We start from the raw sequence: 72,089 nt of genomic DNA, 5'->3' as shown, positions 1-72,089 counted from the left end.
CTCCCCACTACTACTCATCCCTAGGAGCAGGCAAAACGTGTCTGTCTTCTTCTGAGGCTAAGCAAGAGTTCTGGAGGTAGGATATCCTGGTAGGAAGTGATCATTTGTTTCCATTGATTGCTCTGGATACCCAGGACATTGGCAAAGCTTGACTCATTCATGTGCTATCCACCCTTGGTGTGGATAAATCTGGAACTAACACCCACCCCTCCAAGAAAGAAAGATTTTGTGAAGGTTTTGGGGTCACTCATGATGAAATGGGCAGCCAGTTGGGAGAGAATGCAGGTGCACAGGCAAAGGATGCTCATTCAGAAGCAGTCAATGGGTGCTATGAAGGAAAATGTGTAATTTCAGTGTGTTCTCCTAGGAAAGGAACATTAATTCAGGGCTCCCACAGAGTTTTATGAGACCTCTGTTTTTATTCTGTAACCATATGATGGTTCAATTAGGCTCTGAAAAATTAAAATGTCAAACATTAAGGTAGAGCATATATTAATAAATGCAGAATTAAAAACTAAAGAGAGAATGGTGAGGAAGAAAGATCTGGCTAAAATATTCTGACTACATCAGTGTCTTTCTATAAAAATAATTCCAGGTCAGTTAAATTGCTCTTAGAAAAATTAAATCTCATGCATAAAATATGCAAGACCTTTAACTTTTCATCTTTTATGTTTTAATTGTATGGTAAAACATTATTTTGGTAAAGTAATTCCGTGCATTTAACTTTGAAGCAGTTTTCAAAAGTCAATGACATGGTTTTAAAATATAGCACATCAAATGATATTTCCATCAACATACAGCAGTTGCCATAAACAGCCTTAATTTCCAGTCTAAATTACTGATCTAAATATATTCAGACAAATTAATGCAATGGAAAATTATAGCACCCAAACTGTATATTTATTTATTGCAACATGTTTCACTTGCATCTCATCTGCCATTCATACAAGGTTACTTCAAGTTTAGTAATTTTTCCCCTTTTCATGCTCAAATTGAGAGGAAAACGTCTCCAAATGTTCACAACCAAGTTGAAAAAATGTTTTGGACTAATCTGTTCACTGAAATATTATTTCCTATATATCATACATTATAGCTTCATTTAAACTCCTACCATTGTGTTCAGCTGTTTAAGACTTCAAGTGAGTGAAGAATAAGTAAAACTGGTCTTTCAGGTTATGTGTGGGATGTTTTTGAAGCAGCCAGCCCTCCAAAGAGTACCGAGGTGCAGAGAATTACCAGTACACGTGTGGTTTTGTTTCACAGCCTGTCTCCAATGACAGCTTAGTAATTGGTTTTGGAGTAACACACGGTGCAGGCAGTCTGAACCGGGGCACTACTGAGACTGACTTCACTGAGAAAGGGTTGTATTCATTGAGGACAGGATTTCTAAGAGAAAAAAAAAAAAGTCTTAGCTAAGGGTATACCACTAATCATCTCTGGCTAGGACAGCAGAAAGTAGATTAGCTCCCACAACAAGTGTTAATGCTGAAAATCAAAAGTGGTGAGTGGCAAAATTTATTTCATAGTCCTCAAGAAGAAAAGGTTTCTACTTTACTACAAATTAAGACCTGGTTTCTGTGAGACAGCAGACTGTCCTCTCACTCTCCAGACTATTTTAAAATTGAGTCTTTTTCTCTTCTTTTAGACATTGTATCTTATTATGAACAAAAAACCTTAATTGTTCAGTATGTCACCTTCTGTTTGACAGAAGGAAATGAGGAACAATTACTGTGTCTGTGGATTTCACATGGAGTTGGGGAAGACAATAAAAAATGAAGTGAGATTTTTTTTTTTTAGAAGGGAAAATGAAAAGAAAGTATTTATGAGCAGCAGAATGAATGGCTGTCTTAGATTTTTTTTTTTTTTCCTCATGATTGAATTGTATTAGCCTCACCTTCTTTCTGTTACTTCTTATATCTCTCATTTGTCGCACTTTGATATGGTGCAGAGGGATGGGGGTGGGAATGGCTACCAACAGACTGAGGACCTTCTGCCTCTGCATGTCAACATGAGCCAAGAACCGCTCTGCTTATTGCAGGGAGAAGGCTTTGTGAGCAACATGTGTTGTGTGCTGGCCCATCACAGGAACTCAACCTCCTTAAACATCGTTAAACTGATTGCATTGCCGGGCGCAGCTAATGCTGGTCCAACAGATCAAAAGCTGGTCAAGGGGAACTGAGGTAAACAGAAAGCATAATATGAAACTGGGATAAAAATAAAGAAACAAAGAGAATAAAATGACGTATAGTAAAGAGAAATCGATTACAAATTCGGTTGAGTCAGTGCAAAATCAGCTGGCTCTTCCACATCACCTCTGTACCTTCTTCCATTCACCTCATGGTCCCTTCACCTGAAGAATATATTCTGTGACATGTCTGATATCAGGCAGGAACAATTTGGAAAATCTCCCCCAGGACTTGTCAGAACCAGATGCCTCCAAACATCCAGATCTGCCCTGGGCACGTATGGGAATTTAAGGTTCTCAAAAACACAGAAAGCTTGTGGTGAATGACTTGAAGTTGGGCAGTCTGGGACAGTCCCTAATGGATATGCGATTTATCATAAAAAGTTGGAAGAGCCACTACTTTCAGCACACAGGTCAACCATGGGCACACAAAACTGGGCAGTATAGGGTCATGCAGCTACAGGTGTACAAAAGCTCCTATTCCAGACGCCATGCAACTGCAAAAGCACAGGGAAAGCCATGTGCAATATGCTTTTCATGCAGTGCATGGGATTCAGACATGAAGTAGAGGATATCCTACCTTTTCTCTTACATCCGGCAACCCTAGCAGCAGCTGTGCCCAGAGTCTGAATCTTGCAGACATGGGTCTTGAGGTAGCACTGAAAGATGTACTGGTGTAGGCATGGCATCGGGGAGTTCTGAGTCAAGTTTCCAGCTTTTGCCTGTGCTTCCAGCCTCTGATAAGGCCTAAGAGAGAACAGTTTTGGGATCACAGATGGAGGAACAAAACCAGAGATGGCTGCTGACATGACAGGAGGGGAGCAAGGGCTTGGGTGGGAGCAGAAACCCCACAGAAGTCATTCTGGGTGGGAGCAGAAATGTCCCGGAGCCAGGGCTGGGGGTCCTGCACTGGCTGACGGGGCCAGCACATCACCAGGCGCCATGCCTGGGGCACCAGCGCTGTGGGGTCACACACCTGTGAGATGTACCGAACCACCCCACACACCTCTCCTCAAGGGTATGCTTGGTTTGGCTAGCAGCAGCGTCTGGGGATAGTCGGGACAGGGGTTCATGCCCAGGGAGAGGTGCAGTGCTCACCAAACTGAGGGTAACGAGGCCCCTGACAAGAGCTAGAGCAGGTCTCATCAGCTGCACTTGTTCTGTGCTTCACATGTGGCAACCTCCTAAAAACAGGCTCTGGGAAATGAACACTCAGTGGACATTTGGTTAAAATGCCAGTGGAGATGACAATAAATATGTTTCAACTGTAATTTCCTTAGAAAGAAAAGATGGCCATGGAGAAAAATAGAAGTGGTTTTAGGCCTGAAGAAACAGTTTAAAAAATTGTTCTATTCAGGGTTTGCAAAAAGTCATAAAAGCGGGTACAGAAGTGACGTACAGCAGCCGCCAGCAGCATACCGTTCCAGAGAAAGTGCTCCGGCGTGGTTTTTCCTCTTATGAAGGTGAAACAACTGTAACAGCAGCTCTTAAATGCAAAACAGATTTGCCCCAAAGCTTCGTAACTAAAACAAGCTTGAAAATGGTTCTCAGACTGAACTCTGCTCAAGTACAGCATCTTTCCTGCCTCTCTTCTCCCTGCCTCCCTACCTTACCCAAAAATAATGGCCTGGGAAAATGAGAAGTTCCTGTAGTTGCTCTTGAAGACTGTTGTATTCAGGTTTTGGTGAAGGCAGAAGACAGTAGAACCACTGAATATTTGAATTAGTCTCAGCAGGTCAATTACTACAAAGATTTTCTGCTCTAGTTGCTTGCAGAGAGATGTGCACTTCTTAAAATCCCAGCTATTTTCTAATTTATTTGCAAAGCAAGACGTTACAGTGTAAAAAAATCAATTGAACAAAACAGTTTTATTGGAGTACACATGCTACAAAAAGGTGTACAAGCACAAGACCTCAAGCAAGACAAGCAAGCAGTCCTGTAGCTGCTTTCAGAGATCTCTGCTGTTTGCAGCAATGTAGGCTGAGCACATCAACAGTTTAACAGATTTCCCCCTTGATCAATTATTTAGCCTTTGCTTTTATTTTGTTGAAAGTTCTTTTTCTTTTTTTTTTTTAATTTAGTACAATTGCTACCTCTCCTAAAGGGTGTATCCCTGCACATTTCTGTACTTCTGCACATTTGAATTTAGAGCACTACAAATCCTTTCTTTCATATTTTTGTTTCAGTGGTTCCTGTCTACCCCCAGGAGTTTGTCAGGCAGGGGAAGGATAAGAAGTCAATAGAAGTTCCAGCAGATCAAAGAACAGGATCTGTCAGGCCTCCACTGCCTTCACGTCCAATATTGTGTTCCATCCTCAGGGGCTGAAGCAGAACCTTTCATTTGAGAACATGCACTGAAGAAGTTCCAGAATACCAAAAAATGGATGAAAGCCAAAGAAAGTCTGTAGGCTTGAAATTCACTGGAATAAAGGGAGAATTAATACCACCACACACAACCACACTTGCTGTCATTAAACAGAGGAAATACTAAAGAAGATGTCTGAGGATAATTAGCTAAAACTGTATTGTAATCTTCAATAGAAATTAGATCCTTTACAAAAATTCCCTCCAGAAATCATGTAGTTGTATTTATTTCTACACACTAATATTTTTTTTCTTTTATTCAAATACTTCATATACACTTTAGATGCTATTGATATTTAAATTTTGTTCGGTCCTTTATGAGGCTCAGTGGACAGAAGCAATTCAATCAGAAATAGAGAGTGATGTGAATAAGCAGCAAGGGAGTGCCTCTTCATACAGTGTACAGAAAAATTAATATCCACAGAACAGCTATTAAATAGGGCAGATTTTTAAAATTTCTTCAGTAGTGAAGCCACACAGATTTTGTACCAAGCAAGTATTATACACTCAAGAAAGATGGGTGACAGAGCTGAAATTTTCTAGAAGAGGGCAGGGGAGTATGTGTTCTACTTATATGTAGTTATAAATCCCACAGTAAACCACTAACAACTGTTACTTTACTCACATTAATGATTTCTTCTTTCTTGTTTTTTAAAGAAGTTGATTCTGACAATAAAACAATACACAAAACACCTAGTTTCACACTTGAAAAGTAGAGAATATTGAATAAGAAATTATTATTAGTTAAACTCATCAGTTTATATCCCTATTAGAAGGAAATTATCTTACAATTAAGTAAATAGCCCAGAAATAGTCTTCCTTAAAGACCACAGGGCCAACAGTAGTGTAGGGAAACTGGACAAGCCAGTTAACACCAGAAACATGCGCACTTGCAAAAGCTGCAAGGAACCCTCAAAACCCCAACCCTGTGCAGGCAGGTGCATGGAGCTGAGAGAGCAGGGGCAGACCAAGCTACATGCCTGCCTCAGGTCACTCCCTGCACCCAGATGGCTCCTCTAGGCTCAGTGCAGCCAAATCTGGGATTAAAATGCCAGATAGTTACATGCCAGCCTGTTTCATGACTGAGGTATGAAACAAGGCGTTACAACTGCATGAGCTAAAGTTGGAAAGTAGAAACAGGAGAAGACCCAGTCCAGGGAGACCTTTCCAACATGCTGCCAGAAATACAGGTCTGGTCAAATCTACTGGCTTCTTTGCTGACTCTGAATGGTGAGAAATAGCTGAAACCTGCAGTATTCAAATAGTTTCATCTTCTGATGCCTTGCCATTACATATCTTATTCTCAACAGGAAGATTCTGCATAATGACACCAGTTCTAACTCCCTAATACAGCTGTCTGAAAAGGGAATTTAGAAGTACAGGCTAGGAAAAACCCACTCCACAGCTCCAGTGCAGACTGGGGTAAAACCACTCTATGGACCCCAAAGCTTCTTATAACATTGAGGTCATGTAACAACCTGTTCAACACCACATCTAATCTCTCCTCCCTCCAAGGGAGGACTACATTTTCAGTGTTAAAACATGAAGCTTTATAATAAGTTCAAACTGGGAGGAGAAATATGGCCTATTGTTTCTCATCACCTAATCAAGCCTTCTGCTAGTTCAGGGCATTAAAATTATGATGTATTTGCCTAGTACTTGCATAAAAGGGTAAGAAAGACACCAACAGAAAAAACTTATACTCCAAAATTCTCCATACCACACTAGTGCAAATTTCCTATAGTGTAGAAGAAGAATCCATATTTGCACAAAAACTACAATAATGCAAGAAATAAATTCAAAAACAGCTGTTCCTCTCAGGCCTAGAAGTAAAAATGGAAAATGGGCAGGGGGCAACTGGAAAGGAATATTTACATGAAATATTTTTTCTCAGAACAGTGACAGAAATCTAAAATATTTGAAATTCTTCTCTTACAATTGCACTTCGGTTTCTCACATATTTTGACATACTAATTACAGAAAGACACATTATTCCAATTTAAGCTTTATGAAAACATAGATGTAACTTCCTGGTGTGTTACACTGGTTTATAGGATGGCTGGCTTTGCATATAGTGATGACATCCTGTATGATATTTATATTCTATTAAAGTGGCTGGTAGTAATAATAAAGCCTAGCTATATCCTCAGTTTTAAGGTTGTTTGATAACAGTGGTATTTTAATAACTTCATGATTAAGCTACACAGGGATGGTGCGCTGCCAAAGGAAAATAGATATGAGTTTCTTCTGTATCAGCACTACAAAATTAGGTCTTCTTTTTAATCCTATTTCTGGGCCATACAAATATAACTTTTATACCTGCTTACAGATCATTAATAATAACACTTTTTCCTTTTCATTTTATTACTGTAGGGATAAATCAACAGGAAAAAAATGTGCTTAAGTACATTTTGTGCATGAATTTAAAGATGTATATATTCTTAGTTATGAATATATAGCACCGATAATGCTTCTAAGTAAATTATACATATATTTCTTACCCTTCTATTACAGCTGACTTTTCATGAACAGGTAATTACTGTAAAATTTTCAGTTTTTCATGTTTCCTAACAAGGTTATGGAATAATGCAGCCATGCAACCACTTATTAATTTGTAGTAAAAGATACTGCCGTGGAAATCAAAAGATACATGTTGCAGTTTTTGACAATTTAAAAAAATCCCACAACAACAAAAACCAAAACCACAAAAACACGTTCACACAAACCCCCAAATTCAGCTTCAACACTACAGGAAAGCACTAGCTTTTTCTGACAGCTTAACAGCTGAAACAAAAGTGAGAAAGGAGAACACAACACCTACAAGTAAGCAAGGGAAGGTAATGTAAGGAAAGACACCTGATCATTACCATGTAATCACGGCTGGCAAAAAAGAGACAGATTTCACATGCAGATTTCTATTGAACTGGAAGAACTAGTGAAGGCTCGGCTCAGTCCCAGCTAATGGAATCTGTCAGGAGGTAGAAACCACATGTAACACTGATTATCTTCTCCATTAGAGCAGAAATACTGCTAAGCAGGAAACTACAGATTTCGGTATGGTCCCCAAAACCCCCGTGTGCCTTACACATTCGCAGTGCACTGACTCTGAAGAGACAGTCGCTGTTTTCTGCAGCACAGCTGGATGTGGAGGACAGCAAGATGATGCTGCATGGGTCTCTTCACACACAGAACAGGAAGGGGTCTGGGTAGCAGATTTTTCCCCTTGTCAAGGAGGTATCAACATGGGTTAATCTGTTCTGTACTTCAGCTGGCTGGCCTCACAGTGCCCTGAAACCTACTGCCTATATAAAACTGGCCCCTTATGCACCTTGCGCTTCAGGAGATAACCCAGCTGGGCTGGAGATAGCCAAGCAGAACAGCTAAGCTACCCCTCCAGAGACAACAAGGTGTAATCTACCTCACACTCTCTTTGTTCTCATAAATTTATAATTTTTAAAAAAATGAATTTAATTAATAAGCTTATAGTTTTACTTCATTTGAAAAAATGGTATGACTGTCTGAGAGCAAATAAACGATAATTTTAATATTCTAGTATCTTATCTCTTACATGTCACACACAAATTATCTCCGAGTAATTTTTATGGAAATTAAATGGAACTGGCAATATTCACATACCAAAACTCTGATGTATTCCTTTCGAGTTTCACATTACTGTGTCTTATGATCTAGGAGAAGCCAGAAATTGGGTTATGTCCTCTTTAGAACAAGGATAAGCAGATTTATTATCACTGAAAAGGACTATCTGAAGTTCCTATTACCTACGACACAACATTTAATTTGAACAGAATATACAAGGTTACTTAACTGTAGTAAAAACCAACAACACAGACCCAGGAGTGGGAGAGGCCTGAGCTGAAGATGTATTCAAACACTTATTAACTGCTGCATAAATAGAACCATTAAACTCCAGCAAGCTCTGAATTGTAAACCAATGAAAAAAGTATTCAAATTCCAGAAGCTGTTTGCAGAAAATTTTACCATGAGGTGGATGATGGCTAAAAAAATAAATGTTTGAAGGAAGAGTCTGACTGAACAGTCTTCTCGCTGTTATTTTTAGCTAGTGAGACATTCTGGAAAACCAGTGGCCACCAGAATTAACTGCAAAATATGTTAATTCTAAAATTAGGGTTTTTTACACAAACTGAGGGGAATACAAGGTGTAAAATAACTGTTATAATATGTTGTATCAACAAGTCCATCTTACTAGGGCACAAAGAAATTTAGGTGATAGGCTGAAAATTGGCCAGGGCAGAACGGAGACAAGACCCAATGAAGACAAAAAAGCAACTTGAGTTTACTGAATAATCTATAAGAGCCAATAACAAATTACAAAAGCCAGAGAAAATTACAAGGAGGTTTTGTTTTCAGTGCACAATTAGAAGTATCAAAAAAAAAAAAATCATATCATTACCAAACAGTCAGAGCAGGCTTATTTCACATTCAGTCTTCAGTGGCAAAGAAGAGAAAATCTATTAGCAATTTGAATAGCTTTCTGCATAAAACCAGCTGGTTTTTGTTGAACAAAGGAAAGCTAGATCTCTGGAATCCACAGAAAGACAGATAATGAAGCACCTCCCTTTTAGATTCTGTGTCATGAGATGGGTTTCTTGCTCTGTTAATGGCCCTGCAGTTGGTGCCCAGGTGCTCTACATGTGGGCAAATCAGGCTGTGGTTTACAGGTCAAGTTGGCTTAAGGATTTCTAATGCCAAATCAAAATGCATTAAATGACCCAAAATCAACACATCGGCCATAAGATATTACAGAGTTTGTGCCAGCAGACCTCCTGCCCAAGTACATGTGTGCACGTCCCACCATGCTTCCCCATGCCCCATCCTCACTTGGGGCTTGGGGATGTTAGGTTTCTTTGCCTTCTCTTAACTGTTAGCTCCAGCCATCTCCTTTCACCCTTCTCTTTGACAACTGCCACACTGGGGTCTTCCAACAAGGAGTGTTTGCATGGGAACCACTCCCACCAGCAAGAGGTAGTGGAGTCCTGCCAGAGCCCAGTCACCTCTGCTTATTGCTGGACATCACCCTGAGCTGCAGGAAGGAAGCAGCTGAGCTTCCAGAGTGCTGAGGGCTAACTGGCCATGCTGCAGGGCTTGCTCGGAGCACACCCCTGCCAGGGTAGCACAGATGGCACCTATAGCTCCTTGAACAATGACAAATGAAGACAAGGAATAAGCCAAAGTCATGACTGAGGCAGACTCATGCTGCCTGAGGAGACTGAAGCTTCCTTTTCCCCTGCCACATAGCCTGGAGATACAGGAACTCTTGTCATAAGAGAAATAACTGATATGAATTCCTCCAAGCTGAAAATGAAAGCAAACAATTTTGAATTTTTAACTGAAAGATTTAGGTGTGTCCACACTCATGTGTGCTGGCTCTTGTGTATCTTTTCTGAGGCAACTCATCCATGTGCAGGAAACATGGACACTTAAATGAAGGTGACTTCTACAATCCAAGACATTTACCTGCCACAGCTTTCACCATCAGAGTGTTTAAGTGTTTCATTAATGTACGCATGTGCTCCATCATTATTAACATTAGCAGCTCCAGTCTGAAATACAATATCTTGGTTCATCAGATTCCTCCTGTACAAAGCTACAAAAAGCACAGTAATATTATGTGTTTTGTTGGCATATACATTTCACAATATTCAAAGTAAGTTTTGAGTGCTCAGTGATGCCAGGGGACACCTACTAGAATTCCCAAGGCCACTTTGTAGCCTCAGCTGTTAAGTGAAAGGATAACTTTACAAGTCTGATTGCAAGTCAAGGTAGGAGCTGTTCTCTAGACCTTTATACAACTTGCATCACCATAGCACAGGCAAATGTTATCTCATCCAGTATAAAGTCTGCAGGCATAAATATAACCTGAAGGTTTATTTTGAACATGCAAAGTATTTCTACATTAAATCAGGAAGTTGTACCAGGCTGAAACATGACCAGAGAGAAAACTGAATAGTCTTCCTTCACAGTTCTGAAAACAGGTTCTAACAATTTAACTATTGGGTAATATACTACTATAAATGAGTAAAGATTATACTGAAAATACACAGAAAATGATGATTTGCGACAAGATTATCAGAGGTTGATTTATCTTTGAGTACACATTAGAGCAGACCTACACCAAATAACAGAAGTCCTTAATGGTTTAGTAACTATTTCTCAAGGGAAAGAAGCCATATTTTTATTTCAGTACTTAGTAGAATAGTCACTGCAGTTGCATATTCCATTTCTATTTTAGGTAGGACTTCCCTTATCAGCAAAAAAAAAGGCCAGTATCAAATGCTTATTAGGGCCAGGGGCATTTTCATAAGGAACATAACATGTGAAATTAATTTAATCTCTTTCTGCTTTGAAATATGTTGCAAACAGATTGCAATTTTCCACAACACATTATACAAAACTATTCAAGGATTCATTTCAACAATAATTCACATCCTGGATCTTATTAGTAAGTAGTTTGATGCCAGTAGTCAGTACTAAAAATTAAATGTTCCAACAGATTAGTCATGTTGCTTTGTTGGGCTTATTCTTTTAAACTTGATCACACTGATGTAAATCAGACAATAAATTTTCTCATGTGAAAACAACAATTCAGTACTATGTTTGACCAATATTTTACAATATTCAGTTAATCTCCATTTTGGCAATCATTCCTACTAGCTAACTTACTTACTATCCTTGTAGAATGCAACCACCAAAACAGCCTGAAATAGACTAAATGCACTCCTTAACAAATGGAGTAGCTAAAGCCTACCCCAATCTTTATTCACTGTAGAGTCGAAGTCCTCTTTTTTTTTTTTTTTTCCCCACATTGTGTATTCATTTACATGAACCTCACTGAGGTGCCAATAGAGGTATCACTTTCTGTTTGTGCAAGTTACTACACGGGGACTACAGTGGCAGAGAAGGTAGGACAAGGTTTCTCCACTTGCAGACCAGGGAAGTGATATCAAAAGCAGAGTGCAGATTTACAATTAAAGCTTCAGTGACAAATAAGGTAGCTCAATAGAAACAGGAACTCCCCAGGAGCAGTATATTCCATAAAATTGTATTTAGTTTCTTTGCCTTTATACATGTAACTTCTAGGGAGCTGTGCTGTGCTGGCTTTCTTCAGAAGAAGGGAGGGAGTTGGAGTTCTTCACCTTCTCTGCTACTGTGGCTTCAAAGAGCCCATTAAGGACACAGAGCTCTGCTTTGATACCACTACCTCATTCTTGAAGACAGGTGGTCTGCCCTCCAGGTCATATGAGCAGAGTCCCTCTGGATCACAGAGGCAGACCTGCCCTATGTCAAACTCTGGGAAATTGAACTCTGCAGCTTGTATTATAAATTGCCATTTTTCTCCTTAGAAAGTCACTGCTACCTTACTGAACAAGCCTCAGGATCTGAAAAGCCACCTCAGACAGCAAAAGACCTACTGGGCTAAGTGAATGCACTGACCATACAGGAGCTGTTTACAGGACTGGCAGACACAAACCCAAAATGTACTGCAGGATTAATTTTTGGCTACACTTTATGTAACTTAAGAGACAACAGTTTACATGCTCTATCAGTAATTAAAAAAATGTTTCGTCTCTCTTATTTAAAACGTTTAGAAGAAAAAAAAAAAAGTAATAGGAGCTTGAGTAACTAGTATTTAGTTACTTTTTTGAATTATCACAAATGTCTAGAAGCAACCATTCAGTCCTGAAGACTTAATAATCTCCATCTGCCAAAGAAGGGTTGACAGATTTTAGAAGTACTCCTTGTAACTATGTAGTAGTCTGTATCTCAGGTCAGTTGTGAGCTGAATTTCACAAAGATGAACTGGATGGGGGCTTGTAGCAACTAGTTTGTATAACGTTTTTCATATGATTGCTAGAAGACTAATCTCTGCTCCATAAAGAGATATGAAACAAAACACCAATCTTTCAGTCCTTACTGTTTCTCTCTGGCAGGTTGTTTTCTTTTTTCTGTTACTCTTTACTAGACGACAGCAGCTAGATTTTGGAAGACCTGAACACTGATATCACACCAGGCTGAGACATGAGATACAGCTGTTCTGCAGAAGAGGGTGTCTCCCCATTCATCACTCAGCCCCTCATTGTGGGGATGTAGAGCTGCAGCTTGGATTTCAGCTTCTCATGACATGGCTATGCCAGCCCTCCCACAGGCTGCAAAGACCTGACCTTTCAAACGTAAAAATAGAAAACTGAATTCCCTGGATGGAGAACATAGTTAGAATTTGAGGCAGGAGGACATTTAACTTGTTTTCCTATCAATTAGATAGATTCCTTAGACTACATATACCCTTCAAACTCTCTTAAATTAATAACATTAAAATCTTAATTGGTAACCGGCCCTTTCTGCTTCCCCCAGGCAATTACGACAACAGAATTAGACTCAGGTAACTCAATTAGACATCAGCCTAACCCAGCGCTCTCCAAGCAGGTCTCTGAGCAAAACTCTTCATGAGCTTGATGAAAACAGAATTAGGATTGCTTTGTTGAGGTCAGATAGTGTATGCCTAAAATAATCAAGAGTTAAACTTTCTCCTTGAAGGCCAACTGCTGCCTCGTTGTTTATGCTATAAACTTCTTTGCTTGACACTTGGATGCCTCATCTATTCTGACACAGAAATCCTGCTGACCTGATCTGGTGTAGGATGAAGTTGACCTTGTTCTTGTCTTGTTTCCCTTCAGTCCTGCTTTCTTCCTAGACTCTGCTCCAGACACATGCGTGAAGCACAAGAGATCAGGTAGCAGCAATCCTGAGCTGTGTTTCACCAATCTGCCCTGTGTTTCTTCTTCTGCACACACCCCCCCTCTGATGCTTAGAAACAGAAGCAGGGCTTTATTTCACATATAAAAGCACAACATAAACACAGAGAAGGTGTAATAAAGGGCAGCTCCAAAATCTGCATGGACAAGGCCTCGGACCTCAGTACAAATAAACGTGGGGCCATGTTAAAACAAATTCTTAGCCTCTTGCCTCTAAAGGGAGCCCAGGATAAGGCACAGAGGCATCAGTGCAGTACATGGGGAGAGGCAAGTGTCTCCAAAGCACCAGCCAGCGAGACTGTTCCCTGAAAACTTGATGTGTTTCGTGTTGTTTTACATTCACTGACAAAAAACCCTGTGACTTTCCTACAGAATAATAATTTCCTTGCTCCGGGGAAACACCCCACCCCTAAGCTACCACCCTAGACTCTCACCCATCTGCTCTACAGACATGTGATAACTGTGCTCCTTGTTCCCTGATACCCTACATCTGCAGAAGGGATTGAAGGTGCCTCCCCTGGTGAAACAGGCAGTTACCAGTGGCATTGTCCCAGGCTGAGGAAAGCTGATTGCCTGGGCTTGCTCCCCTGCCCTGGGCACCTGCTCTGTCTGCTTGGCTGTTATGCAGAAGGTGGGAGGCACAACCAGACAGAAGGCAAGTCTTCTAATTTTAGAATGATGCGTGTTTGCAGACATCCAAGAATGGGTTCAAGCTCTTAACACAGGTTCACGTTTCTTTTTTCAGGCTAAGCATTAAAACTGTAAAAAGGGGCAAATTTTCAGATACATCTCAGTGCTCTACATTCCAATCACCAACTCGAAGAGGTTCCTACTGCACAAGAGCTGGTCCAAACCCCCTCTCAGACACTTAATTCTGCCCGCTGTCTGTACAGGGAGCCTGTATGCTTAACTGTATGATTGCACTTTACTCCAAGCACTTAGAATTTGGGCACTGGAGCACTTAATTCATGGGTACTAAGACCTTTACTATATCTTCTCTCAATCAGTAACTTACTGACACAAGCAAAATTGATATACACAAGGGTTAAAAGGATTAACAGAAATCTACATTAGAGATTCGCACCAGATGAACCAAATTGATTTTTAAATCCACTTGATTAAATGGGTGTACTTTTTCAAGACTGATTCATTTAGCAATTTCTCCCTCAAAGGCTTCACTGATATTTCACATACAGTGACTAATTACTTTTTGGAACACTGTGTACTTGTTCTCTGCTTCTGTGGACTTTAGTGACTTCTGCAGTCACTACATCTGGGTAAAGTGGGTATAAAGTGCTATTCTGCTTGACAGTATTTCACACCACTCTGCAGGGATGTACATGGGATCACGAAAGGAGCAAGAGAGTGTTTGACAACTGCTGTTGGAGGTAGAGCTGAAAACAGTGGAAAAATACCTTGTCAAGGCCTTCCCAGGTGGTGGGGCTGTCATACTGGCTTTGTAGGGTGAAAAAAAGTAAAGTCAAGAAGGGAGCAGAGTCTAGAGGTGGTTGGCACCTTGCTGTGGAGAACACAGAGAAGGAGGAGAGGGAAGAAACACAGCCCTCTACCACCTGCCCACTCCTCCACTGCCATGCCATAGGGCACAAACCAGTCCCCAGGATATCTGCAGGACAACTCTGGCAGGGCTCCCATCCTGCTGCACTCCTTATGACAGAGGCAGACAACAAGTGATGATTTAATACCAGCTCTTCCCATTTAATATTCTTTTTATGCCAAATTCTGGAACCCCTCTGCTCTACCACTGTGCCTGGCATTTATTTCCGCCTTTTTCTTAAGTTTTTGAGCAGTTTTTATGCACCTCTGTCTCAGGTTTACATAGCTTTGTTTTTTTTCCTACCTCCTTCAAGTACAAGTGGATTTCAGTAAAAAACTCTGCCAAGTCTTCAAAAATCCTCTGAAAATCCTCATCCTCAGTGAAGTGCACATCAGTATAGAAGTCTGCAAAGACTTCTAAAACCTCCTAAACTTCTCCTCTGTGGTGATGCCTTCAGAACCCTGACAGGCAGTAGATTTGGCTGGTGGTCATACCATTGTCCATCACGCTAACTACTATTTTCTCATTGCCAGCTTGTGCTCCCTGCCTCTTTTTATTTTATTTCTGTGCTGTGACTCATCTTACACAGGAATTATTTATTTCATGGGACAGGGGCTGAATTTATGTTGTTTGAATCATATAGATTTAAGGTATCTACAGCTATGAAATATGCCATTTTTACCATGTTTCCTTATGCAAAAGGAGTGTACTCAGATGCTCTCCTTCAGAGGAGAACAGGGTTTGTGGACCAGTCTCAAGCTATGTTTGAAAAGGACAGTTAGCCCAAGCAAGAGCTCACTCAGACTGTGCCTGCTCTAACAGGTACAGGGAGATCTGCGTTCACTCCTCTCCTGCTTACCCCCATGGCAGAAGCACATAGGATACAGCACTGCAAGAGTCAACATAGCTGGATGTGAGCCAGCACAGCTCTGGCTTTAGTCTAGATACACTTGACTAACATGGGCATGGCAACAGCCTTGGACAGGGCTCCAGCAAAGAGGTTCAGATGTCCAAATTCATCCAAATTACAGTAGTCATATGATGCCCTAAATTCACCATCTCATTAAAATTAATGCACCATATTAACATATTTACCTAATACCAGCAGTCTTATGCTGCCAGTGCCATCACGAGCAGGAGGAAAAAAGTCTGTGGTCAAAAGAAATCCTTTAAAAGTGTACAAAGGGGCTCTTATTTCTTAAACATCATCACCTTGCTCATTGTAGTGGTTGCACTCACATGTCCCATAAATCCAAAAGAAGCAAAACTTCCCCAGAGATATGTCTCCAAAGCACTGAGATACATTCTTCTGCACTCCACTGCAGTGTAGGAAACCTGACTGATGCCCGTGGTGTTAGTGTCGGCTCACCTGAGCCCACACAAGAGGAGGTTGGTGTCCCAAAGCGTCCCCAAGCCAGACTGTTCATTTCAGAGCTGACCTTTGGGATCCAGTTGCTCTCCTGCTTTGGAGTTTGTAGAAATGTCAGAATTCATCCATAGCATGCTCACAGGTCTTCTCATAGTGTTCTGTACTTAGTAAACAAAAAGATCTCTGGAAAATTCATTTCAGTTTTCTTCCATGTATCCAGGCAGGGCTAGAAGGGTAGTTCATGGCTGCAACTTCTCTGCTTCTTGGAGGCAGCTTGAAACCAATTCTGAAATTTCTGGCACTGTTAGTGCCACCATGTGTCCCCTGCTAAAGCTGCTAGGAGCCACTTATGATTGTACATGACCTCTGCTGTGACCAGTAGAGTGTAAGATGCAGCTCGGTCTAAAGAAATAAAGACTAATACTTTTGTGAGGGAGAGCTGCATGCCAAGCCCAGCTCTGACTGCACTCTGACACTGAAGGAATGAAATTCCTGTCCCAGGATCCTCAACTACAAAACAGATATCTGCCTGCACTGGGCTGATGTGATACTTACAGAACAGTGTAACCAGTGTAAATCCCTGTCATACCCTAATCACTGAATTTAGCATTGATGGATAAGGTGTGAATCATAGTGGAAATTATATAAGTATTTCTAAATTGTTACAAATACTGAGCAGTGGAAAGAAAGGTCATGCCTGACCTCAAAGAGGCAATGTTACAGAGATAAGGGCCTTGCAAGGTAATGTAACTACAGTGAGAAGGAAAGACAATATGGAAGGGGACAAGAAAAAAAAGTACAAATAATTAACTAAGAAAGGAAAAAAGGCAAGAAAAGGAAAGCCTTTCCAGAAAGGAAATTAAAAAGTAAAAAAAATGGTTGAGGAAAATCAACACACCCAAATAAATTAAAAGTAAAATAACACACACAAAAAAAACCCAAACAAAACCCAGAAATAAAACCCACCCCAAACATTTACAATATGTTTTTCCCACAACACTACTCTTGATTCTTCCTGTTAACACTTTGTGCACATTCCTAATGTACTTTTAAAATCACAAGACCTGATTAATCAAATATGGGTGTAATATGGGTATCCTTCTTGCTAAAAAGCCCAGGAAAAATACCATATAAGGTCTAGGTTAGGAATGGTATCTGCTTTTCCCAGTAGCCCCATGGATTTGAAGACTAATTTTATATGATTTCAGTAAATAACAACTTTATTCCTTCTTATTCCCAACCACTCATCTACTAGAATCCCTAATATACTTTGTAAGACGCCATTCTTAAGAGTTGACAATACTTGATAAAATAAGATATTAATAACATTTAAATAAATGCTATGAGATTATTCTCAATTTTGAGGTTGTTCTCCTTTATGATTGACAAGGTTAGCACTTCCATGGCACCTCCTCTTTGTTCATATTCTGATCATACTAATGACTGTAACATGACATGGATTTTCACATCTACTTTTTACTTTGGATAGTAATTCACCTCTTCGTCTGTCAATTAAGATATAACTTGGAAAATTACTATTCTGTACGCTACACTGAACATAAGTCAGAACAATTTTCAGTTCAGTTTGCCAGCCCCAGAGGAAACTGCTAGCATGTGCATATTGCACCCTCTATAAATGAATGCATGAATTATACATCAACATTATACGTCTCAATTCTTTCTAGATTATGAGTTGTTTATAGACTACATTAAGATTATACAGAATTTAACATGTAAAGTGACCTAAAGCCGGTCTTGCTGAGTGCATAATAAAGGTACCAGACTGCATCTTCAGAGAATATAGCTATGCCATTTACAAAAAGAGAAACAATGTGAAGCTTCAAAAAGCAAAATACAAAGAGTTTACCTGCATATCAGAAAGGCTCCATGGCTCCACTGAGAGACAATCAACAGAAACCAGTAAACATAACCATATCATCATAGGCCTTAAACACATGAGTTAGCACTACCCAATCTAGTCTGTTAAAACATCTAAAAATCACATCTTTCCCTGGAAATCTGTGAAAGTTAGCATTAGATGTGGGTTCTTGAACTGCATGTTTTTTCTGGTCATGAGTCAAAGCTAGCGTAAAGCTTTGAGAAGACTGAATGACACAGGCTACAATTTTACGATCCTGAAATCAAAGATTTCAAGCATGGGAGGATCCACCTTTCTGAAGAACTAATCCCAATGATCACAGTTTTCTTGGCATAACATGAAAAGATCTTTTTCAGAATGTAAACAGCTGCATACCAAGAAGCAAATTTCAAGGACTTCAGAAAGAGCAAGAACATCAAAAAAAAAAAGGAATCCATGCTAGTAATGCCAGGCAAATGGGTAAGAGGATTTTGAAAAGCTTTACCAAGTACATATGTGAGAAAGTACTAGGTCTAGGATTGGAGCAGAAATTAACGATGATTCAAAAATGACTATGATATTGAACATAGTTCGGAAGTCTAAGCATGTGGTAAGAGAAGATGAGCCACCAATAAAAGCAGATAAATGCAAATAAAGGAAAACATGAAGACCTTCACATTTAGATGAAGTGCTGGGAAAAGAGCATCAGACAGTTTTCTGTACTGCTCAGGATTGGGGAAGAGCAATCAGTGAAAGGAGGAACCAGAAAATAACACACATCCCCCCCAAAAAATAGTCTTGAAAATCGTCAGATGGAAAAGGACACTTTCAAGTTATGATCCCCAAAAGTCTATTGTTGGTATTCATAAAATGGCAGTCACTAATTTACCAGCACAGTTAAAGTAAATGGATATAGTGAACACTACATGTAGAAGACATTTTCAGAGATCAGAAATTAAGCTGAGGAAAGACAAATCTGGAAAGAATTATAACTGGCTTGAATTAAGTGAAAAAATTTAATGCTTTTTAAATTAAAACAAGTTTCATTCCCAAATTACATTTGCATTTCCAGTCAGAATGACACATTCATCACAGAGCAAATCCAAACAATTTTACATCTGATTTTTGTACTTGCTGCACAACAAAATCCATTACTCACACAGGTCTGGTAAGTACCTTTCATTCAGACTAGAGGAAGCAGTAATTACATATTCCCATGAGTGATGACACCTGAAACAGAAACTCCTGCCCAAGGTTAAAGTCACTATGGTAAGCAGATAAGCCAGTTCAGACAATAGGCTTCTCTGATTTCTCAGTTGATTGCAAGGCAATCGTTTGAGGCATAGATGGGTTTAGCTATGTGTTATTAGAGGCTGAGGGAAACCAGAGCCCTAAAAGCAACCCAGTAGATGGCACAAATTGTATTCATCAGGAGCAAATGCAGGGCTTAGTGTTGTACAGGACCAGTTGGAAAGTCAGATTTGGCTACCGTAAGTTAAGAAGTTGGTTGTGGAATTCTATTTGTATACTGTGTTAGGGCAATTAAGTAAACAAAGTTGCAACAAATAAATACCAACGATGATCAAATTCTGCTATTAATAGAGAAAAGCCAGAATAGCTTCCAAGTGTTGGCAAACCATTTGTGTCAAAGGACAACAAATTACTATGAGGCCAATGTTCAGAAAAAAATCCACATGAAAAGGCACAAAACCAAAGAAACAGAACTTGCAGTACTCATCTGAACTGGCCTGCCAGGGCACAAGGCCCTCATGAAAATGAACACTGAAGGGAAGAAAGATACATCCACATACATAGAAGATAATTATACATATATATGTATGTATAAAACCTTTACTTCTGTCTTGGACCAGGCTTTTGGAAAAAGACAATTTGCATTAACAGTATCTCTGACTGTGAAGCACCACTCAGATTTCTATGCCACATTTTCAAATCACTGCAAGAAGAGAAAAACAAAACCACACACAAACCACAGCATCTGTTATGTACAGAGTCCATCCTATTTTTCCCGATAAAAGCTGCATATGCGTTCATTCATCGTCAAGTCCCTGAGCTTTTATACATGAAGGCAGGCCTCAAGTTCCTCTTCTACCTGGCACAGAGAGTAATGACATCAGAAGTGATCCTGAATCAGTCTCCAGGAAAGTGTTGTGTCATCCCCTGACTTTTCTGTTGTGATAGTCAGATTCATTGTACCTGAACTGACAGCTGCTGTCTTAACCCAAATGCATACCATAAAAGGTCTTTAAGGGCCTTATAGAAGAGGACGGTGATCTTGAACATGATGTATTTATTTTGCAGAGAGAAGACTGTTAAGGTAAGAGAGGTCACATGCTCATTGCAATTTCTGTACTTGATGAGATGTATTTGTGATAGCACTGAAAAAGTTAGAACACCCTAATCTGCGTTATAAAAGGCCCCCCTGCATGGGATTCAGCCATCAGCAGGGATGGAAAGGCACCTCGAGGGCACAAAACACTGAAGAGCAGCCACACTTTCTGCAAGCTCCCACACACATCACTAGAAACAGATCTTTCACTACATGATCCCTGGCTTTCTTGTAGCTTGTGTGTAATAGACAGGAAAAGGGAAGCAGCAGGTAGAGCTTAAATGTATCTGACCTAACTCCATGTTGCTTCTCTCTACAAATAACATAAAAAAAAGCTTACGATTGATTACGTTCATAAGTACTTGTTTCCTAGGAAAAAAAATAATCATCCTCAAAAGAAGTCGTCAGTAATTGAAACTTTGTTTAGTTTTTCAAATTTGTTTCAATTTTGTTGAAACATGCTGCTTTTCTCATGTAGAGACAATCCAAAAAAATTAGCATCTTTTAATTCCCTCATTGGATATTTAATGAGTGATAATAATTAATAACTATTTACGCCTAGAAGCAAAATGTTTTACTTCCAGTTATCAACTCTTTCAGCTATTTAGTTTTCTCCTGGTTTGGAGCAAAACTGGGTTATGATATCATGCAATTTAAAGACTGTGTATTTTTCTTGGCATTAGCCACAGTTTCTACTCATACATTAAAGCAGCATCAAAATGTACCTGACATCTTGTTGGTATTTGACATCCATGATGTTTCTATCTACAGAAGATGAGTTAGAGATGTAACATCGAAGGACAGAGATCAGATTAGGTAAGGGTGTGCCTTTCCCAAATGATTTGTAAAGCAGTTGGGTAAATATAGAGTTTAGATAATTCATACACATACTTACATAAAATAATTATGCTGCTTTTTTTGGGAGTGGGGGTGGCTCACACGTTATAGGCAAATTCAACATTTTTACTCTGTACGTACTGAAAACACTAAAAAAGCAGCTGTGAAAACTTTTAAACTGTTTCGAGTGAGTACTCGAAAACTTTTAAACTGTTTCGAGTGCATCCACTCAGGCACCTTCTAATTACATCATCAGTTGTTTGCCTGTTTTTAATACAGGTTGCTCATACTTTACTCAGCAAATAGCTAGATCCCTTGAGCTAGCAAACATATTGTTCTGTAGCAACCTACCTGTCTACCAATACTTATTTCTAGGCCCATGTTTTTAGATAAAGCACATTCGTGATTGATACACCGATATCTCTATGCATGGCTATACATGGAAAGAAACACCTATTCTTCATTTATGTTTGCTCAGAAGTAGTATTTCACATGCTGTAAAATTCTGAAAAATAATAACTTGTATTTTTAAGACATGCTGACAGACAAGCTGATATAGAGGAGTCTAGGGCCTACCACCATCCTGGTTTTGATGTATCTACAATTTCCTGTGATACAGGAAATACCTCACTGGCCTAAAGTAGTATGTAAGGCCACTCTTGAAACAGGACAAATCACCAAAAGCTCATTTAAAATCAAATAGTGGGACAGTTATTTTTATTTCAAGACAGTCCCTTTGTTTTACATGAGCAATTGTCTCACATGACTGAAATATCATAGGTTATTCCAGGCTGAGGAACAGATTGTAGCCTCGGCTCTTTCTTTCTAGACTTAAATTCCTTTGTTGTTTCCATAAGAATGATTCCCCAAAACCTTAGGATTACTGTTAGCTGTCTAGGATTCCATCAAATTTTCAAAATCTTTTTAAAACTGGACACAGTATTCCCAACTGTAAGCAAAGCCGCATGAAGCAAAATTATTTTCCTGTCTTTAGAAGTCATACCCTATTTATGTATCTGGTACAGTACTTGCTTTTTGCAACTTCATCACATTGTGAACTCCTGTCTCATTTGCTCTCCATCACCCTCAGGTCTTCCTCTGCATTACTGCATTTTAAAACTTATGATTAGGGAACTGGCCTTAAGTAAAAACAACTAACTCAATCAGCCTTACCCAGAATTTTGAGAATTCAGACAATCCAACGGAATATTCCCCTATTTTCCTAACTATCTTCCATAGTCACATTGCAAATAAGCACATTTACTACCACCACACACTAGTTCTATTATAATTACTTCTCGGAAAACCTTTGCTGTGGGTTGAGAGGAAATGGAGAAGAAAATAAAAAACTGTGCCAGAGGCTCTGGTCCTATCAGGGAAAGGTAAGCGTTTCTTCCAGCACCTGGTGAGAGTCTACCGCTCTTTACAACTGAAGGTGGAAACAAGAATTGCTGCTTTGTTATAATCACCTTTGCCCCAGCATCTTTTCGTGAACAACACCTCTCTGAAGCATTTCTCTACCAGCTCTGGTTTCTCTCAAAGCTCCAAACAGTTGGAAAACTCCTGCTTGCTGGCAAGTGGGCATTTTCTTCTGCATGGAAAAGGGGCTCTAAGCTATTTAATTTGGGAGTGTGCTGAAGTTACATTTTACATTATATTTCCGCCATCAGTACCGCTAGAAACTTACAAATAAAGCAGAGTAAGATGACATTCTTAGTTGATATGAGTCTAAAAACTGATGCTTCATGAAAATCACAAAAATAAAACAAAAACCAGGCACCACATTACAGCATGATATACTTTGTATCAACAAAGTTAACTGCTGCAAAATTAGCTTCCTGATTTGAAAGACAGGTTACTCAGTCTCTCCTCTACTGATTGCATTACTGTCAAGGAGCAAACTTGTGAAAAAGGAAAGCCTATGGTCAGCTTCTGTTTCTACTCATGTTACAGTGCACATACTGAGAGAGGTTAAGGGACCTTCATCCCTGGAAGTTTTCCAGAGCTGGCTAGACAACGCCATGGCTGATCTGATTTAGTACCAGGACAAGTTCTGCTTCAAGGAGGAGATGGAGTAGATTATGTCCACAGGTTCCTTCCAAACACTTCTGGGAATCTGGTTTGTGAAAGCAGCGGGAAAGTCAGTTGCAGCTCAGTGCTTTTTAGATGTCAAATACTGAATAAGGGAAGATGAGAAAATGCATCTAAAAATACAAACAGAGTCAAAGTATGCCTTGTTTTTCCTGTCTTACAACATCAATAAGAGCCAGGAGCAGGCAGAAAATACAAAAGATCTTTTTCTCTCTGGCAGCCTGGGTGGGTGACTCACAGCAAGTAATGAACTCTCTGCATACAGCTCCTGTCAGCGCCGAGTGAATTCACCTTCTGAGCCCTGACCTGGGCCATGCGACTGTGGACAGAGAGAGCGAGCTTGGCTTCTTCTTAGCAGTTTTGTCAATCAGACATAATACCAAGGACAGCTGAGGACAGCAATCACTGAAACTTTGCAAAGCAGCTAAAACCCAAGTGACAGAAAAGCAGGTTGAGAAACTCCCAGCACTTTCACATCCCACAGCTGCTCTGAATTGCAGTAAGCTGAGTCTCTCCTCAGACTTTTCTTTCCAGAACTGAGAGCCTTTGGATCCCATTAACCTTTAGACCTACTTACTTGCCAGTCAGAAAAATTATGATGCATGTTCTTGTACTTCTCTATTAGCTAAGTTCCCCATCAAAAATTGTAGTTTTTCTTGTGACTTCTAACTTGCAAACCTAAACCTAAAGATTAAACAAGGGCAGCTTTTTCACGTGGGAGGCAGGAAACAGAAACTGAGGATGATTTTGCAATTAATTTATTTTTTCCCAGTTAATATATACTGTAATTGCACACAAACACCTAGGCATACTTCACTTACAGAGTTCCATGCATTTTCACAGTGCTTATATATCCAGAGAAGGCTGTTCATGCTCTTCCAGAGAAATAGGAAGACAAAGTCCTTCAGTAAAAATTTGGTTTTAAACTTTCCCATGTGTTTTGCAGAACCAAGGGTTTAGTATTATATATCAGCTAAACTTACTATTACTTTTACTAGACCCAGAAAGTTGAATTGTATTTCATTTGACCTTCAGCTATGGATACTACCTTTTAATCTCCATAGCTCAGACAGCACTATACTAGTGTTGTGCTTCTCCATGTAAATAGGTTTTTTTCATATATCTTACACCTAAAGGCAATGAGCATTATGGCTGTGACATGTGCTGCCAGTACAGCTGTGGCTCCAGGTGGTTTTCTTCACTGGGATAAATGAACAGCACAATACTTAGATTCTGAGGGGGAAATAACTTACTGTAGACAGTGTCATCATAATCACCAAATAACACCTACTGGTTTTGAAACAAGTTGTTTCACAAGAAGTATGATTTAAGAAGCATTCCCAAGATTTCTCAAGCTTGAGAATGACAAACCTGGTTTTTCTGGTCTTTACTGTATGCAATGTGTTACTGCTTACTTGTACACCAGGCAGAACAAGAGCATCTTATGTCTGCTTTGCACAGCTTGAGGCTAAAAAGAACCACCTCCACATTGCCTAGGCTTTATGACTGGAAGTTCTTCCTCTTCAATTCACCAGTACAAGGACCAAAGTTAATATTAAATGTAGGGTTAGTGGAAGTTTTCAGGTTCATACCCTGGGGATGGATCCTTCTTGGCCACATTCTGGAAATGGCTCAGGAAGTAGAAGTGCACTTTCCTCTTTCCTGAGGTCTTCCTCCTTTATTTCAAAGTCCTTTGATACTGCAAGAGGTACTTCTATTCCATGCTGAAACAGTCCTTCCTAGGAAGTCTCTTCCTCCCTTATGCTTTCTGATCTTCTACTTCAAGTCTAGTTTCATTCAGTTTTAAATGCAGCAAACTCACAGTTGCCCGTGAATAAGAACAATTTGTGGATGTTTGTGAAGTACACACATATCACAGGATCTCCTGTGATTGTGGTGGATTAGTCCTGGTGATGGCTCCTTCCACCACTTCTAAAACAACCCGCAGATGCCATTAGTGATCTAGCTGCCACATAGACACTTGTCCATTAGGAACTGTCTCTGACAGACAAGAAGCTACTGAAAAGCAGTCATGAGAAATTAATTATATTTAATTCCAATTAGGATAGATCTGAATCTGTGACTTCAAGGTGAAGGAGAATGAGTTCTGTGAACTAATCTCCTATCACAGGATGTTCTGAAGAAAGCTGCATGTTGTCAACACTTGACTCCTTTCTGACAGCCGGTATCTGCTCAAGGTCAGGTAAGGGCAAAACAAGTGAATGCAAAAGTAATTATTTAGGGAAAAAAGAGGCAACATCAACAAGACTTGGAATTTTAACTGACATGAAAGGAGGTTACGCTTATCTTAAAGATGCAAATGTTAGTAAGTAAGCACATTTGTTTTCATTTGAAGATAGAACCATTGATCTGTTTGGTTTTGCCATGTTGTCTAATTGATCACCTAACCAGGTGATTGGATTAAAATGTGTTCCTGGTATGTGCCTTTTCCTCCTCTCAGTTTCCATTTCTTAAATTTTTAGAGCATATTAAAAATCAGTTTATAATTATTTTTCTGAATGAAGTATATTCTGATATAGTACCTCCTGTTATTTTAAACACATTGTGAGCTTTAGAAATATGTTATATTCCTCTTTTACGTTTTCTGTCTCTAAGTGCTGTATTTACTTGGTCACTTCCCATTTACCGATAATTGATTCCTGTAAGAAATCTACACTTTTTACTTGCAGGAAATCTGTAAGTACTACAATTCAGCTTCACTAATATAAATCAAATAGTCTTTGTTAAACTGCAGTCTCATAGATATTATAAACACTCAGCCTACAGACTTTAAACCAGTGCAATCTAGAAAGTCTTGATTTTTGCTTTTCTTCTGTGATTCATTAGGTCACCTCCCATCACATACAACAAATCCTGTAAATTAAAAAGAAAAAAAATCAATACTTGGCTAAAGTTACCATTTCAAAGTATGCACTCTTCAATTATGAAGTATTATTTTGCAATTAAAATGTCAAGCCGGGAGCCAGGAACCATACAGTATCAAGACCAAAAACCTGACTTATGGCCTAGTTCTTCATTACCTTGCTCTGCTTTAAGGGTCTATTGGCAGGCAGCAGCTTCTTTCTTAACTATTCAGAGTTGGATGGTTCAAAATTTGCAGTACAGGTTAGGTCCACTGGTTAGTGTTGGAGGGTGTCATGGGAATTACAGGATCTCTGTGGCACTCTAGCAGAGGCTACCCTGTGCCAAAATGGCTGAAAGATGAGAGTTTTTGCTTCATCTCCACATTGAAACCAGGTGTCAAGAGGAACTTGTGGACTTAGTCGTCTGAGAGAGTAGGTCTAACAGCCTATATAATGCAAAGGGTCATTTTTTTTTCTTAGCATGTAAACTGTGCACAAGTGACTACACAAAGTGTGTGACTTGACAAGAAGCAGATGACTCAATTTTCCTGAGTTATAAAAGGTGATGGAACTGGACCCAATTCCCCCCTGGTTACTCTTGAAATCTTTTTTAAAATGATTTTCTGATCAGCACTAGCTTGAGGCATAGATGCTACAGACCTATGGCTTCTGAGGTGATGCATTTGCATCAACATCTTATTTTCTTCTAGAATATATCATTTCAAATATAGTCTTGTTCTTTGTTAAGAAATTTTTCAAAGTCTGAATCAGATACAATTAATGATCTGATTTTTTGCCTGGAAATAATCTTGAAAAACAGTACTCAAGAGGGGAACTACACTTGGTCTGGGGCTGTAGGGTACCTAAAGCCCAGTTTGCCCTAATCCCGTTCCAGCTGTAAACCTCAATTTATTCACAGACCTGTCAGATTTTCTAGGCTGTGTGTGACCTTCACTTAATGGGTCATTGCCTCAGGCTTCCTTGCATTGGTGTCCAAATTTCATTAACCTACAGCACAAGGCTTCCCTTCCATGTTGGTGACCTCCACACTAGACAGAGCTGGGCAAGCTGTGTTTGCTGTGCCAGCATAAGAGGTGGTAGAGCCAAAGACAGGCCACAGTAGAATGACAGGGTGTCAAAGTATGAACTCTCCCCACCATATGATCCTGAATATGGGGTCTTGCACATTGGCTAAGATGCCCATTTTGAGGCTTGTGAGTTGTTCCTATGGCACTCATGACCATAAGATTGAAAAACTGGCTATTTTTGGCTTTATTCAGTTTACAAATCTCTTCTGATTACAATCTCTTCTGGTCTTATTTAAGGACTCAACTCTACACATATGTTTAGAAAGAAATTTATATCAGACTTCTACTTATGTGAAATTATAAAATCACACAACAAAAAGTGGACTGAAGTGAGAAAACACTTCCTCTGAGCACACTGACTACTATTCCTGCAGTCAGAATTACAGCCTGTTCCAAAACCATGCAGCTTTTTTTCCCATTTATCAATCAAAATTTGAATATTTATACACCAGATGCCAACATGTGATCCAGTGGCCATTACTGGGTTTGTGTTAGAGGAAAGACAGATTACATTAGCCTGGAGTCAACTGCTTGTAAAACTATTGTAAAAAGAGTACATGCAGAGTAATAGTGATCACAAATCACTTACTAAGCATATTGACCAAAGCCTTGCCACTAAGTTTAAGAGATTCAAATTTAGACCTGATAAGCGACTGCTGTCAGAAGTGGTAGCTGCTTATGTCAGTCATCTCTGAGACCGAGCAAGCACATGTGAATTCAGCAGTCCTCAGCAGCAAAAGCCATTTGTTTGACACCTTCATTTAGGTGCCAGGTTCTATAGGAAGAAGAGTCTCAGAAACATTCACAGATGATATGATAACTTGGAATATCAGAACAGCAAGTATTACAGTCACTGAGAATAGATCCCAGAGTGGAGAGAATATAGCACATAATTTATTGAAAATAAAATTCCATTAAAAATGTGATTCACTGAGAATTAGGTAACTCTTTTGGAAGTCTCTTACACCATGCCAGTAACACAGGCATTTTGGAAAGCCTCTCTCTTTGCAGTTTCAAAAATCTCATCAAGTTGCTCAGATTGCAAAAAGGAAACCCTAGCACTTCTATAGAATTCTCAGCAATGGAGGGCGAGCTTTAAAAACTCACCTTTGTGTTGGTATTTCTCTTATTTAAGATAAAAGAGGAAATGATGCTAGAGTACAATTCAGAATAATAACAGGATCAACTTCTGTATTCTTTCTCAACAGACCAAAGATTACATGTTCCCATTACCTTTGGGGTGTGTTAGAAAAATCCCTAGTGTGCAATTTCCAGCTAAGCTTCTTCACGAGAAAAATCTAGTTACTGTCCTCCAAAGGCCTTAAATGATGTGACTAAAAGAACATTAAGCATAGGAGATTCACAGGCAAGGGCAATTCACATCATAGAAACATTTATGTAGTGCTCTTAACTGCCAATGTAAGCAGACCCATTCAATCCCCTGGAGCCAAAGGGTTCTCCAGCAAAAGAAAATTGGCCAGGGTCCCATTCCTGTTCATCTGCATGAAGAAGCTATTGCAAAACAAACAAGCCAGGTGTGAATTTAAATTATAATAGCCATTTGTCTTGTTTCCCTTAGCACTCTGGCTCCAGCATGTTACACTGGGGTGGCTACAGAAGCTGCTGTTTGAAGCTGGACACGTGCCCCTTGTTCAGAGCTTTCTGTCTCCAATATAAGGCTAGTTTATGAAGCAGCTGCTGGCCTGCCACAAATTACAGACTAAAATTAAGGAAAACCATAAGACATAAAACATGACCAGGAATGCATCCTCGTCCTAGGTAACACTAGCATCCCAAGCAACATCGAGGCCATAGAATAAATGAGATCTGTAAGTAGCCTGAAAAAAAATCTATCAACAAGGATTTGTAAGATGTCTTGTGCTGGATCTGGGAACAGGGTGAAATTCTGAGTATCCATAATTTAGATATAAGCAGTGTCCATACCAAAAACAATGTCTTTCACACCATCTAATTTGAGCTGCTTCGCTCATAAAAGAGCCTTCACAGAACAACAGAACTTTTTTTGTCCCACCCAATTGGATTTACAGGCAACTAGTTTCAAAATAGCAAATTACATAAAAATAACTACACACATGGACAACCCTCCAACAACTGTAAAGCCAGCTAGAAGTTTCTATATCTATTGGTCTTTAGACTTCAGGCCAAAAAGTAAAAAAAACAGAAGGCAGCCTTTTACCAAAGGGAAGTACAACCTGAAATACTTTTAAAACAAAAATTTCTTTCCACCTTTTCACACAAGTTTTAGTATTGTTCAGAAAAAAAGCTAACCACCCACCACCACCATCCCCCCCAAAAAAGAAAAGAAAAGGCAGGCTTTAAAATTATTTTTTAAATACCATTATGGTCATGCTTTTAGTTCTGGTTCAGGGATCTTTAAGTAATGATGGATAAAATTCACCTTATGAGTACAAATAGAGCTTGAAAGGTCACGAGTTATGTAAGAAAATTGGCCACAATTACTTTTTTTGATGCTGCAGAATTACTTCTATGTCTTCTAAGAAAAGGCTGTTTCTATTTATGTAGAAAAGCCTCCAGGAGACCATTCCAGCTTCTGAAAAGGCAAGGATAGCAATGCTTCCAGTACCTGTTAGTCTGCAAGATAAGCCTCATGCGGCATTTTGCTGATCACATCAAGCTCCAAAAGAGGCAAATATTATAACTTTATAATACGAAATGATGTTCCTGCTGAGCATATGACCTGGGAGCTGACAGTGATTTCACCTGGACTTAAAGCAGTCATTCAGCAAAAATCCACTTTTCACATTCCAGCAAGCAGGAGCTTTGCCTCTGGTTCTTACATACTTCTTTCTTACATTACCTCCTATGTTAAAATTTTCCCCATTTTGTAGTATGTTGTCATTATGGTTTCCAAAATGGTGTCTTTTCCTTGGTGACCAGTGCAGAAAAACAAATAGCCTAAATAGACTTTTTTATTATAAAAGCATTCTTAATGTCATTTCTCTGTAATAAACCCATCCAAATTTATAAGGGGTTTTTGCACTGGTTTGAAAACTTTTCTAACAAAGAGTATCTACATGTGATGTGTTTCAAGGAACAAGACAAATTGGCAAATGTAAGCACTTCAATACTGGATCCCCAGCAAAATTCAGCTGCTTTTGAAAAGCAGAACTACATTTTCTGTGAAGACATAGGTTCCACTTGACAATCACAACTCTGAAGAAATTAAGTATCTGCAGCTAGCTCTTCTGCTCTTTTTTATTTATTTATTTTTTTTTTTTTATTTAATGAAAAAGACACGGCACCTGTAGGGGCTGAAAAATGTGTTGTAGTTCTAATTACAGAGCCATTCAGATCATACAGCTGGGATTCTGCCACAGCCAGATGAAGGTGCAAGCTACCATGTGGCTTGGAGGTGCTTCCTCCCCCTCCTGTTAGGATGCCAGTGAGATTATGGTTGTGCTCAAACACTTTGAAGCTGGCTGGGGAGAAAGCACAGAAGTGCTGTAGGTCTCTGACTTCAAAGGTTCTTGCTTCGTAGTGGCTGCCCTAAGTCTGTGTGTGTCTGCATCCATGTGTCTCCTCCACAGTCTGCTGGACGTGTCCCTCAGCCTGCATTTCCACATTACCCCATCCTCCTCAGATAAATGAGTTGTTCTTGTTTTCAGCGCTGCCAACTCTCCTGACAGCTTGAACCTGGACATGAGGCAGATGGCAGCTTTTCCTCATGTGTTCCCTCCCTCAACATGGCTGCCAGCTTCCATTTTGGACAAATGGATTTACAGCAGCTGTTTCACCTCCATGTTTCTCTGCATGGCTGCAATGCCGAGCTTCAGGCTCTGCCCTTCACTGCTTTTAGTGAAACTGAAGTTATCTTCAGTGACAAAGTGATGGGAGTTGTGGAAAATTTACAGGTGAGCAGGAAAATGAGAGAGGAGTGGGTGCCAGAAGTCAGGCAGGGGTCTTGGAGGGATCTGAGGGGGCTGAGGCATGGGGAGGATGGAGGCCTGGCGCAGTGTGGCAGTTGCAAGGGTTCAGGTGGAGAAGATGGTGGGAGCCTGCTGGCAGAGGGACAGAGCACCAGAACAGCAAAAAACTCTGCATGGCAGCCCCTGGTCTCTCGTGGGAGTGGGGCAGAGGTGCTGCTGCAGCCCCCCACGCATGAAACATCCAGCAAGAACTGAAAGAGGGGTGTTTGAAGATAGATTAGGTATTTACTTCCTTGCTGTTTGACAATTATTTTTTTTTACCCTGCATTTAATGTAATGATTTATGTTATATATACCTCAAAACCACATATTTTAAATTTTTATTTAAATGTTTTCAGCATGTAAGAACTCATTATTTTAGCAAGACTTAAGTTTCCAACCATAATTAACTTCCAGTAATGGAAGTTTATTAGTCTACAGTTTTTCTAGTAATTAACAAGATGGTTAATGTCCAAGAACACTCTTACATGTAGTGAGAAGTTATAGACATTTTTATCAACCAGAACTCTGAAAGACTTCAAGTCTTCACTAAAATCTAAACATCAGTATGCGATGTATGTCTCCATTAACTGCTACAGTACCTTTCTGTTCTATTTCCTCATTTTTGAACATAATAGTTTACCAGTGTATCCTCAACAAATTGGAATGGTTATTTAATTTTATTACAACTCTACCTATATTTAAATAAGCATTTCAGAACTGCTTTCTTCTTCTGCAGTTTATAGTCCTATTCATACCTCGGGGCAGCTGCTATCAGATCATTCTTAATCCATAGTAATAGGAGATAAAATTTCTAAAAATCTGGTGTGGAGAATGTTCACTTCATGGTATTTGTGTCACAGTTGTTTTATTAGATGTTCTGGAGAAGAAAAAACATTCTTCTTACAGCAGATAAAGATTATCTGTGGTGCTCATATGGGAGAACTATTGCAAGCCTTCGTGTACTTACTGTCAAAAATTCTGAAACAGCATTAATATTGGTGGTTTCACTTGTCCTACCACCAATCTTTAGGCTCCTAAGTTGTGATCCTTCAAACCAATAAAGAGAGTACTAACCCTTCTAATTGTATTGATAACATCATAGGCATTAGCATCACTGAGGCCAGATTTACCCTAACCTAAAACATGAACAGTGCACAAGCCAAATACCATGTGTGCAGGGTAAGGAAGAGCTTTAGCATTCCTTGCTCTTCCTGAAGTATATCACCTGCAATATGTCGTCCCAATGATAAAGCTCCATTTGCTGTTGTACAAATATACCTTGTTGTTGTTCTCTTACCTTTTTAACGGAAAACTTGAGCTTCACTAAAGTCCCAAATAACCCGTATGACAGTACTGAAGAGGCAGGAGAGATTAAAAGGAGTTGGACAATCTTTGGAGTAGACAAGAACAGTTTATGCATACTAGAGATGTATTTCCTTTATAGGTCATATCTAATGATACCCACAATATCCCTCCCAGAACTTAGGAGGGGAAGTAAAGAGAAAAGTGAAATGGCACAGCATACTCTGATCTACCCACAGCATTACAGAAACAGATTATTCGCCATAGATGGGGGTTTTTTTCTATCTCAAAAATTCACATGCAGCCTAGTCTTTCTCTCGGTGCTTTTTAGCACCTGCAGCTCCAATCAGACTGTGAGGTCATCTTAGTTTATGAGTCAGGCTATCATACCTGCAGTATAAGATTACAGGATACTGCAGTATTTCCCAAGTTGAAAATGACAATGTACAGCTATGCTGCTATTGAGCTGAACTGAAATTATACTTACCTGACCTATACAGGAAGATTGGAATTTGAATCCCAAGAATTGAGAACATCTTTGAAGCTATCAGGTTCCACAGATGCACAAACAATCAGACATAAAAGCTTTCCTACTAGCACTGAATTTTCTTAAAGTTACTGTGTCTGAATTGATTACTCAGCAAGTTTATGCACAGCAGCTGACAGAAACATGAATCAGTGCTAAAACCACATACTATTTTGACTGACATTGGAAGAAAACCAGTTAGACCTGCTGGATGTTTTGACATCTCTCGCTAAATCAAAGCGATTTTCTCAGTTAATCTTTTATGGCAGCAAGAAATCAGCTAAGGAAAAACTCAATCTAGAAAGAGTAGCTAGTAGTCTTTGTTAAAGAGATCATTATATTGACTCTCTTCATTTAATAATTCATACATTCTAAATAACAGGGGAATATGCCCAGACAAAAAAATCAATGAAAGAACAGACTTTTAAGAGAATTTGGGATTACTTTTCAATAAGTTATGTTTATATTTAATGATCTTTGTTAATAGAGTATTAAGCATGTTTGCAATGCTCATGTTGCAAAGAAGTTGTACAATGAAGTACAGCATTTATTGGAAAAATGCATTATCTGTTCTCAGCATTAAAGGATCGTTTTACTTTCTACACATGCACATAACATTCAGAATAACTCAAGTATAAAGTACTTTTCTGGTTTTCAGTAAACATCTCGGTAGTTTCATAGAATTTAATTTCCACTTTACTATTACACCAGTGACAGACTGAAGGGATTAACAAATTCTTGACTTTTCCCTCCTGTGTCGAAAGAAACAGCTCTCCATGGTCAGACACAGGTATCTGCTGGCCACAGTGGAGGCAGTGAATGTGTTGTTTATCAGAAATGCTGGCTTATGGCAACACAAGCTGTCAAGCAAAAGACACGTTTCCAAGAAATAAAATCTATCAGTATCTAGTTCTCATGGTCTTGAGGATATATACTTAGACTCCACAATAAGCCCCCATGTGTGAAAGATTTTTCAGCCACCTTCTCTAAGTTGGGTGTCTCTATCTACTTGAGAAGCAACTCTAATTGGTCCTTCAGTAGAAGAATCCTCTGTTTTCCAGAAGCAAAATGTTTATTTCTGTAAATACTGGGACTTCGGGTGCAAACTGATGTCAATATCAAGCCTATTTTTTCCACTAAAACATAGAGGGAACTAAGTAAGGGGGCTGCTGATGCAAGCAAACTTACTTTTACAGGTGTCAACCTCCAGGAATGGAATCTGAGATCTATAGTTATAAAATTATTGTTATGGGGTAGCAGTTTTAATTACTATGTAATTTTAATTACTAAATTGCTAAAGTGTGTAGTCTGAAGAAATGTAATAATGGAACAGCTCTTAATAATTGCATCAGTGCAAATTTAGGGATGTGACTCCCACTTTAAAATTAAATTATCTTATTTTTGTGGCTTGTAGAACTCCATAACTAATGAAGAAGAAAAATCTTAAATTCAAACCAAATATGCCATTGCTGCCTGTTTGTCTTCCCCTTGGATAAACATTGCAAAACCGGTTCCGTATCTAACAAAGAAAATTTTATTCCTTTTAAATTACCACAGTGTTTCAATATTCCATTAAAATCATTATATGCTTTTGGTAATATTTTTGCAGATTACACTGCATTAGAGACTCTTATGATGATGTCATCACACTGGAAAGAGTGTTGTCTAGAAAGGTTTCTTCTCTTTGATGCTGTGTCATTTTTTTGGTTCCTTTTCAAACAACCAGCATCTATAAAATAGAAGGGATGAAGAGGCTGAGAAGATTTGATTGTCAAAAGTACCACTGAAATAGAGATGGAAGCAGAGCACTGCTGATTTGCGCAGCTCAGAAAGTTTTTATGTTACTTTTCTTCCACGGTTTCTCTGGGGAGAAAGACTGAAAATATAGGCTGCTTTCATCCTTCCCTCAGGAAGTAAGAGCACTTCCACTTTGTTTAATCTTGTAGTGAAGATGTGGGTTCAGATCCCCTCGGGCAGAGCAGGGATGTAAACAGGTTTTCCCACATCTTCAGTCAATGTTCCCAGCCACCCAACTACTGGAAAGGGCTAGGGTTATTCCTTCTCCCAGCCTTTGAAACAAGACTTGTTTCTAAACCTATTCATGAAAAGTGATAGGCACTGAAATATTGCAGAAATGTCAAAAGAAACAGTACTAGTCTGCCCTAAATCGGTCTTTTTTTTTTTTTTTTTTTTAGAAAGTAACTAATACACAGAGGATCATTTGTCATTTGTCCATTTTCTATATTCAAGATAGTAAGTCCAGCTGCTCAGAACGATTGTTTCCCAGATGGCCAAACTCCGTCATCCCCATCAGGACACAAGTACCTTATTGTCTTATCCCCTTGGAGTAAGTACCTGCACCCTTGTCACTTGTACTACTCTCGTGCCTTGGGGACAATCACAAGATTTATGTTCATCTTTATTTGGTCCTTGACTCTTCCCGTACTGTGTTCAAGAACCATACTAAGCACAAGTTTTTTCTCCACCTTGACAGAGCACTGAGTTTGCAGTGGCCTGCCAGAACCAGTCCTGCTTTAATTGCCCACTCCATCACACCCTGCTATCTCCGTGAGGCGTTCTGGGGAAGTGCCTCCTTCAATCACTTTGCATTTGGAGTCTCCCAGCAACAACCCTCGCCACATATTCTGAGGTATCTGTGCGTCCTGAAAGCATAAAGCCTCATCCTCGAGTTCCTGGAAAAACTTGACAACTGGTAAATGCTGTTTACTTGCTTATTGAAATTAAACTTCTAAGTTACTTCTTTAAGAAGGAAAAATGTATTTTATATCTTTGCCTATTTTCACATAGAACCACTTATGTTAAAAAACAGATACTTCTCTATTTCCTATTTTTTAATAGATATGAAAGTAGTCTATGCATCAAAGTACTGAGCTGGATTTTCTCCCTTGATATATATCTAAAATACCAGAAAATAATCAAAACATTGAAAATATAAAGCGACATTATTAACTTCTATAAAAAAGGAGAGTCAAGTAAAAACTGTATAGTAATAAAGTATGCCTAATATTAATACTGTAAATTTTGAAATAATTGTGATAAATTAAAACCACTTTGTATTTAAAACCACTGTTTTAGAAAGAATTCTTAAGAACTGAAAAACAACAGTGATAACATCATTCAAAGAGAAAGCTTTTATTATTATTCTGAGGGAGTATATTTTACATAACTGCAATTCTCCCCCAATTTTCCAATTCTACAATTAGACTTCCAGTTTTCCTAACCACAGATACACTCATATTTTGACTGTGTACCTCACACTTCTGAGTCTGGAGGCTCATGACTGGGGGGTTGATACTACAGTATTATCTATTAGGCATCCTCCAAATGCTTCCACCTCTTTTTTGTCACTCTGGTACTCCCTACGCTTCTGAGAAGGCTCCCTCAGTACCCTCCTCATATCATGGCTCATGCTTTTCCTCTTTGTTCAGTGCTTCTCCAAATCCTACACAATGTAAAAGCATAAGGAACATTAACCACCGTGTAGGCTGCCCCTTAACCAAAAGGTTCCTAATAGTTATCAATGTAATCTCTTTTTACACCATCTCAATTCTTCTTACGTGGACTTGCATATAAAACTTGAAATAGAAATATTTCAGAAAGCTATCATTAACCCCAGCACCAAGTCTTCTTTCTTATTCAGATTTAATATCCTGGATCAGTTCGGTGAACATGAAATACAATAACCCATATAAGAAGCTGATTTTCAGGTGTTATCCAAGTCAAAGTAAAATTAATATATACTGGTATCTTTTTCATTAACACATGATAATTTTCCTTCAGCTTCAAAATTAAAAGAAAACCATAACTAAAAGAATAACTCAATCACCACACTTCTCTATCCTTTCTTAGTGCTGATGTCGTAGCAAAAATTTAAATTCTCCTTTTACCATTCTCCTCTATTGTAAGAAAACAAAATGAAATATTCTGACATTAAAATACATAATGGCATGTAAATATAGTGATGGAAGATCCAAACTACACTGAAGGTTTTCAAGTACTTACTGAAAAATAGCAGTGCTGAAAAATCTGGATGTTTAGGCATAATGCGCAACCCACTTTCAGGGTGATGGGTGTGGTGCCGTATTTGCCTGTATAGCTCAGTGAAATGAGAAAGACATGTCTTTGCAGTCAGTAAGGATGAAAAGCTTTTGTTTGGACATCTTCGAAAAGAAGTTTATCAGAAAAACAGAACACCACCATGCTCTCTGATAGGTCTAAAATCTTTTTGGCAGGACTGACACAGTGCTGGTAAGGACCTGTTATACACCCCGTAAAGTTGTATGTGTCACTGATCTCTCATTAGCATGAAATCTTGACCCTACCCAAGTCAAATTTGTCACTGATTTAATTGTAGCTGCAATTACCTCCTTAATGTTTGTGAACATCTTCAGAGTAGACAATTAGCTGCTTCTGGCTAATTCAAACAAGCAACTTAATGGCAAATTTCCCTGTCGTGATCTCGTGAGGAGTGGTTTTGTCAATCCCACTTCCAGTGGCGACTGAGGGAGAGAACTGAAGTTTTGGTGAAAGGTTGAAGCTGGGCAGAGACAGCTGCAGACAAAGATCCTCCCCTCATGAGGTGCAGTTTTGCCAGCTGCAGGTGTTGCGCCTGCTCTGGCTGTGTATTTCCACCCGAATAACGTCAGGAACTGCTGAGAAACGGGCCCAGCAACTCCATGAAGACAGCAAAACACCTGTACAAAACTGCGCTCTTCAAATGCCTGCATCCACACCGTGGGCACAAACCTACCAAGATTCACGTTACCTTATTTTGAATTCAGTTTGCTTCTGCAAGGTCTTTTGTAGGTGCGGAATGGGCTTTACCACCCTACTTCGGAGGGATTCACACCCAGATCTTTTGTGGGGGCCCCTGGGGTAGCGCGTGAGGTGCGGTGATGCAGGGGGACACAGCGGAGCCCCCGCTGCAGCGCTGCCCTGGGAGGCGCGCTGCCCCTGCACCCTTGGCGTCGTTCCCACCTCATTTCTCCCACCAGTTTATGAGGCACCGCGGAGTGACCTGCTCCACGTGCGGGGCGTGTGAAGTTCTGCTGGCAATAAGCAGGCCCGCCCGGCCGGGGTGCGGCGGGCCGGGGCCCTGCAGCGGGCACCCCTGGCGGCGGCTGCGGACTCCCCCTCCCGGCCTGCCGCGCGTCCGCGCGCATGCCCGCTCCGCCCGCGCGCGCGCCCCTGCCCCCGCCCGCCGCTCACGCCTCCCCGAGCCGGGCCGCGCGCGGCGGAGCAGCGGTAACACCATGGAGGCCGTTCCACAGCCCCGGCCTCGGCCCGGCGGGGCCGCCGCCGCCACCCCTCTGCCGCCGCCGCCGTCGTCCCCGGAGCAGGAGCGGAAGCTGGAGCAGGAGAAGCTGTCAGGGGTGGTGAAGAGCGTCCACCGGCGGCTGCGCAAGAAGTACCGGGAAGGTAACCGCGGGGGAGGGGGCCGCCCCCTCCGCGCCGCCCAGGCCGGGCCGCCCCGCTCCCCTCGCTGCGGAAGCCGGGCTAGGCCGGGCCAGGGGCCGGGCCGGCGGGGAGCCACCGCGCCGCGGCGGAGGGAAGGGGGAGCCAGCCCCGCGGGGAGCTCCGCGCGCATCGGGGTGTCCCCCCGCGGGCGGCCCGCTCCCCTCAGCTGCAGGCGGAGCGGCGCGGGCCGGCTGGGCCGCGGACCGCTGCCGAGGGGGTGTGTCGGGGGGTTGGCTGGGAGCAGTGGCTGGGAGCCGCTCCGGGCTCGCTTCCTGCTCCTCCCCGGGCGACCAGGGGCGCCGCTGCCCGCAGCCCCGCCGAGGAGCCCCGGTCGGCTCTGCCGAGGTTTTGCCGGTTTCCGTGGGCTCTTAGGAGCGGAGACCCCTTCCTGGCTTGGGAGGGCTCATGGCGCATGTCTAGGAGCTTTTCCCGTGGGATGTAGCAGAGGATTGGTGTGCACGGATAATGCTGCGAGGTGAAAATGTGTGCTTGGCTAAAGGTGTGCTACTCCTCCGGCTGGACGTGGGTCCGTGCGGCCCCACGTTACCGCGCCGGGTGACATTTAACAGCACGTAGCTACAGCGAGGCCTTTCACCACAAGCAGCTTCCAAGTCTACGGCAGTGTTTTCCAAACTGAGGATCGGTAGGAGTGGGGAGGACAGTAGGTCATGAATGCCAGGAGAGATTGAATGGTGATCTGGAAAAGCACGATCTTTTTGAACTGTTGTGCCTCCTGTCTTTCAGCCGTGGAGGGATAGTTCAGGCTGGAGCACTGAGCAAAAGAGTTGGGGAAAAACTGTTACAAAGTAAATTACTCTGAGTCCTTGGAAAATTTACTGTGTCATCAGTATTAACGCCCTTATGCAAGGTTCTTACGGGTGGTATTGGAATGCTTAAAACCTCCCAGAAGTGCTTTCAGATGAGGATGAGTATCAGAGTTGAGATTTCTTTGCTGAAATTTGTAACCTACTCAGGTTGATGATAATGATCTGTTCAATCTTTTTTATGCATAGCTTACAAAGAATTAATCTTCTCAGTCTTTCAGTGAGTCCACAGCTCTTTGCTGACCTGGTGCATACATCAGAAGGACACCTACAAAGTGAGAACCCTTCCTGTTGTAGGCAGAGTTCTTGCCTCTATCTATGTTACTTCTGTTAAAGTAGCAAGGTCATTCTGCTTTCTGGACTTCAGAAGTCTCCATGGGAGCCCATCCATGGAATTTGGGCACAGATGTCTACCTATGTAGACACTGATCAAGAGCCACTGTTTATTTTGGCCTCGGTGAGCCAAAACTGAAGGGAGGATCTCCCTTGTTATCCTGACATTTAGGTGAAAGAACACAGTACATTTTAACAGTGAAATCCTGGCAGGAGAACCCAGCTTTGAGCAGTTCATATTTCTCTGTTACTTCAGAGTGCTTGAAGATTAAGGCAGACAAACATTGGCACTGTTAATTTTTATAAAAAAGTGAGCAATCTCCATAACAACTGAATTTTTTTAGAGAGACTAAATTTCATGGAAGTCTATGTAAGCCTGCTTGTCAGCAAAGTGCAAGTTAGTATGCAAAGGTAAGTTGTGTTTTATCTTTAGTTCAGTGTAATTGGTTAAAGAGCAAATAGTAATCCTAACTTACTTTGTATGTCCTGTAGATCATGTGTCAGTAAAAACTTTACATTGATTTTTCTAGCCACTCTAAATTAGCAACACCGTATGTGTTTACATGAGGAGAGTTAAAATCCAAACAGTTCATCCCATCGTGTCTGTGGAACAAGGTGGGCTCCACCCATTACCTACCCATCCAATAGTAGGTGGTCTTTACTAACGATTAGTAGTTGCAGTGCTTCACATGTTAGGTTGTTTCAACTTCAGAATTTTGTTTTTGGAGTCTTTTCTCCCTACATTTCTCTGTGCTTCTAAAAGCAGACTTGAGAATCTCCTTCCTAAGTGCATTTAATGTCATTCTGAAATTGTTATACTAGTACATGCTTGACATCTGAAGGATCTTTTCTTGGAATTTTTGTTTGTTTTCTAATGCTCAGAGACACTGACTGGCAAAAATCAAAGTTGACAGTTTGCTAAAGAGAAGTGAAAAAGCAACAAATCAGTAATTTCTCAGTACAAATTGAATTATAACTTGGGTATGAAAAAGCAAAGTTAAGAAGTGCATCCTTGCTTATATACTTATAGCTTATTACCCATGGAAAGCCTTCTGGCTCTGCAGTGCAGACATCTACATATGAAGCAGAAACAGAGCTATCTGTATTATTCCAGAATCTTGTATTGTCTTTTTTGTCTTTTTTTTTTTTTTTTAACTCTGCCTCTTCCCATGTTTACTAGGGTTCTATGAAGCTAGTTTCCATTTTGTCTAAATAAGCAAACAGTACTAGAATTGCTGTTGCATGGACATAGGTGTTTTGTCTGTAGATACTTAAATAGAATAGCATATTTTGTTGGTAGAGGAAAAAGCATGTTAGGTATCCTTCTGAAAGCTATATGATTATGTTGCACAGGGTGGTTAAGTCTAAGAAAGTCCCTGGTATTGTAATATGATCTTAATTTACTGTCTTCTGTTAGAAGTGTTGAAGGGAAATAGTTGTGTCCTTGAGACACTGAGATGTTTGTTGATAGAAGTTATACAGGCTTGATTTTAATAAGCTGATTTCTTTGAGAATTCATTTGCCTTGCTGATGTTAGCCCTGAGTTTCAATGAGCAATTGTAAAAGGCAAGACAGTGTATTATCTGACTTGCTTATAACTGGCACCATTGTTATAATTTTGTTTCATTTCCCACAATGGTTCCCCTCTTTTTTTTTTGAAGATGAGCCAGTGGAAAAGTGACAATATGCTTCAAAACTGCAAGCTAACATGTTTCTGAAGAAGTTGCATGCTTGTCAAACTGCAAAAGAGTATTTCTTAACTAGGGATGCATCACAACCATTTTTTTGCAGTTATTAAGGAATTACTAGAGTAAAGTTTAGTCGGCTTCATGTTATCTAGAGGGTTTGATGTTCTTTTTCTCAGTGAAAAACTCTTAAGTTGAGGTTCATCAGAGCTTAATCTTGGCTGTTTTTTTAAATTTCTGCATTTGTTAAACCACTTTTACTTGTAAGTATGGTGGATGGATTTTGTATGTATTTCTGTACTGTGGCTCATGTCATGTAGTCCCAGAGCATGCCAGTGTATGTATGACAAGCATTTGCCATGTTGAAAATGGTTCAGCTTAAACTCTTTTAAGTTTGAATTGAAGTGCATTTTTTTGTTCAACAATTTTAACTTTTTTACTCTGTGATTAATACTTACCTCTTCCTATTTTTGGGATATTACTAAACTAGTATTACTTCTAGTGGGGTTAGTGGGGTTATTTATATTTTTTTCTCCTTTTTCTTCTCAAATTTTTTATTTCCTTCCCTTCCCATTACACCTTCTCTGTCGTTAATTAGTAAATAAAGAAGGGAAGCATGTAATCATAATTGCCATGGAAGATTTGCTATTCTGCGATTGTAGAATACTCTTTTTTTTTTTTTCCACTGTAGATCCTATGGTAATATTATATGTCATATATTTCAAAATGGTTTAATGAAGATTAACAAATGAGTGTGGGTTTTTTAGTGTAAAAAAAAAAAAAAAATAATTTTTAATTAAGGTGATTGGTCCTTGTCCATACTGAGTGAGTGTGTCAACTAAATTAGCTAATCATTAAGAAGTTGTTTCAGACTGTTTTAAGGCAGTGATAGAAACAGAGAAAACATGTCTTGTGGTTCCTAAAAATACACATCACTCATCAGGTTCACCTATAAACTTTGCTTTCATGAAGAAAAATTTCTTAAGTGGAAGCAAAATACACTGAAGTATAACATGTTCACTTAGGAGGGTATCTCATTAGCATAAGATTCATGTTTTTTTGAAGTTTTACTTCTGTTTCCTGTCCAAACAGATTAGTTCAATCTTAATGACCTTGCACACCAGGGTAAAATCCAAAAGCTGAAACGGCTCTTAAGTGCCTGATTATTCACTTACGAGAAACTTTAAGGTTCTGCATGCTTGACACAAGCACTTAGAAAGTACAGAAATTACAGAAATTAGGGTTTTTCGTGAGGCTTGAATTTCTCCTACTAGCCTCTTTACAATATGGGGATGAGGAAAAAACCAATTCTTGCTTTAGTCTCTTGTTGTTGGTTCTGTTGCCTAGTACCGTAGGTGTCCCCAAATTTTACAGGATTTTCCTCTATGCATCTTTTAGGTGGGAGCCATGGGCAGGAGTATATGGTATCGATTGCATATATGCATGTAGGTTGCATATGTTGCATTTGTGCTGATGTCTGTCAAGCCTGACAGACTTGTAAAAACAAATTTAGTGGTTCATAGGGAACTAAGCAGGATCTATTGAACATCTGCTATGTGATATTAGTTTGTTTCCAGTTGCTTGCAGCAGCCAAGTAGCTTTAATTTTTACTGTGATAAAAATCCCTTCCACTGATACAGAGGCAACCTTTTTTAATCAGAGCTTTTTATTACCTTTGTAGTCATGCAGAACTGTATTCATCAGTTGAACATTTTCTGTGCGGCATGACCCTTGGTTATAGATGGTTTTGTACGTTGTCTGGAAACATGATTTACAGGACCCTCTACTTCTCCCTGGAAATCCTGTATTGAATACAAGTAGAAAAAATTTGAGGAGGTATCTGTAAGAGTATTTTAGGAAATATTTTGCTATGTGTTTACTAAAATGTTTAATTTCTCCTTCCATACACCTGTTAAGGCTGTTCAGGCTTAGAATCACACCAAAATGGTATTTGTCCTGATTTAGTTACTGTATCACAGAAGCTGATAGAAGCAGTTCTAGGTGGTAGTTTGATTCCTTAAAAGAAAGATTTGTTGAAACTTCAAAGAAATGGATAATAACTTTATCAAGAGGTTTTTAAAATTCGGAAGAATTTACAGGACCCTGCCTGATGATAATAAGTAGCCTGAGTAGGTGAGTGGTTTAGACATTTGCGTAAGAAGTGTTTTTGTGAAGTTGTTGCTTTATGGTCTCTTCCCCTCTCATGATTTTCATGAAAAACCTTGAGAGAGCTTAAGTTCTTCCTGGTGTGAAACAGGAAACGTTTTGAAATGGTGGCATTTTTCACAGAACAGGAAAACTTTTGTCACTGAACTGTACACGATAAGTTAACATTTGTTACTCCTTTTTGTTAAATATAAGTGGTTTACTGTAGAAATAAGGCTAAGTTTTCAAGATGTCCATTTGTCTTTCCCCACTTGCATTAATTTCTTGGAAGATGGAGACATTTTATAATACTGTTATGTTTTCAAGCAATAGAAACTAAATTCCATTTCATTGAAATTAAAATTGATGCTATTTTATCAGCATTGCTATGATTGCCCTTACAACTTGCACACCACAGTTTTGCAGTGAAACTTCCGTTAGAAATCCTATAATAGTTTACACTTTTGGGAATGTAATCATTGGTATCATTTAGTTAGCTCACAAATTTTGAAAACCCTCTGGCTACAGCACATACTTGCATCCACTGAACAAACAGCTATATGTAACCTCCTTCCCTGCTCTTTTATTACCTTGGTGGGGAAGATGGTGTTCCTTTTGCAGGGTCAGCATAATGAAGTCTGTACCTGTGCCTTATCTGCTTCAGATTTTTTGCTCATGCGTTTGCACAAATCTACCAAACTCAGTAATTTCTGTTAATGTGTTCATCTCTGCATTGGTGGTGGTAAGGTGCAGCACATAGTCCATCCCAGAACGTCAGGCTTTGGGAAGAGGGAGAGGGGTGATAGTTTCCAGTAGAGTAGATCCAATACCCCAGGGCTGTAATTGCTTAAACTGTCTTAAATAGGCTCCCTACTGTTTGTGTGACAGCTATTGGAGATTTATAGCAGGTCAGAGATAAATCATTCTTCAGGGTGATAGAAGCTGACCTCAAGTAAATGCTTTAAATAGCAGATTAATTGTACCCTGGGAGTCTGTTTAGTGTAAACAGATAGGTAATTTACCTGACAGGTCAAATATAAAAATCTACATTTGGTCAAATGTAAAAATCCACATTTGGTTAAATGAATCCTTTCTATGTGAGTAGAAGGGAGGAACATTGCTATTGAGATAGATTGAGAAAATGAGATTCTTGCACTTTTTTTTTTTTAAGATTTTCTTGTGAAATATTTCAGGTAAATCCTAAGAAGTGTAAAGCAAACACTAGTCAGACAAGATAAGAAAAATATTAGCCCTGATTGCTTGAACTTTGTCAAAGTTGAAGTTCGTGTTCTGATTTAGACATGTAAAATTGGAAAAGTGTGGCCAAAAATACCTGATTTTGTGTTTTACAGAAACACTTTACTAAGATGTTCAGTTTCTGCTTTATCTTGTATACAATGAAAGTTGTAAATAGCATAATATTAGCTGATATTTCTCATGTAATTAGTTCATTAATTATTGACACAGTATCCAGACATTTAGTAGTGCAGCTAAATTTCAACTGACAAGTCATTGTTAATGAGGAAATTTTGCCAGATGTTGATGGGAATTTGATTTCAGCCTAGTGAACAGCGTAGGGTTGCTTTTTCCATTTACTGTTTAGAATGTTGTAGAGGCTAGTTTACTTTTTCCAGCAAGTAAGTGAGAGGTGATCTTAAGAGGAAAAAATGAGATGGATTTTTTTTCATTCTGTGGTGCATTGCCATCAGCAACAAAAAAGAGAGCTCAGAGATCTTGCTAGGTGTTGCTATGGCCAGCAACCTGCAGTCTGAAGTTATCCAGCAGTGTCATGGACACTTGTTGATTGTGGAGCTAGGTTTGCTTTTTACAATGAGCAGTTCAAAGAGCTTTATTAATAACTATTGCGCAAATATAAACATGTCACTTTTGCTTCTGTCTTTCATTGTTAGCTAATGTATTTAGCTTATTTTCTCCTCTACCAGAGCCATCAAAGGTGTACATAGAAAGGCAATGTGCTGTTAAATAGAAGCATTGAAAAGGGAGTGGATTGAATCTGGGTTTTTTACATTACCAATTTCTATCAGTATGTAGGTAGCAAAGACTTCAAACCCTTAAGCCCTTCTCTGTTTTGTTTTTTTTGTGGATTTTTTTTTCCAATTACAGCTACTTTGAATTCAGAAAATTGTAGTTTTCCAAAAGGAAACAATGGTTGTTCTAATTCCAGTTTCTTCGAGTGTTAAACTGTTTCTTTTGGAGAGAGTTGGTTAAGATCTAAACCCACATTGCATCTACCTGAAGCTTAAGTGTATGGTGTCGGTTAATTTTTGGGATGCACGATCTTGTTCAGTGATGGAATAAGTATTTTGTAGTTGTTTATTGTCAGATATGACTACACTGTTTTTCTGAAGAGCACCGATGGAATTAAGGAAAATAGTAATTATGGAACCTTTTTCGTGGGTGCAGATAGTACATTTAACTCTGTATGACTTAGCTATTTTATTGCTGATAAAACAGAATTATTGAAATCAATTGTTAGGGGTTTTATCCCTTTCCAAAAAGAAAAATACTGCCTTTAGCAAAACTGAGCTCTGTTTCTTTTATATACAGAGGGTTGTGTTTTGTTTAAAATACCAATTGATATGATTTATTCAGTCAGAAGTTGAAGAATAATTGACTAATTAATTTCTTTTTATTTCATAGGCATACCTTAAATGACAGTTCCATTTAATACTCTATAAAGAAATGTCTTTTTTTTTAATTAAAAAAAAAAGACAAACAAAAAACAGGATGGAAGAAAGCTGGATTTTTGTTCTTAAAAATCGACTGCCTGGAGAGAAGAGTTATGGTGTGGGATTGTCCCACCAAGAATAGCATATCTGGTTGTCTTATGCTGTGCTGGGGACCTTTGGTGAGATCCTGTAAATAAATATAGAATGAGGGGAGTTTTTACTGGCTTGTATGATTCTTTCTTCTTTATTAAAAATGTTTTCAGTTGTTAAAACAGCTAACGTTAGGTCTCTATTGCTGTTACCTACAATGAAAACTATCTTGTAATTAGAGTAATTTAGAAATAATTTCTATGTTCCTGACCTGTTTTCTCTTTTGACAGAATTCAGCAACTGCTTATTACTCTGTGATTGGGTTTGAGGGTATGATTTGGCTATTCCATGGTCAATATTAATGGGGATTTAGAGGGGTTCATCTGTTCTAGGTAAATAGTATTGGATTTTTGTTACTGCATTAGAAAAGGCTGTGTTACAAAGAACCTACAAGTTGGTTAGTCATTTGTTCACTGACAGAATTACTAGAAAGAGGTAACGTTTGGGCTTTTTTGCTTTTAAAGGAATAGTTAATTTTCAAGGTGAAGAGTAGGCAATTTATTTTCTAGGCAATTCTGGATAGAGAGGAGAGCAAACATTAAATTATTTTAAAATAATGTCTCTAGTGATTTGAGAGGTATATGAAACACCTGTTACGGGCCAGTCTTGCCAATTAAACTTTTCAGCTGGACGTTGGCATAACTGGTTCCTTGATGGAGATCTGAGGTGTATGAAGATCTCTGAAGAGTCAGCGCTCAAAACAGGTTTTAAATAGCATAAAAGGAGATCTCCAGGTGCATGGTAAGAGTGTCGAGTAGGCTTAAACCTTGTGTTATGGTATGATTGTGAGTATGAGATGGAAAGTTTAATGCACAAAATCAAATATTAACTTTAAGATGTGATTCAAGATGCAAGACTTTATTATTCCTTTAGATTAGCCTACCACAAACTTCTGTTTAGTTTACAGCATTATTGATCGCTTAGCAGAAGATTGTATTTATCTTATTGCTTTAGCAGCCATTAGTTTTGTGGTGAAACCTTCTTGCATATTTTGCTGCCTTTCTGGTTACGCAAGCAATATTCATAAATAAACGTTTAATTCCACTAGAGTTAATGCAGCATTTGCATGTGGTTTATAATATATTATTTGAAAAATTAATGCACAGTGGATTATAGTGTATTGTTTGAGAAATTTACTATATAGCTCTACTGTGTTCTAGGTAGCAGTTTGAAAGAAAATCTCAACAGGTAAGAAGCATTATTTGCATTTTCAACTCAGTATTGGAGCATGATTCTGGAGAATAGGGGGAAAAAACCCAAAACTCACTACCATGGTACTTTTTCAAGGGAAACTGGACCTCAGACGCTTCTTTGAAAGTCCCTGCACAATGGTGCCAGCGTCTTACAAAAGACCCCTTATCTGCAGTTGTTCTGGAGCTTTCATTTATGGAAGAGCAGACAAATGGGCAGTATTTACAGTTGGTCAACAGATGATGATTAGACAAGAATATGAGAAGTGCTGCTGGAGTATCACTGTATGGTTGCTCACCATTCTGTCTTTCTTAGGAGCTACCGAGTTAGAAATTGCATCTTCAAATTTTTCATGAATCTTCTTCCCTTAGTTTGCCCTGCTGCATGAAACTTTAAGCTTAATTACACATTTTGTGAACTTTTTTTCTTTGAAGCTGTCTTTTTATGCTTTTTCCTGAATGTCTCATACTCATAGAATACCCAGAAGTTGTTCCATAGTTGCCTTTCCTGTCACTTGTGATCTTGTGGAGGTCTGTCATCTCCTGCTTTCATCTGCCTTTTTCTCACCTCTATTTTGGTGGTGTTCATACAGAAGCTGTGCTGTATCTGTCTCACGTTGCCATTTTCTGTATCTCTAGACCTGCTGTACTGCTAAATGAAAACAAACCAGGAGCGCACACAGAATTGACCTGGTATAGGATGTGTGATAGAATTACTTTGTGGTTAATTTTTCACTTTTGTTCTGCATGTCTCTCCAAACATCATTCAGTTTTATTTTCTTGTCAGCCCACTGCCAAGAAGCTGTTACTGTCATAGGCAGCTCTGTTGTAACCCAAAGTTCATGTCCCAGAGTGCTGGTAGTCAGCTCTGGGTCTGTTGCTATATATCTAAATTTAAGATCCCTTATCTATGACCTCTTTTGACCCTCATCTGACTTTGAGAGAGGTGCAAATCTCTGCCTTGTTCAGAAGGAAGTAAGAGAGCAGGATTCAGTGCTGGGAGGCATCGCTATTTCACTGTGAGAAAGGACGGGCTATTTGAGTTAAGAACATCTGGTCTTTGCATATTTCTTCTTCCCCGTCTGTCTTATTGCTTAAGTTTTAAGGAAAAGTGGTATTTGGAAACAGAATAATTGCTTAAGAATAGACCAAATGAAGAGATGGACTAAAAGAAGATGAGTATTAAGCTTAGGATTTTGTATTTGTGATATTTCCCTCAGTAAGTGTTCAATTTACTTTTTTCCTTTCTAATTAGCCATGTATTTAGGCAAACAAAGCTTTATCAACTGGATGTCATTCGAGCATTTCACAGTTGTCTGGAGCATGCAGTAAGGTTCACAAGTATTGTGGCATAGAAACTATGAAAATTTTATCTAAAATGCACCAGAATTAATTGGCTATGGAGAATACATTGTGAACTTAGCTAGTGCTTTCTGACTTGGTGCTGTATAGATTCTGCACTACTAAAGATTTGTAAGAGTTGTGCTTGTTTTGCCCCTTTGTTGGTAGGCCACTGTCTGTACTATTTCTTGCTCTCTTTCCTAAGTTGAGTATGTTCTGTCCTTTGTGATAGCTGTGGAAAAGTGACCCACAGGTTTTAGCAGAAACCCCTGTGGGGGCCTGTCTGTTACTGGGTGTTTCTCTGCTCTAGTGGTCAGTTGGCAACCATGCTCTAGTGCCTTTTCTTATAAAGCATATTTCACTGAACTTGGATCATTTGGGAAATAATGAGGGGTACTGATCAAATATAATACTATTTTTTTTGTCCAGTCTAATAACTTCCTTATGTATGATTGTTGAATATGAAGCAGAATTCAGGATTTCTTGCATAGCTTCCTATTTTGTTAAAACTAAATCATGGCCACTCCCTTCCATTTTAACTGCCATCTCACACAAGGGAGTATAAACACGTAATTTTAAACATGACTCATTTTGATGATTGTACAAGTGTGCTAGATTATTATTTTGAAGAGAAAATTGCTGTGACATCCCTAAACCAAACTTAAATAGGGAGTAACCTGGATGGTTGGTTTAAATCTTAGTATGCAACTATCTATACTTGTCTATCTTATCTAGTCTTGCTGTAAGTGGAGGACAGGTGAGGTGAGGGATTTTTACTTCTTTGCGTACATGAGGAAAAAAATTAAAAGCTTCCCACTGAAAGAAATCTTATTTACTGCTAATTAAAACAGCACATCAAAGAAATGGCTATAAGTGGGTTAGAAACAAAAATCTCTTACTGATATCAGAAGGATGGGTCATACTTTTATGCCTTAGCACACATTAATAGTTAGCTTATGCTTGATACACTTTTAAAATATTTTTGTAACATGAAGGTGCTACCAACACTGGTTCTGGAACTGTGTTATGAAAAGTGTGGTTGTCTGATTCAAGGCTTAAAGTATAGCTCTGCTCTTGAAAACTTGTTAACTATATCAGCTCATAGGTGCAAACTAAGCAGATAATTTTTATTCTACAAATTTATATATATTAGGTATGTGCATACATCTGTAATTAAGAAACGCAAAAGGAATTAATGACGATCATACCAGTGAGCATGTATTTTTCTTTCTTAGGGCAGAAATGTCCTTTTAGTAAGATATACCACGAGTTTGCATGCAGTAGAAATCACAATAGGAATTGTGGCTAGCCACTGCTAGCATTTCTCATGTTTTTGTTTAGCGGTACATTATGTAAGCAAGCTAGGAGAAGTGGATACTTAGCAGCAAAAGAGGGAAAATCATCATGTTTAATTACTTCGAAGTGTCAGAACTTAATCTGCAAGACTACTTTTCAGCAAGGTGAGGAGCATGGAAATAAATCTGTCCCTAGAGATCAGCAGACAAGTTTATCTGTGACTTCCTGACCATAGTTGGTTTGATTCTTCCGTATTTTCCCCTAGAAACTAATTCACTGGGACTTGCTAGATTAAACAGACATCAATGAAGGCTTGAATTCCTTTTCCAGTGTATCCAAAGAAACTCATATGCTGGGTTAAACTTCCTTTTTGGCATTTTTGCACATAATATCCAGAGTATTTGCCATGAACATAAATGCTACTAGGAAACCTTTTAGTCTTTCATTTCTAAACTGTTTGTAATGTTAATGCTCATGCACAAAAACCTGAAAGCAAAACTTTCCAGGGACTTGAATTTCACAGAACAAACTGAACAAAATCAGTATACTGAGAATATTGCTTGTTTCTCAAGTACCTGATAGCCCCTTCTTTCTCCAAAACCTGGAATTCTGTGTTTGACTAGAGAAAGGAAACCTTGTTTTTGTGACAGGCAGGTAAAGTAATCTCTTGGTGTATTAAGTAACTTCTTTTAATTGGAAGATGGGGATTTTGCCATGCAGATTGAGACACTTTGTATCTAATGTGCTGTTTTTCTTTGTTGTTGTTTTGTTTAGTGGGAGACTTTGATAAGATCTGGCGTGAGCACTGTGAGGATGAGGAAACTCTGTGTGAATATGCTGTGGCAATGAAAAACCTTGCAGATAATCACTGGGCAAAAACTTGTGAAGGGGAAGGCCGAATTGAATGGTGTTGCAGGTAAATCTTAATGTATTTGAAAGATGCAATTGCACACTTGCAGTTATTTATAATACAAGGCTTAAATGTTCTTTGCTTTTTTTGCCAGTGTTTAAGATGGTTCTGTAACATGGTAATGATTTATTGCTTCCTAAAACAAATACCTTCTTACAGTTCACACTTACGAAGGAAATAGCTAATGTAGTGTTTTGTTATGAGGTGACACTTTTTAAAAGTATCTTCAACAACCAGTGTGGGTTTTTTTCTTCAAATACTGAAGCTGTTTGCAAGTAAACCTATGGAGTAATTTTCCATACATTTAAACCTAAACTAAGCAAATGCAGTGAGTGTGTAACTCAAGTTTAATTTTCAGGGCTTTGTTTTGATTTGTGTATATAATAGTGTTTGATCTCTAAATGCAAATCTCTGGTGCTTAATTTTCAAGTCTTAATCTTCTCCAACAGACTTTAACCTCTGTGAAACTTGTTTTAAATGGATTTTAAACTTTAAAATTTCTGTAAGTCATAACCCAACAAAAATTAGATGTTTATCCTAATTGTGAAGTTCAGTGTGTTCAGCTAAACTATTTCAATCCTTGAAGAGAATAAACTCCTAAAAGGAGAGAAATGTCAGTCACTTGGGATTCCTGCATACAGTTGGCATCCAAGGCATACCATGGAATCTGTACAGCAGAATAAAACAAAATATTGTTGAAATATAACTGGAAAGAGAATTTATCAGTGATCCTGCCCTTGGGAATTACTTTGGACAAGCAAAAAGTAATCTTGTGTGCCAGTCTCTAAGTCCAGCAGGTGAGTCTTGCAAAGTGCTGAGCAAAAGGCAGCAAAGAACAGCAGATGTAGTATTGTTAAATTTAAATTCATTACATGAGTCCTTTGAGCTCATATATTAAAAAATAAATAAATAAAGGGGGATGTAACTGTGAAACAGTTGATCTAGAGTACATCCTCGTGGCAAATTGAGCTGTTCTGTGGCTTCTGGAAATGGAGCAAGTAATAATGAGCTGGTTTTCTTTTTCCCTACCATAAACTCCTAGGTATTTGAAAACCATGCCTTTACATATCAACCTTTTATCCTTTAGCTTAAAAACCAAAACCAAAAGAAAACACCCCCCCCCCCCCCCAAACTCTAGTTAAGTGTTTCTTTACAGACCTTTTTTTGTACCTGTTTTGTGTATCTTTATCCCAATTACAAGGGAGGTGAATCAGTTGTAAAGAACTGTGCCCAAAAATTGACACAGTGTTCCAATGGCCTTGACAGGGATAAATAAAATAAATATTATTGAGGTTGTAGTAAACTCTTGTTTATGCTGTTGACCTTGTTTGGTGGGTTTTCTGTGTGTTGTTTTTCTTTTTGGTGTGGTTTTTTTTTTATTGGTGTAGCATTGATTTATGCTTACTTGTGATCCCCAGCTGCCCATTTCTTTTTTACAGGCTTCCTCAGCTGCTAGTTGTTTTCCTGTATTTGTGCTATTCATACTCTCATGGAAATGATGATACATGTATTTCTCTTCACTAAATTACGCTCTCTTGAATCATATTGAATTACAATACTGCGATTTCTTGTAGCATCTTCCCTGTCCCAACTTGGCATTGTTCTCAGATGAGTACTGACTGTTCCAATGTTCATGTTATCTCTGAAAAAACTAATTGTACTGGACCCAGGGCAGACTCCCATGGAACATTCCTTGATATTTTCTTACAATTTGTCTGTCAACTAGTATGTGAAACTTACTTCAGTAGTTGTGTGTGCTTTAATTTCAGCTAAACAGTATTCCCATAGCTTGTGACAAGCTTGTCTGTTACCCTGTAGGACAGGATAATGTTACTTATGGACAGGGGAGGATTGGCTGATGGCCTGTGTATTGAAGGTTTTTGACTCTATGTCTCACTTGGCTTCTCTTTGTAGTTCTTACAAGATTTACGAAGTAAACATTTAAGTGTCCATTTTGGGCCTTGCACCATGAACTTGTATTAAGAAGAGAATCCACCTTGTAAAAGACACTGGAATGTTCTGTCTCAATATAAAGCTTCAACTAAATCACGTACCTTTTTCGTTTGCAAAGTCAGGGGTCAGGAGTTTTGCATCAGTAGAAAAAGAGGGGTACTTTTCACTTCAGTGTGTCTCGGATTAAACTGAGGCCTGGATGGCTAGATATCAGAGCATATCAGATAGACTTCGTGTTCTGCAGTTTTTTATTCTCAGAGGGCCAAGAGATGTCCCAGACAGATGGCAGGTCCCACTGTTGTTACTCCTCCTTGTGTCTGGGTGCATAATTGCATGCAAGAGAACTTGACTTGCATGAGACTTCAGTGAAAGCTTTTGCTCAGTGCTTTTAACTGTGTCACCATGACAGCAGAAAGGTAGGTGATGTATTAGATGAAGTTTAAAGAACAGATAGTCTGAGCTTTTTTGTTTTAAGTTGAAAGAAGATCTTTTCAGAGATCTGAATCTGAGAAGTGGTTTTTTTCCACTACTTAAAAAAAAAACAACCCACCTTTTTTTTCTTTCCTTCATTTTCTCTGTATTCTTTTATAAGCTAGCACCTGATAAAGTAAATCAGAGAATACAGAATAACCACTAGAGGAGCCATGTGAACTTCTCAGGATGAAGTATAACAATTTTCTTGCAGGGTTCGCCTTTCAAAACTCTTTCTAGCCATGTAGTAGAAGACAATGGAAAAATGCATTTTCTGACATCAGTTCTAAACCAGATAGACTAAAACATTATTTTACTACTTCATTAGTTGCTGATTTAAACCAGCGCATATCTAGACTTTAGAAACTGTAAAAGATGTCAAGCAGTACGTGATAGACTGTGCTGATGACCATACGCTGCATTGTATAGGGCCAGTTTTATTTATTGTTTCAGGGCAACGTTACACAGCTGTTAATTGGGAAGAGGGGTTGAGGGGAAGAGGGATTAAAACTTTAGCCCCTTCCAGATGCAAATTAATGATCCTCTGAGTGGTGCTGTAAAAAGCCTGGGCAACACTCAACTGTTCTTCACTTGCTTTCTTTTTGTATCTTTAGGAAACTGAATATGGAGTAGCAAATGGTATTTGGAAATTAACATTTCTGGTTTTCTTTCATTTATATTGCAACACAAAACTTGAACCTTAAACCAAAATAGTGTAAGATGATGTTTACCCTGAATAATTGTTCTAACTCTTAATTTTTGCTGGCATAGGTAGGCTGGTGAACTTTTGTATGGACAATGAATGCCAGCCTGTTCTGGTTCTAGTTAGAACAAAATAAGCTAGACCAGCAGGTTTCCTTCTTTCTGTTGCTTTTGCATCAGTGTTAAGACTTGTGTTGACTTGGCTATTTTTTTTTAAATAAAAAACCCCACCAAATCTGCACTTCCAACTATCATGACAAAACACTATCTAGACCTGCATTTTTTAAAAAAGTCTTTTGACTGTTTCATGAGCAAACTGAAGAAATATGCTCTTGATGAAGTTAATGTCAGGTGAGTGCAGAACTGTTTGGAAAAATCTGCAGAGAATAGATGTTAGAAGCTTATTTTAAAATGTGATTTTCTGAGAAGGACTCTTATGTCGGTTTCTGTATCCATTACTAGTCAACATCTTCATTAGCAATCTTCTAGAATAAAGTCTGTTTTTTAAATTTGAAAATGAGACTAAACAGAACTGTCACTCACAGCAGGATTAAATTTAACCATATTATTAACTATACTAAATATTATCAACTACACTATATATTATCAGTTATACAAATACAGGCCAGGGAGTAATTGGTTGTGTCAGTCTTTTAGAAAAGCATTTGGATTCTCTAGCAGGCCACAAGCTGAATAGGAAAGTCATGGGATGCTTTTGCAATAAAGGCAAATATCATACTGGAGTGTGTTAATGAGATTGTCCACAAGATATGTAAAGTAGTTGTCTGACTTTATTTAGTATTGCTCTTAGCCAAAATATCACCTTGGTCACTGCATTTAAAAAATAACAAACAACAGTTCAACTGCAAGAAAGATAAAGAAATTATCAAAAATCTTCTCATTTTTTCCACAAAAGCCTTGTTGTTTTTCTTAGAAACTGTAGCTGTCTAGTCAAAAGAGAAGGCTAAGTAATCTCTTAGAGGATCTTTGAGAATAACAGGTCTCTGCTAGAACTGTAAAGCAGATCCTGTTTGAGCTTGGGAGATTGAATGAATGAATATTTGAAGACTGTTTTGCAGCTTTTTGATGAATACAGTTAGTTGAGCAATTCACTTTCAGGGTACTGGAATGAAGAAGGAGGTGGCATAAACAGGAGAGAAACCATTTAAAATGGAAAAAAACCTTAATGTTCATTGTTCGTGTTTGTATGACAATCTTTAATTTTTGCTCCTAAATACACTTTGTTCTGACAGCACTATAGCTGTTTGTTGAACACTAGAACTAATTAGAGCAGTGATCATATTATAACTTCTGGCTATTTTCAAGTTCTTGGAATCCTTTGTTAATGAAGGATATTGCCTCCAGAAGCTGGCTTGGGGCAGAGGGGTGGATGCAACAGCAGAGAAACATCTGATTATGGACCTAATTGTGTTTCTCAAAACCTTAGAACTGAGACCAATGAAAAATAAAATGGAAAAATGTATTGTATGCAAGTTTCTCATCTTGAAGTTTATATTTTGTTAAAATAGAAATATGATGATAAAACAATATAATACTTTATATTAATAAACCTAGTTCTCTGACCTGTGCTGAATATAGGATTTCCTTAACCTGAAGCTGGGTGCGCATGACAATCGCAAAGTATTTTCCAGGCCGCAGGAAACTCTTTTGCTCTTCTAGGTATGATTAATGTGCTCAAGGACAATTGAGAATTCTCCTTTTCTTGATTTTTTTTTTTTTTTTTTTTTTTTTTTTTTCTTTCGAGATTGAGGAGTGGGTGGGTTAAACCTGTAGGAGAGTTTACACTTTGGGTTTTTTTCAGGCCAGCAGCTGTGTAAATTGACATTAATAAACTTATTCCTCAGCGTGTGGGAGGAGGGGAGAAACGTTTTGTGAAGAGAAATAAGTCTAGACCCTCCTTAAGCTCTGAAGGGGAAGTATGTTATTTCTCTGTACCCTCACTGAATTTTATCGTCAATATTAGGGTTTCGTAGTAAATATTGTAAGGAACATAAGTAAAGCTCACCTCTTCCTCGTTATAAAGCAGAAGGAGAGAGATGAACTGTGTCAGTTCTTAGCCTGTAAAATGGGCTGTTTGAAACCCTCGAGCATTGATAACAGCTATTGGAAACTCCTTTTCGCATGATAAAAGCTGACCACACCATCTTTAATTTAGTTATTCGTTGCTACTTGACAAGAACTACTAACTACTCAGTCTTTGACTGCTTTTAAATTTCATATGGTGTTTCTTTGGCAATTCCCCATCTCTTTTTTTCATTATATATTCTATTGAAACCCTTGGTTTTGATCACTGTATTTGAAAATTAAGCTTCTCTTCTGTTGCTGGAAAGTATTAACAAATGCATATGTATTCATATCAGCTTTTACAGAAACTTCCTGTGTGTGTCCAGCCTAGATGGCAGAGCAGGGGGGTCAACTTGAACTGGCTCTTCACCATTTGAGTTTTGAAGTATGGAAAACAAGTTTCACTGAAGAAATACCTAAATAACTATTTTTTTAAGAGTGAAGGCACGAACTGGACACTTCAGCTGTTTCTCTGCCATCAAACTCGAACAGTTTAGACCTGAAATGTTTGTTTTGCTGTTTGTGTAAACTGTAGCATTAGCCCAGGTAGCATTTACATTGCACAATTCTACACAAGTATGTTAATTGTAGAGCTAATATTGTATCATCAAAGACTGAACACTTAAATGTCAGTTAACAATGGAGCCATGTCAGTTCTCAGAATTATAAAATAGATTTCTTAATTTTATTTTTCTTTGTAGATAATTAAGAAGTGCTCTGTTTATTACTTGAGAGAGTTGTTAAATGTAGAGTCTTAGATAACTGCATGCTCAAAACTACAGTGTGATCAATGATGGCTTTTAAAGGCCATGAAGTAAACATGTGGCTACATCAGTAAGTTATCATAGGATAAACTACAGAGTGCATTGCTTTTGGTTAGCTACTGCACAGTGACTGCTCACATGCTCACTGTTACCCCCTGGGAGGTGTGAGGTCCACTTCTGTGAGGGGAGTACATAGGCAACTCCTCTGAGGCCTTGGGAGCCAAAAGGGCAACATGTGGTAATCCTGTCAGGATCATTGCAACTTCAGAAAGGTGTAGAAGGAAGATAACCCTCAGTGGTCAATAAATGCAGTATTGCCTAGGATTTTTCATTTGGATAGGTGGATTTGGTGGTTTGGGGTTTTTTTGCTTCCTTGTAGTATTGCACAGGTATGCAGAATGGGATCTGAATGTGAAGAATTTTACCCCGTTTTGGGCCTTCCTGTGGCTCTGGCCCCTCAGTCCACCAGCGAAAACCCAAGAATAGAAGATGCTTCTCCTTATGGTTGACTTTGATAGTGTCTTCTGTGCAGACAAGGAAGGTCAGTTAAGAAGAATATAGAATTATGAGAACTCAATTGACATGATAGGAGGCAGGGGTAGAAGGATGGAAAAAACACGGATTTGCACCAGTACCAAGAAGGAGGAAGAAAGGGATTCTCACTGACAAGAATTAACACTACACTTTACAAGTAGGCGGTTCTCCAGTGTGACAGTTTATTAAGTGTTAAGCTGGCCAACATCCCAGCTACTAGTGAGTTAAAAGGTTGATAACATCAATAGTTGAGGAGAAAAAATGACGCATTCTCCAAGGTTGTCAACTTTTTGATGTGTACTGACATACATCAGTGGCAGTGCAACATTATTTAAACTGCTGTTGATTCTGGATGTTTTAAGAGATACAATGAGAAAAAAGAATAAAAACAGAGGCTGCAAGATGCTAACAGAATAGTAAAGGTAGCTCAAAGAGTGAGGAAAAAGATTTTTTTTTTTTTTTCTGAGTTTCATTCCTTAGACTAAATGACACACAGAATTAAATAGTTCTGAATTGATCATATGCTTATAAACAAATAATACAATATAGTGTAAAATGCATACAAGCAATAATTCAAGTGTTTTTCTAGGGTTCTCTTGTTTACTGATTTTTTTAAAAATCTCTTTTCTGCTAAGTTAAATAACTGGCTTCTTCTGCTTTAACCTTGTTAATTTTATAATTGTTGTCTTTCCATACATGCAGTCTCTGATGGATGGAGTTGGTATGGTTTCACAGTCTGTATATCTGGGAGTATTGCAGCCTGGACTGCTATTCATGCTTCTGCATGTGATCTTGCTGCATACTGTTAAGATGAGGATTTTATTTCTTTATTCTATCCAGATCCAGCTTCTTTTTGGTCTGAAAATAGCTTTGGTTACTGAGGAAATTGTAACTATAACCTTATTAATTAGAAATATAATGTTTACTGACTTTTTCTCATGTAGCTGTATTTTCTGCTCTAAGGTTACTGTCTGCAGTTTAGACTTTTTATATTTAGTGCAAGAATGCTTGAACAAGTAAAACTTGCCTGTGCTTTGAGTTTTAGACACAGATCAGTTTTGATCTTGAGGTCCTATAAGCATATCAGCCCAGAATGTGTCCAGGATAACAATTTTTTCTCCCTCATGGCAAGAATTAGTAACCTGGACATAACGTGCTACTGTAATTATATGTTTACTGACTCAAAGTGGCCATTTCCTGTCATCTTGGAGTAAAGCAAAGGGACTTCTGTCTGTACCTGTTTGATTTTGTATATTTCCCTTTGGGAAACTCAACTCCAATTACTTTTTTTTCCCTTCACATCTTATATGGTGGAGAGGCTAAATATATTTGGTGCCTGTATGCTCACCAACGCTTAGATAAGGCCTGTGTATTACAAGTCCTTGTCTCTATTTGTGATTTAAATGCAGCATTATACCAACATGTCCTTTCCTGAATCTGCGATGTGAAATACTGTGTTTGTTACCTTGATCCTGATTTGTATAAGGTGTTATTAAACTACACTTGAATTTGTTTTCTGGAATATTTCCTTCAAGCCTCTGCAGCTTTGTTAGAGGAGAATTGAGTGAATTTCAAGAAAGATCATAAAAATCGGTTGTTATGAAAACATCATTCAAACAAGTACTATTTCTGTTAAACTTTCCGTGCAAATACTTGGCTGACACATCTAATTAAAAATACTGCTTTGTGCAGGGTGAGTCAGGCTTTTTAATTTCACAGCAACAAATTGCTTCCAATTCTAGTTCTATTTTGTGGACAAAATTCAGTTGTTCCTGAACATAATGCTTGCTTCTTGTACACTAATGCTGACTACTGGTTGAAGTATGCAGGTGCAATTTAACTTTTTTGATTCCTTTAAACTGGTTAACATTTCTGTTCAAGTATGACTAGATTATTTTGTTCTGATTCCTATTAGCAAAATAATTAAGTACGGCGAAAAAACTAAAAGCTGAAATAAGTCTTCCATAGTAATATAGCTACTGCAGATACCTGTTACTTAAAACCAGAAAGCACCCCGGGCAAACTCAATTAAAATTAAAAACTGGTGTATGTAAATTAGCCCATAGCCTGGATTATGTTTCTTTTCCCCCACTTATGTGCCTTGCAAGACACAGAGGTTTCAGAAGCCCCTGCATTTATGGGGAACTAGTTAATAACTCTTTGCACCATAGTGGAGAAATATGGTGCTCAGGTGACAGCTGAAGTTTACCCTTCTGCTGTCTTGCTCAAAAAGTCTATCCAGATAAAACTATTTTGAATCTCTACTCAGCTGTGATTTATGGCCTAATTTTTAGAAATAAAACACCATTTGACTTCAAGTGTGTCCTTTGGGTATATTGCATCTTTCGTAAAGTGGATTTACCAAACCTGTAGTAAAACCCAGATTTGTTTAAAAGCTGACAGTGCTTGTGTATCTTAAACCTCTGTCTTGTGTCTTAGCTATAGTAATGACCAAAAATAGCATTCTGTTTTTCTGGGGAATTTTTCTTTTTGTCTTCTCAGCGTATGCCGAGAATATTTTCAGAATGGTGGGAAAAGAAAAGCACTTGAGAAAGATGAAAAAAGAGCACTTCTTGCTTCTAAGACCACTCCAGCTTTAAATGTTTCCCAGGCTCCCAAGATTGAAGATCCCTTGCCAAACTTTGGCTTGACAAATCATGAAGCTATAACAGAAGAGTAAGTTTTACTTGTTTTCCACACTTTTTTTTTTTCCCTCTTTGTGTGATAAGACTGACCTGGACATTTTTTCCCTATAACATATTAGATCAGTCTGATGTAATTTTAATAGTTAAGAAGGAGAATTTTCATGTGACTGTATACATGTTTCAAGAAATATTTATGTTGTATATTTTGGTGCATGCCATAAAAAAAATTACTTGAGAATGACAACTTAGTCATCTTCATTTAAGCGTTAGAGCAGTTTCACTTTTGTATGTCATTGGTGTGCAATGTGATTTATGTGAAACCTTGAGGTGAAATATGGAAGATGTTAATTAAGTTAGAATCTAATGGCTGTTCAGCACTGTTGAAAAGTCAATTGCTTATGTAAGTACTAAGTGCCAAATGTAAATATCAGAGTACTTAAAACTTTCTCTTCATAAATAATTGCAGAGAAACTTTTAATTCCAATTATACACTTCAAAAGCAATTTTGAATTATAACCCTTAATTTTAAATGTGCTAGCTTTCTGGTGACTGGTTCCGCAGAAGTTGCAGTATCCTTGAGGTATTTTCCTAACAACAATTTTAATTTTAGTTTAGACCTTCAGTCAAGTAAGAATTTTTTTTTTTTTGTCATTCAGGATTAGCTTTATTATTTCAGTTATAGTCCCACCCTCCTTTTTTTCCTAAGTAACGTGGGTCATGTTTGTGGCTGTTCTGTGTATGATGGAAATAATATTTTGCAAGTATGCAAAATGCGTAAGCATATAATCATTAAAAGTTACACTTGTGACCATATTCTTTACAAATCAGTTCATACTGTCTGCAATGATGTTTGTTTTGTGAAGAGATTTTTCTCATTATTGTAGCATGTTTTCTGTGATCAGCACTTACCTTAAGTTAGGTCTAGTATTAGGAAAGGAAGCATGTTACTAATGTTATTAGCAGATGTGTCTGTCCTTATGAGCTGGTATTTTTTGTGGTTTGTCATGTTTCTAAAGTAACTTGCAAAAGGCATAAAGATGCCTATGTAGCTGTATAGCTACAGGCAAAATGAAACATCTCCCCTGTTATTGTCCTATTATGACAGGACAAAACAGATGTTTCCAGAATGACAACAGTGGCTTCTCATAAGCTGACTTGCCCCCAGACCCCTCTTTTTAGTGATCATTTTGCTAAACCAGCCTCAAAATGGATACCTGTTTTTTATGAGAACTGCCAGGCACTTTTGCATAAAGGACTGATGAGATACAAATACCTTGTAACAATTCAAAACTGCTGGCTTTGTTAACATATAATTTTAGCAGTACTATAAATAGAAGTTTGTTGGTACTTGTTTGTTTAAATCAATAGGTTTGATGATTATACAGTACTTAAAGTTGATTTGTCTTCCACTGGGAGGCCTTGTCATGTTAAAGTATTAGTGCTCTCTTTGCATGTGCTCTGTCTTCGTACTTTGTACAGTTTATGATGGCCGTTGCAGAGCTAACTTCACATGAGTTTCTTCTTGCTATGAGTAGTCTGTAGCTTTACCTTTTGTTCTGACCAATGTGTATAGAAAGTAGTTAACAGTTTTAATTAAATAATTTTTAAAGTATTTGTTAATATAGTGAGTGATGTTGGGTTTTTATCTTCATTCTCAAAACTTTAAAAATATGTAAATTCATAAAGACTTAACTGGCAAAGGCAAGATTCATAATATTTACCTGAGTAAGCATCAAATGATAGTATGGTTTTTAGTAGCTGTACAGACCTTAAAGCAACAAGGCATAGCTATTCTAAGTTTCTGCCCAGAGAAATCAAAATTCAATTTCTTCTTCTATGCCTTATAAAAGAAATTACAGTGCTTATCAGAATGAAAATGGATTGTGTATTACACAAAACATACTTTCCTCCTGAAATGTTTTTCTACCATGTCTACACTGATCAACTAGTGAAGTCTGAATCTTGGTGAGGTCTTGGTACAATGGATGTGGGGGAACCTCCACCCACACACACACTTGTCCAAATACTGTGACTCTATTCTGGTCATGTAATGCTACAAATAAGAGTTGTGGGGTTGTCTATAGGTATGGCTAAGCCTGTGGCTTTTCGTTTTACTCTGGTAAGTGTAAAGGCAGTAATTTTCTTCTTCCCATACATAATCATGTCTCAAGTAGTATTAAAACCAGGTTGCTTAAGTAGGAGCTCTTTCTGAGCTTACCTTTACTGGCAAGCTATTGTAGAGAGACTCTGATTTGCTTGGTAAGGAGCAAAGCAGGCTAGCTCTGGAGTAAAAAGTTCCTTGGGTAGGAAAAAGATGCTGTGAGATGTGGAGAGAAGTAGGAAGCACTCAGCCTGCTCCTAAAAGTGATGGTAGGAAACATCATAGGAACCAGAAGTGCAAAGTTTACTGTAACTCAGTCACACAGCTACTTTGAACCCATTTCCAGTTCATGTTGCTCACCTCTTTGCCAGATTAAAACTAGGGAGTCTTACAGAAATAACTGATGTGAACAGTCCTTTTTTACTTTCATCTGTATGAAAATACATTGTCCACATTACTTCCTTCCATCCCAGAATGAGTTCTTACGTATCTGCAACTGCACCTGTTGTGAAGCTGGACATCAAAGTGGCTCAGTCCTGCAAGATAAAAGTGGCTGTTATCTGCTGTTATTAGCAGGGGTCTCCAAATTCAGAATGCAAGGAAAGTAAAAAAAAAAAAAAAAAAAAGAACAATGTCTTTGAATGTAGGATGTATTCAACAGCTGAGTCCTTGATATTAATGATGAGTGCAATATTCAAATTCTAATTCTTTTAAGAGGGACAGTGTATCAAGTTAGATAGACTAAGTGTCAGGACAAGGCAAAACCTTTAAATGACAAGATAGCTAACCGCTAGTACTTCTGTACAGGTGCACTGATCTTATCTGTTGCTGCATTATATATACTGGTAACTGCCTATGGCTGCAAACTTGAAGATGTCCAATGTTCCTCTAGGCATTGGTCAGAAAGATTCTTTCTTTGGAATATAAGGATGCTTTTAGAGGCAAGGCACAGTCACTGTCCTCAAAAGTTGTCAGGCATCTTCTTTTCTTTTTTTAAAAATACATATTTAATTTAAAGAAAAGAGCAATGTTGTCTTTATCTTCATAAAGACATTTCAGATTGGTTTTGCAGTTGATCACAGATGATGTCAGAGCTTTCCAAGAAAAGACAAATCTCATCTGCCAGCCTCCAGTGTATCTTCTGCTGTGCTGTAAGGGGAGTTTCTGCCAGACAGTACAAGAATGTCCTCTCCTTGATCTTCAGTCTGCTAATTTCTTTCAGATCTCCCACTTCTCCAGTTATTTTTACCCCAGGAAGTTTTGGAATCTGATTGAGAAGGTGACAAACCAGTTATTCAGTGTGGGGTTTTTTTTTATTTGGTGGTGGTTTTTTTATTATTCTTATTTTCCATGACGTTTTGGAACAGGTGCAGCATTCTGAAACTAAAGTATTAAAGTATTCTCAGCAATCTGTCAACCGCTTCCTATCAATCCAAGCAGTAAATCATGATTTCACAAGTTAATCCCACCCCACCCTCTCTTTTTTTTTTTTTTTCTAAATAGTTCACCTTTTGTTGTTTGGTAGCATAGTTCAGCATTTAGCATTACAGCCCTTGGCCTTCTTATCTATAATTCCACCTTGAACAGTAGTGTCATCACACAGTAGCAGATAAGGAGGTAAATTTTTGGCTTACTAACAGGTTGTCCAGAATTCTTATGGCATAAATCATCATTTTTGAGTACTTCAGAATTACTATGATTGGGACTCTCTTTTTTTAACTATTTCTCATTAAGAAGCTTTTGGATACTCCAAAAGAAAACTGATTGCATGGCATGGAATAGACTGTGATTTTTTTTTTCCCCCAAGTAGTTAATTTTGGTTCATTTAGATGTTCAGAATAACTTCCCTATAATTTGAGCAACCAGTTTTTAAGTTTGTGGCTCTGTATGGACTGATGTTACTCTTTAACACCATCCATTGAAAATAGAATTGGAGTGAACCTCCAGTAGTCATCCATTAAAAAAAAAAAATATTAGTTTTTTAAAACTTTTGCAGGGAATAACTAAATGCTTTCATTTTTAGAGATATTTTTGTTTATCTTGGAATACTATTATGTGTTCTCTTGCCTTTATTAAACCAATTATGGCACTTGACTTTAGATGTCCTTTAAAATGGGACCGACAAGTAGACTGTTGCCACTTTCTCTTTTAAACTCCTGAAATTTTAACTCTGGTGACTTGTGAGACTTCAACACCAATAAATACCACAAAAAGGTAGGTGGGAAACACCAAGCAATAGAAAACACCTGTCTAGTGGATACACAGGTTCCCATTTCAGTTTCTTACTACAGGTAAGCAAGTTAATAGTATTACAGCTGCTCTGAACATAACTATTCTGCTTGAGGACCATCTGCTTTACTGATGGAGTTTTGTTCTTTAGGTATCTCAGCAATTCCAGTAAAGCATTCACTTCTATTAGTCACTACTGTGGTGTTCTATGAGAATTTTTTTGCATTAGTGATCTGGAATTGTAATTCAGAATACAGCTTCAAAAATAACATTTGATAAAACTGAATTCTTGCTGCTTCTTAGATTGCTCCATTCCTTGGGGAAGATCAGATTACTTGATGTTGGTAGCTGCTTTAATCCATTTCTGAAGTTTGAAGAATTTCTGACAGTTGGCATCGATATTGTTCCAGCTGTTGAGGTATGTAATGTGCTGAATTTAATATAAATTTGATTCTCAGATATTTTTAGAATGCTTCAAAATGACTGTAGAAAAACTATGTTTAATACTTAAAACACAGATATTTAGGATATACACTTAATAATAACTGTGGCCCTTCTACTACATCCTTTTCCATGAACAGGCTTTAAACTGTAGCTGTGTTTTGGTTTAAAAATCTGATATTTTTTTCAAGATTTATGCCTTCATAGTGCAGTTGTGAATCTTAAAATTGGAAAATTTTTAGTAGCCATCTTTTTAATGGCATGTCAGAGGAGTCCTTGCAGATTAAAAGGTGTAAGTAAAAATTGAGTGGGCTAATGATTAGGCATGAACCTCTCAGAAGTTGCATTCACTGACAGAAGGAAATGATCAGTGACTGTACTTGGGGAGTTTTAGTAACCAGAAGTGCACTGTAAGGGGGCTTTTCTGTTTATTGCTAAAATATTACTGAAATTCCACAATCCTGGGGACAAATATCAGCACTTTTGGGGTAAATAGCTTCATTTTCTCTTGGTAATAAGGTTCTCCAATGCATTAATTCTATGTAATTGTATGTTGTTTCTGTCTCTTGCTCTTGACCCAACTTTTGTTAGTCCTAATAGCATTTATCAAGTAAGCAAAATGACAAAATGGAATGAAAATTAAAAGATACAGAAAGGAATACATTTCTAACAGAAAAACCTGTGATCATACAGATCTTGACCACTTACAGTTTAAAATCAGGCTCTATTAAAATCAGTGGCCTAAGGTAACCCTCTTTAGAAGTGGAGAGGTGAGAAGTGTACGGGTACAATAACACAGTTAACTTGAAAGTAATGTTCTCTTATTTGCTGCAGTGACACTTACATAGTAAATGCATGGTATTTTGTGGCGGCTACCAGGTTTAGTCCAGTAACACCTAATTTCTATTTCTGCATATACGCTTAGAGATAATGAAATATATTCTTGAAAAAAAAAATCTGATAAATTGCTTTTAAAGCAATTCAATGTTAGTTTCATCTAAAACACAAAGAAACTTTAAGTTTCCCATCTTGCCTAATTTGAAGAATAGGCATCAGTTGCCCAAACGCGATTGCCTTCCACCACTTAAAAGGCTGTAGGACTTCTGCATAGGGCTCTTGGGCATGACACAGGATGTAAAGGAGACACATGGCACTGAAGTGGCAGCCTATGAAATCTAAAATGGTTATACATGGCGAGTAAATTTCTAGCTAATACATATATCATGGGTGTCTACATCTGGGGTTTAAGTTCAAATCACAGTCAGTGGAGATCTATTAAAGATAGTGAAACCTAAAGGTCTTCTGTTTCACGGTAAGGTGATTTGTGTTCTGGCCTCTTGGGCTGTGTTGACTAGCTCTCCAGTGACTGTAATAAGAGCCTAGGCACCTAAAGATACATCAGCTAAATATAACCATTAATTTTTGGGTATGCATAGTTAATATTTTGCTTTCTAGTCTATCATGCTGTTTTCATAAGAAAATTACTTTTGTTCTTTTGAAAATCAATTTACACGTAAGTGACCAAAAACATTATTGGATGAGTCTCATAAAGCTTACTTCTGTGGATGTAATGGAGGAATATGAGTAATCTAGGCCAGACAACAGGAGAGGGAGTAGTCAAGTATCTGCAAGAACTAACCAGTTCTTCCGGTTCTCTCCCAGTACAAGGTAATGATAAGATAATTAATTACTTCTCAGCTGACATGGTACCATAGCTTGATGATAGGAATTCCCCAGAGTGTTACTGTACAGGCCAACGCGGTTACTGTGAGGCTTGTCTCAGGCTCACCAGCTTCTCTTACTTCAATGTTCTTGTATACTTTGGTGTGTTCAGGGCACCTGGAAACCTAGCTAGCAGGGTTCTTGGAGTGACACGGAGTACAGTTTGTGCACTCAAACGTATCTGCTAGAATAAGCTTAGGCCCACCTCCAAAACAACATTAATAAGCCCTGATGTATTCAAGATGACTCTGCTTTGAGCTGTGTAAGCACCATAACCTCCTGAATAAATTTAACTTTAGGCCAGCAGTTGCCTGGCCTGATTTAAGATTTCAGAGTAACAGCCAAAGGGTTCTTATGGTAGTTAATGTAGTCTTCTGACCTGAAAAATTGATCTGATAACTCAGTGGTAGAAGCTGAAAACAAGAACTGGTAAAATCTTCTGATTTAGCAGATCTTTTAGGTAAGATACCAAAATACTTTTTTGAAACCCATTGAAGCATAGAGGCTTCTTAGGAAGTCGGTTTCTGGATTAATGTTGCATGAAGAGTTAAATAATTCCTTCTTTAATAAAAATAGATTAATGCACTTTCTGCATATCAAAATGCTTTAGATACAGACTAAGTAGTTGGAGTAAAACAGATCACCTAATTTGAGAAATAAGAAGGATGTAATTGTGGAAAAACTAGGAGAGGAACTGAGATGTTAGTTATATAATAAAAGAATTAATGTCTTCAAAATGCTTCAAATCTGTTTCATATAGAGAGAATGTAAACTGTAGAGATGAATACGGAAATATGATTCCATTAAAAGGTTTTGTGTTTTGAGAAGGGGGACTGCACCAAGAAACGATTAATGTTCTCTTTAGCTAGGCATTGTTCACTCATTTTCAGTGTCTGAAAAAACAGGTTTCTTTTTGAAACGTTTTTCTTTTTGAACAGGTTTCTTCTTGACCCAGTGTTTTTGTCAGATATTCCTTCAAACATTCTACTTATAACACACATATTCCAGAGTACTATTAGCAGTGGTTATTCCCTTAGAGAAGTTAAATTTGTCTGCATAAGTAAAACACACACACACACACACACACACACACAAAAAAAAGCCTAAAAGATGGCAAAATTGGAATGGAGGATCTCCATTTTGGGAAAATCCAAATACAATTTCATACTGCTGTGAAACATGCTGAATACGCAGCAGATTATGTATTGGAGTAAATAATGGTCTGAGACGAAAAAAAAAAAGAGGTTGGAAGGGTAGTGGAATTAAAAATTAGAATATATAAGTAGGATTGTGTTCTTAAAGGTCAGTGGACACACTGAAATGTGACTGCTGTTTCAGTGTCAAGGAAGACTTTAACAAGAGTTCAGGACTTGTATATCTAAAGTTTAGTAGCAGTCTCCAGTTCAGCAGTTTTTGTCCTAAAACTGCCTTGCAGAGTTCATATTCCACTCAAAACATACTCTAGTCCTGCAATTGTCTTTAACATTATTTCTACATTACTGTTTTATGAGTATTTTTCCACCACTCAAAAATACTTGCAGTCTAATTTGTTTTTCCAGCTGTATATGTATAATGTCTAACTCATGCTTCTAAGTAAAGTTGGCATGTTACTCTGAATAACTATTCTTTAAAGCACTTCTTTCTTCTAAAACTTACTAGAGGATATAATGAAATTACTACTGTTAATTTCCTGTTCTAAGTATTAGAAGGAAGCAGAATATACCCCTGCAGGTATAATGGTTGCAATTAGAATTTCTTGATTGTAGTCACATAATGCAAGTCTCTTTCTTGATTTTTGCATATTGGAGGCAAAGATTAAAGGTAATGAAAAATAAATCACAGATTTTTTTGAACATTGATTACTTTTTCTAATTTACTGCATACTCTCAGAAGATAATGTGATTTTATATAAATAGAAATAACATTCACTCCTTCTTGGAAACAATTGTGCCTACTATCAGTTGCTTCATGAATACCTTTACAATAGTGTTCTAGTGATTTTTGAATATTATTTCATAAAACATGCTATAAATATTTTCGTGGTGTGAAAATGCAGCAGATCTAACTACTTTTCTGTTCCACAGAATGTTTTGTGTCTGCTTTCAAGTTCACTTACCTGTTTTGAGTCTGTTGCTCACTGCACATTCTCTAGGCATTAATAACAATTTTTATTGGTATAACATAAGAACATTATTATCTTCATACTTTTTAATGGAAGAAGTCAGTCCTGGGTTTTGATGAACACAAAGTATCAGAACTTAAATGTAGTGAATAGCATAGTATTACCCTAATTTTTTTAATCTTCTGTGATTAAGGATGTTAAGAATTTATTCTTCTGTATGTTGTGTTGTGGTGTCATTTCCCATCTTCAACAGCTTGAGCCCACAGATGATTAACAGATGAATTTATAGCCCTTACCTTATGTGATAACTGCCCAAATGTGTGGTGCTATGCTCTGCATTTACAGCAAGGTTAAAACATGGACCTGTATCACTGCTGCAAACCAGTTAGTTACTGTAACTTTCTATGGCATATTGCCTCTCTGTAGCTTCTTTGTTTCTGTAGACTAAAGAATGACGCTTTTCCAAGAGACCAAACTACGAGGTTTCCTGGATTCTTTTCAAAGAACTGGTGGAAATGAGATATCAAATTTATTTTCTAATTACTGATTTCAAGTTTATGAAAACCTACAAAAAGCTTCCAGTAGCTGGAGAGACAAAAGCAGTGTAGGCTTACCCAAGTTGTTCTTAATCATTTGTGACATAGCTAATCAGATACTTGGTTCTATTTGGGCTAAATTTCTTTTTTTATTGTGGGTTGTTGGTTTTTTTTTTAAATTAACAGTTCTCAGCTATCAAATCTCTAGTAAATTACTGCACTTCTAAAATTTTTCTTTGCAATTGTGAAAGCTGACAGTATGTGTTAAATTGTTATTTTAGGTTGTTTGAGGAATGTTCAGCGGGCTTGACATTTCCTCAAGGGAACACAGAGGTTATCATTGATTGTCTGTGGGTTTGGATTATATCTGCTCATTAAACTAACCTTCATGTTTGTTTGTTTTTCTGTTTTTCTTATTCCACAGAGTGTATACAAATGTGACTTCTTAAATCTTCAGATTCAGCAACCTCTCCAGCTGGCACAAGATGCTATAGATGCCTTTCTTAAGCAACTGAAAAATCCCATTGATTCTCTACCTGGAGAACTGTTCCATGTTGTTGTTTTCTCATTACTCCTTTCTTATTTTCCATCACCCTATCAACGATGGATATGCTGTAAGAAGGCACATGAACTTCTCGTATTAAATGGCTTATTGCTTGTAATAACTCCTGATTCATCTCATCAGAATCGCCGGGCTATGATGATGAAAAGCTGGAAAATTGCCATAGAGTCCTTGGGTTTTAAACGCTTCAAGTATTCCAAGTTTTCTCACATGCACCTGATGGCATTTAGGAAAACTTCCCTTCAAACAACAAGTGACTTAGTTAGCAGGAACTACCCAGGAATGTTGTATATCCCACAGGATTTCAACAGTATAGAGGATGAGGAGTATTCCAACACTTCCTGCTATGTTCGATCAGATACAGAAGATGAACAGCTAGCTTACGGTTTTATGGAGCTACCTGATGCTCCTTATGACTCAGACTCTGGAGAAAGCCAGTCTAGTTCAATTCCTTTCTATGAGCTAGAAGATCCTATATTGCTTCTAAGTTAATGTAGTTGTTGAAATGCCCTTTCAGTCAAACCTCTTGCTTAACTAATTTTGCTATACTAACATGGGCTCAACACAAAAATGGTTTGCATAAAGAAAATGCAAAGGTTTACAGAGTTTGCTATTTTTTTCTACTTTTGAATTTTAAAATTTATTCTTGTATGAAAGTGAAAAAATACAAGTTTTATGCAAATGACTCATGTCATAGCATAAATTGCTGTTACTTTCTTTAGATTTGTATCACTAATTTTTTTCCAGAAAGGTACCATTTTCTTTAGTGCTGTGAAGTGTGAATTCTATTTAATTTCCTAAATGTTGTTTCAATATTTTAACTCAATGTGGTTGAGCTTAAGGCACTGGAGTTGGTGGGCTTCTGAGAAGTATATGTAGGAAGAAATATTTTGCACTTTAATTAAATGTGCAGATAGGTTAAGACACTTGGTTACACATGTCCCTTCTTATTTGTGGAACAACATTTTTTTTCCAAAACTTTTTTCACTCTGGTTAAGCCTAGGCTGGAGGAACTATAATGCTTGCACATTTGATTTTATGTTAATTGCAGCCCTCTTGAGGTAACACCAAATTGAGGTAACACCAAAACACTGGAATATATTCATCCATAGTTATACATACTGTGTAATTTCATCGCATAAATAGTAGTTAGACATGAGATTTCTGAAGAGGTTATCCTCCCCCAGAGGAGTTTGGTACGTCTAGATAATTATGTTTCACTTCAAAGCTGGAACATGGTTTTGCAATTTCATGAGCACTAACATATATCAGTATTTCCCCAGTTATGTTGTTCTGTATTCTTTTCAAACTGTGGTGTGGGGGGGGGTGGGTGGGACGGGACGGGGACACGACACACGACAGGGTGAGTTTTGTCATGTTTTAAAGTAAAATATTTATGCATTTTAGAAACAAACATCTTTTTCTTTAATTGTCTTTATTTGTAGATCTCCCAAGTTATATGGTAACTACAGACCAATTCTGTAAAAAGGTACACAATTATACAAGTTTTTCAAGGATAAACATATTTGCACAAAAGTTGTGTATTCAGACCACGCAAGTGAAGTTAACATACACTATTTGTTTGCTTATTTGGACCCAAACATCTTCAGTTTAGTTAAATAAAAACTCCATAGCTCTCTGAAAATCCGTCTGCACTGTAAGGAGATGGAACAGAAATGTTTTACATTTACTAAGTTTTTTTAACTTGCGTAATAAATTTGTGAGATTTTGCAGGAAAAAAACAATTCTGTTCAGTGGTGAAAACAGAGGATTCAGTATTAGTTTAGCTTAGATTTCCCTCCATTTAAAAATAATGGCCAGAATTTTCAGATTTGAGTGTTAGACTTAAATCTATATGTAAGTGCCTAATAATAAATTATTTGAATGAGGTGCCACATCATGGTTTAAGACTGACTTCAGCAACATGGCAGAAAATACTAATACATATTTTCACAGGTGGTTGTGATGAAGTATACCTTACACCATATTAACCTACCCTGTTATATTTATAACAAAGAAGTTACCAGATAAACTGAAGTTGTAGTATGGATG

At 38.3% G+C, this 72,089-nt stretch overlaps 1 protein-coding gene across 1 annotated transcript; it reads left to right on the top strand.

Moving 5' to 3' along the window:
* The first annotated feature begins 38,372 nt into the window (after positions 1-38,372).
* SAMTOR (S-adenosylmethionine sensor upstream of mTORC1) lies at positions 38,373-71,319 on the top strand. The gene is made up of 5 exons (XM_074903114.1): positions 38,373-38,567; positions 51,035-51,176; positions 60,182-60,355; positions 64,958-65,072; positions 69,900-71,319. The coding sequence occupies exons 1-5, from the start codon at positions 38,402-38,404 to the stop codon at positions 70,527-70,529; spliced, it is 1,227 nt and encodes a 408-aa protein (XP_074759215.1). The 5' UTR covers positions 38,373-38,401; the 3' UTR covers positions 70,530-71,319.
* The last annotated feature ends 770 nt before the right edge of the window (positions 71,320-72,089 follow it).

The sequence above is a fragment of the Athene noctua genome, chromosome 3 (genome assembly GCF_965140245.1).
Source record: "Athene noctua chromosome 3, bAthNoc1.hap1.1, whole genome shotgun sequence".
NCBI lineage: Eukaryota > Metazoa > Chordata > Aves > Strigiformes > Strigidae > Athene > Athene noctua.
This window is presented reverse-complemented; position numbering and strand designations above follow the sequence as displayed.

What these genes read in the sequence shown, in the direction of transcription:
- SAMTOR (XM_074903114.1), top strand. Translation starts at nt 38,402, where the DNA reads ATGGAGGCCGTTCCACAGCCCCGGCCTCGGCCCGGCGGGGCCGCCGCC. An exon ending in GCGCAAGAAGTACCGGGAAG is followed by an intron (nt 38,568 to 51,034) that starts GTAACCGCGGGG and finishes TGTTTTGTTTAG; the next exon opens with TGGGAGACTTTGATAAGATC. An exon ending in ATATTGTTCCAGCTGTTGAG is followed by an intron (nt 65,073 to 69,899) that starts GTATGTAATGTG and finishes CTTATTCCACAG; the next exon opens with AGTGTATACAAATGTGACTT.